Source organism: Oncorhynchus masou, chromosome 22 (assembly GCF_036934945.1).
Source record: "Oncorhynchus masou masou isolate Uvic2021 chromosome 22, UVic_Omas_1.1, whole genome shotgun sequence".
In the NCBI taxonomy this organism is placed as follows: domain Eukaryota; kingdom Metazoa; phylum Chordata; class Actinopteri; order Salmoniformes; family Salmonidae; genus Oncorhynchus; species Oncorhynchus masou.
Genome location: NC_088233.1, coordinates 1,682,158 through 1,746,303, shown reverse-complemented (window position 1 = coordinate 1,746,303; position 64,146 = coordinate 1,682,158). Strand labels below are relative to the sequence as shown.

General features: G+C 44.1%; 1 protein-coding gene and 1 long non-coding RNA gene across 5 annotated transcripts; both read right to left on the bottom strand.

The window, feature by feature from the left end:
- Positions 1-4,829: 4,829 nt before the first annotated feature.
- On the bottom strand, positions 4,830-53,007 carry LOC135509757 (protein phosphatase 1 regulatory subunit 12A-like). The gene is made up of 13 exons (XM_064930659.1): positions 52,565-53,007; positions 30,135-30,265; positions 28,441-28,559; positions 25,836-25,992; positions 22,780-22,924; positions 21,790-21,864; positions 10,608-10,693; positions 7,425-7,633; positions 6,930-7,039; positions 6,441-6,596; positions 5,634-5,716; positions 5,026-5,112; positions 4,830-4,932 (listed from the first exon to the last, which is right to left on the bottom strand). The coding sequence occupies exons 1-13, from the start codon at positions 52,838-52,840 to the stop codon at positions 4,830-4,832; spliced, it is 1,737 nt and encodes a 578-aa protein (XP_064786731.1). The 5' UTR covers positions 52,841-53,007.
- A 2,968-nt stretch (positions 53,008-55,975) lies between these two features.
- On the bottom strand, positions 55,976-58,734 carry LOC135508875 (uncharacterized). 4 transcript variants are annotated; one of them, XR_010450863.1, is made up of 3 exons: positions 58,567-58,734; positions 57,612-58,343; positions 55,976-57,568 (listed from the first exon to the last, which is right to left on the bottom strand). It is a non-coding gene; the product is annotated as an uncharacterized LOC135508875 (long non-coding RNA). The 4 variants fall into 4 exon arrangements; XR_010450862.1 differs by having other exon boundaries at positions 55,976-58,201; positions 58,272-58,343; XR_010450860.1 differs by having other exon boundaries at positions 55,976-58,343.
- Between the last annotated feature and the right edge of the window lie 5,412 nt (positions 58,735-64,146).

Below are 64,146 nucleotides of genomic sequence, written 5' to 3'. Positions count from 1 at the left end.
TGTGTATCCTGGCTATCCTGGCTATGTCCTGGTGTATCCTGGCTATGTCCCTGGCTATGTCCTGGTGTATCCTGGCTATGTCCCTGGTGTGTCCTGCTAATCCTGGTGTATCCTGGCTATGTCCTGGTGTATCCTGGCTATGTCCCTGGTGTATCCTGGCTATGTCCTGGTGTATCCTGGCTATGTCCCTGGTGTATCCTGGCTATGTCCTGGTGTATCCTGGCTATGTCCTGGTGTATCCTGGCTATGTCCTGGTGTATCCTGGCTATGTCCTGGTGTATCCTGGATATGTCCTGGTGTATCCTGGCTATGTCCTGGTGAATCCTGGCTATGTCCTGGTGTATCCTGGCTATGTCCCTGGCTATGTCCTGGCTATGTCCCTGGCTATGTCCTGGTGTATCCTGGCTATGTCCCTGGTGTATCCTGGCTATGTCCCTGGTGTATCCTGGCTATGTCCATGGTGTATCCTGGCTATGTCCCTGGTTTATCCTGGCTATGTCCTGGTGTATCCTGGCTATGTCCCTTGTGTATCCTGGTGTATCCTGCCTATGTCCATGGTGTATCCTGGCTATGTCACTGGTGTATCCTGGCTATGTCCTGGTGTATCCTGGCTATGTCCTGGTGTATCCTGGCTATGTCCTGGTGTATCCTGGCTATGTCCCTGGTGTATCCTGGCTATGTCCCTGGTGTATCCTGGCTATGTCCCTGGTGTATCCTGGCTATGTCCCTGGTGTATCCTGGCTATGTCCCTGGTGTATCCTGGCTATGTCCTGGTGTATCCTGGCTATGTCCTGGTGTATCCTGCCTATGTCCTGGTGTATCCTGGCTATGTCCTGGTGTATCCTGGCTATGTCCTGGTGTATCCTGGCTATGTCCCTGGTGTATCCTGGCTATGTCCCTGGTGTATCCTGGCTATGTCCCTGGCTATGTGGCGTATCCTGGCTATGTCCCTGGTGTATCCTGGCTATGTCCCTGGTGTATCCTGGCTATGTCCCTGGTGTATCCTGACTATGACCCTGGTGTATCCTGGCTATGTCCCTAGTGTATCCTGGCTATGTCCCTGGTGTATCCTGGCTATGTCCCTGGTGTATCCTGGCTATGTCCTGGTGTATCCTGGCTATGTCTTGGTGTATCCTGGCTATGTCCCTGGTGTATCCTGGCTATGTCCCTGGTGTATCCTGGCTATGTCCCTGGTGTATCCTGGCTATGTCCTGGTGTATCCTGGCTATGTCCCTGGTGTATCCTGGCTATGTCCCTGGTGTATCCTGGCTATGTCCCTGGTGTATCCTGGCTATGTCCCTGGTGTATCCTGGCTATGTCCCTGGTGTATCCTGGCTATGTCCTGGTGTATCCTGGCTATGTCCCTGGTGTATCCTGGCTATGTCCCTGGTGTATCCTGGCTATGTCCCTGGTGTATCCTGGTTGTGTATCCTGGCTATGTCCCTGTTGTATCCTGGCTATGTCCCTGGTGTATCCTGGTTATGTCCCTGGTGTATCCTGGTTATGTCCCTGGTGTATCCTGGTTATGTCCCTGGTGTATCCTGGCTATGTCCCTGGTGTATCCTGGCTATGTCCCTGGTGTATCCTGGTTATGTCCCTGGTGTATACTGGTGTATCCTGGCTATGTCATGGTGTATCCTGGTGTATCCTGGCTATGTCTTGGTGTATCCTGGCTATGTCCCTGGTGTATCCTGGCTATGTCCTGGTGTATCCTGGCTATGTCCCTGGTGTATCCTGGCTATGTCCTGGTGTATCCTGGCTATGTCCTGGTGTATCCTGGCTATGTCCCTGGTGTATCCTGGCTATGTCCTGGTGTATCCTGGCTATGTCCCTGGTGTATCCTGGCTATGTCCCTGGTGTATCCTGGCTATGTCCCTGGTGTATCCTGGCTATGTCCTGGTGTATCCTGGCTATGTCCTGGTGTATCCTGGCTATGTCCTGGTGTATCCTGGCTATGTCCTGGTGTATCCTGGCTATGTCCTCCTATGTCCTGGTGTATCCTGGCTATGTCCTGGTGTATCCTGGCTATGTCCTGGTGTATCCTGGTCCTATGTCCCTGGTGTATCCTGGCTATGTCCGGGTGTATCCTGGCTATGTCCTGGTGTATCCTGGCTATGTCCCTGGTGTATCCTGGCTATGTCCCTGGTGTATCCTGGCTATGTCCCTGGTGTATCCTGGCTATGTCCTGGTGTATCCTGGCTATGTCCCTGGTGTATCCTGGCTATGTCCCTGGTGTATCCTGGCTATCCTGTGTCCCTGGTGTATCCTGGCTATGTCCCTGGTGTATCCTGGCTATGTCCCTGGTGTATCCTGGCTATGTCCCTGGTGTATCCTGGCTATGTCCCTGGTGTATCCTGGCTATGTCCCTGGTGTATCCTGGCTATGTCCCTGGTGTATCCTGGATATGTCCCTGGTGTATCCTGGCTATGTCCCTGGTGTATCCTGGCTATGTCCCTGGTGTATCCTGGCTATGTCCCTGGTGTATCCTGGTTATGTCCCTGGTATCCTGTATGTCCCTGGTGTATCCTGGCTATGTCCCTGGTGTATCCTGGCTATGTCCCTGGTGTATCCTGGCTATGTCCCTGGTGTATCCTGGCTATGTCCCTGGTGTATCCTGGTTATGTCCCTGGTGTATCCTATGTCCCTGGTGTATCCTGGCTATGTCCCTGGTGTATCCTCTATGTCCCTGGTGTATCCTGGCTATGTCCTGGTGTATCCTGTATCCTGGTGTATCCTGGCTATGTCCTGGTGTATCCTGGCTATGTCCCTGGTGTATCCTGGCTATGTCCCTGGTGTATCCTGGCTATGTCCCTGGTGTATCCTGGCTATGTCCCTGGTGTATCCTGCTATATGTCCCTATGTCCCTGGTGTATCCTGGTGTCCTGGTGTATCCCTATGTCCTGGTGTATCCTATGTCCCTGGTGTATCCTGGTGTATCCTGGTTTTGTCCTGGTGTATCCTGGCTATGTCCCTGGTGTATCCTGCTATGTCCCTGGTGTATCCTGGCTATGTCCCTGGTGTATCCTGGCTATGTCCCTGGGTCCCTATCCCTATGTCCTGGTGTATCCTGGCTATGTCCTGGTGTATCCTGGCTATGTCCTGGTGTATCCTGGCTATGTCCCTGGTGTATCCTGGCTATGTCCCTGGTGTCCGGGTGTATCCTGCTATGCTGGTGTCCTATGTCCCTGGTGTATCCTGGCTATGTCCCTGGTGTATCCTGGTTGTGTATCCTGGCTATGTCCCTGGTGTATCCTGGCTATGTCCCTGGTGTATCCTGGCTATGTCCCTGGTGTATCCTGGCTATGTCCCTGGTGTATCCTGGTTATGTCCCTGGTGTATCCTGGCCTGGCTATGTCCTGGTGTATCCTGGCTATGTCCCTGGTGTATCCTGGCCTGGCTATGTCCCTGGTGTATCCTGGTATCCTGGCTATGTCCTGGTGTATCCTGGCTATGTCCCTGGTGTATCCTGGCTATGTCCCTGGTGTATCCTGGCTATGTCCCTGGTGTATCCTGGCTATGTCCCTGGTGTATGTCCTGGTGGTATCCTGGCTATGTCCCTGGTGTATCCTGGTGTATCCTGGTTATGTCCTGGTGTATCCTGTCTATGTCCCTGGTGTATCCTGCCTATGTCCCTGGTGTATCCTGGCTATGTCCCTGGTGTATCCTGGCTAAGTCCCTGGTCTATCCTGGTGTATCCTGGCTATGTCTTGGTGTATCCTGGCTATGTCCGGGTGTATCCTGGCTATGTCCCTGGTGTATCCTGGCTATGTCCCTGGTGTATCCTGGCTATGTCCCTGGTGTATCCTGGTGTATCCTGGCTATGTCCCTGGTGTATCCTGGTGTATCCTGGCTATGTCCCTGGTGTATCCTGGCTATGTCCTGGTGTATCCTGGCTATGTCCTGGTGTATCCTGGCTATGTCCCTGGTGTATCCTGGCTATGTCCCTGGTGTATCCTGGCTATGTCCCTGGTGTATCCTGGCTATGTCCCTGGTGTATCCTGGCTATGTCCTGGTGTATATGTCGGGTGTATCCTGGCTATGTCCGGGTGTATCCTGGCTATGTCCCTGGTGTATCCTGGCTATGTCCCTGGTGTATCCTGGCTATGTCCTGGTGTATCCTGGCTATGTCCTGTGGTATCCTGGCTATGTCCTGGTGTATCCTGGCTATGTCCTGGTGTATCCTGGCTATGCTGGTGTATCCTGGCTATGTCCCTGGTGTATCCTGGTTATATCCCTGGTGTATCCTGGTGTATCCTGGCTATGTCCCTGTGGTTTCCTGGTGTATCCTGGCTATGTCCCTGGTGTATCCTGGCTATGTCCTGGTGTATCCTGGCTATGTCCCTGGTGTATCCTGGCTATGTCCCTGGTGTATCCTGGCTATGTCCTGGTGTATCCTGGCTATGTCCCTGGTGTATCCTGGCTATGTCCTGGTGTATCCTGGTGTATCCTGGCTATGTCATGGTGTATCCTGGTGTATCCTGCCTATGTCCCTAGTGTACCCTGGCTATGTCCTGGTGTATCCTGGCTATGTCCCTGGTGTATCCTGGCTATGTCCCTAGTGTATCCTGGCTATGTCCTGGTGTATCCTGGCTATGTCCCTGGTGTATCCTCCTGGCTATGTCCCTGGTGTATCCTGTATTGCTCTAACATGTCTGTTTTCTGCTTTGCCACCTTCCTGTTAGGTTCTGGTTTTCCGTCCTGCAGGAAGTTGGTACAGAGTACCTTGTTCCCTGCCTGGATTTACTATCATCTTAACGCGATGCATGTTCTGGCAGCGAGAGGGCAGAGTCTACAGGCCACGTTCTAACGTACTGCGTGTATTTCAAATCTTATCTAACAAATGTTTTCACCAACCAAGTGAAGTTTCGTGTCTGAACCTGGTTAAAGAAAGGCTGAATGAACATAATATTCAGGAGACATCCAGCGATAATACTGAACACACAAACACCACAGAACGGGAAATTCACACTTCAACCAGAAGCCCCAACAGAAGAAGACGGATGGAGCCAAGGCTGTAGGACATACCTGAGAGGCAAGGAGGGGGTGGAGCTACTGAGATCACATCCTGTGCTATTGAGGCGGCGGGTGTAAGAGGCGCTACGACTCAGCCAGCTGAGAGAGGGGAAGAGAGGAGGAGGGGTGTAAGAGGCGCTACGACTCAGCCAGCTGAGAGAGGAGGAGAGAGGAGGAGGGGTGTATGAGATAGGGATAGAGGGGGGAGAGAGATAAGGAAGGGGGAGAGAGGAGGAGGGGTGTAAGAGGCGCTACGACTCAGCCAGCTGAGAGAGAGGAGGGGTGTATGAGATAGGGATAGAGGGGGGAGAGAGATAAGGAAGGGGGAGAGAGAAATAGCGAGAGAGGGGGAGAGAGAAAGAGGTGGAGAGAGAGAAAGAGGGCGAGAGAGAGAGAGAGATAAGGAGGGGGGAGAGAGAGGGTGGAGAGAGATAGTGAAAGAGAAAGATGGAAAGGGGGAGGGAGAAAGAGGGGGGGGTGATGCAGTGAAGCTCAAAACCTGTTTAGGCTATTCTCACAAACGCTCAGCCACACACACACAGTGAAGCCGATGAGCAGCCTTTCATTTCCATTCCATACTGTGGTACGTGACAGCATCATGTGAGGCAAGCGGAGCCCACCTGCTAGTGCCGTCTGGGTTGCTGTCTGGTATACTGAAGAGACGTCTGGTTGGACTGGGGTTCACTCTGGCAGTCCTGGGTTCCTGGAAGTACAAGGACGTTTCATGATCTATAAATATCTAGCTATGAATAGTTTCAAACATATCACTACTAACTAGATGGTCCAGTCTAAGAGGACAGTAGTGATGTAGTTGGTCCAGTCTAAGAGGACAGTAGTGATGTAGATGGTCCAGTCTAAGAGGACAGTAGTGATGTCGATGGTCCAGTCTAAGAGGACAGTAGTGATGTCGTTGGTCCAGTCTAAGAGGACAGTAGTGATGTAGATGGTCCAGTCTAAGAGGACAGTAGTGATGTAGATGGTCCAGTCTAAGAGGACAGTAGTGATGTAGATGGTCCAGTCTAAGAGGACAGTAGTGATGTAGATGGTCCAGTCTAAGAGGACAGTAGTGATGTAGATGGTCCAGTCTAAGAGGACAGTAGTGATGTAGATGGTCCAGTCTAAGAGGACAGTAGTGATGTAGATGGTCCAGTCTAAGATGTAGTTGTATTTCCTTGATTCCTTGTGTCCTCTGTCCTTGCCTACTTCTCTAAATAGATTGCAGGTTGTTTCGTGAAGGAAATGAGGAGAGGAATCAAGGGAATACAATGAGGAGAGGAATCAAGGGAGTACAACTCAAATTCACCCTGTGATGCTCCGGTACTGTATCTGTAAAGAATCAACAGTGGTCACAAATCATTCTCAGCCTGTGATGCTCTGGTACCGTTTAAAGGTGTTTTTAAACCATCAATGTGGTCTGGTTCCAGTACCTTGGTGTCTGTACTGGTGTCAGAGCTGAGGCGTGGGCTGGAGGCAGAGCGGATCATACCCAGGCCCGACTCAGGTGCCTGTAGATGGTCCAGTCTAAGGTGGTCCTGAGTGGGTCGGTGGTCCACCTGAAGGGACAGGGTGATGTAGCTGCCTGTCTAAGAAGACAGTCCTCCAGGAGATGGGCAGCACCAGGGGCTGTAGTGATGTGCTGTCAGTCTGGGGCAGGGGGCTTCCCTGGTCCTGTCTAAGAAGGACAGAGTGATGTAGATGGTCACAGATCAAATCAAGTAGTGATTAATGGACCAGTCAAAGAGGTAATAAAAGACCATTTACCAAATCACTTTAAATAGTCAATAGCAGAGTGCACAGGTTGTACATCTGAGTTCCTCCCCCAGGCCGTAGCTGACTCCGTCACCAGGGAGATACCAAGTCATAGCTGCCCTACCCAGCATTCTGGCGTTCAAACACCAACAGAAATCGTGACATACCTTTTTAACGGTGTTTCCTGAAGTGCTGGTTGCCATGGAGGTAGCATGGGGGGAGGAGCTGTTGCGTTTGTTGTTCAAGTTGTTGATGATCTCTCGGTTTTTGGCTTTCTCTGCAACAATCACCATCAGCCAGTTAATGACATGATTCTCTACAACAATCACCATCAGCCCGTTAATGACATGATTCTCTACAACAATCACCATCAGCCCGTTAATGACATGATTCTCTACAACAATCACCATCAGCCCGTTAATAGAACAATAGAACAATTGTTCTCTACAATAGAACAACTCCACATGATTCTCTACAATAGAACAAGTCCACGTGATTCTCTACAATAGAACAAGTCCACATTGGGTTTCAGTCTTTAAGGCATCCGTCATGACAGGGTTTAGGTCCATTTCAATTCAGTAAACTCAAATGTTACTTCATGAATGGACTAGACTGAAATGGACTTGACACCAGGGAAACTTCATTTTGTCTCAGTCTGTCACCTGATTCTGCATCGCTCTCAGACTCGTCCTCCTCTTCTTCTGAACTGGAGCTGCTGGAGGCTTGGGCCTGTCCCTGTGTCCCATGCTGAGTCTGTGCCCCTTCCTCATCCTCATCCTCAGCAGGGCTGCTGGTCAGGGCAGGGGGAGGGTGCTTCTCCCTCTCATGGAGGCAGATCTTCTCCCGGCTGCTCATACGAGAGATTGAGGTCCTGCAGGGGAGAGGATGACAGGTAGGCATGGAGGAACCAATCAGTGACGGTGATCACTAAGGGCGAAGACAATCCGTGTGTGTGTGTAAACAAAAACAAACAAAACCAGGATTTTCCTGAAGTGCTGGAAACTGGGGGAGGATCCGTTTGTTGGTTGTTGATGATCTCTCGGTTTTTGGCTTTCTCTGCAACAATCACCATCAGCCAGTTAATGACATGATTCTCTACAACAATCACCATTTAATGACATGATTCTCTACAACAATCACCATCAGGATGTCTGATTCTATTACAACAATCACCAACAGACAGTTGATTCTATTGGTAGAGAGGTGTCAGGTGGTAACAGACAATGTGATTGTTCTTCAATTGAACAACTCCAGATGAGGTGTCAGGTGGGAACAGACACGTGATTCTATTGGTAGAACAAGTCCACAGGTGGGTTTCAGTCTTTAAGGCATCCGACATGACAGTGTGATTTATTGGTCCATTTCAAGGTTCAGGTAAACTCAAATGTGACTTCTGAATGGACTAGACTGAAATGGACTTAACAGACAGTGTGATTCTATTTTGTGTCAGGTCTGTCAACAGACAGTGTGATTCTATTCAGACTCGTCCTCCTCTTCTTCTACTGGAGCTGCTGGAGGCTTGGGCCTGTGTGTCCCATGCTAGAGAGGTGTCTGTAACAGACAGTCCTGATTCTCATTCCTAGAGGGTGTCTGGTGGGCAGGGGAGAGGTGCAGTGTGATTCTATTGGTAGAGAGATCTTCTCAGGTGGGCTCAGACAGTGTGAGAGATTGAGGTCCTGCAGGATTCTATTGGAGAGGATGACAGGTAGGCATGGAGGAACCAATCAGGTGATTCTATTGGTAGACAAGGTGTCAGTGTGGGTAACAAAAACAAACAAAACCAGGATGGGGACTGATTCTGGATTGGTGGGCGAGAGGTGTCAGGTGGGACAGCTGAACTATATGAATACTATTTAATGACCAGGATGTCTGATTCTATTGGTAGAGAGGTGTGATTCTATTGGTAGAGAGGTGTCAGGTGGTAACAGACAGTGTGATTCTATTGGTAGAGAGGTGTCAGGTGGTAACAGACAGTGTGATTCTATTGGTAGAGAGGTGTCAGGTGGGTAACAGACCGTGTGATTCTATTGGTAGAGAGGTGTCAGGTGGGTAACAGACAGTGTGATTCTATTGGTAGAGAGGTGTCAGGTGGTAACAGACAGTGTGATTCTATTGGTAGAGAGGTGTCAGGTGGGTAACAGACAGTGTGATTCTATTGGTAGAGAGGTGTCAGGTGGGTAACAGACAGTGTGATTCTATTGGTAGAGAGGTGTCAGGTGGGTAACAGACAGTGTGATTCTATTGGTAGAGAGGTGTCAGGTGGGTAACAGACAGTGTGATTCTATTGGTAGAGAGGTGTCAGGTGGGTAACAGACAGTCTGATTCTATTGGTAGAGAGGTGTCAGGTGGGTAACAGACAGTGTGATTCTATTGGTAGAGAGGTGTCAGGTGGGTAACAGACAGTGTGATTCTATTGGTAGAGAGGTGTCAGGTGGCAACAGACAGTCTGATTCTATTGGTAGAGAGGTGTCAGGTGGGTAACAGACAGTGTGATTCTATTGGTAGAGAGGTGTCAGGTGGGTAACAGACAGTGTGATTCTATTGGTAGAGAGGTGTCAGGTGGGTAACAGACAGTCTGATTCTATTGGTAGAGAGGTGTCAGGTGGGTAACAGACAGTCTGATTCTATTGGTAGAGAGGTGTCAGGTGGGTAACAGACAGTGTGATTCTATTGGTAGAGAGGTGTCAGGTGGGTAACAGACAGTGTGATTCTATTGGTAGAGAGGTGTCAGGTGGGTAACAGACAGTGTGATTCTATTGGTAGAGAGGTGTCAGGTGGGTAACAGACAGTGTGATTCTATTGGTAGAGAGGTGTCAGGTGGGTAACAGACAGTCTGATTCTATTGGTAGAGAGGTGTCAGGTGGGTAACAGACAGTCTGATTCTATTGGTAGAGAGGTGTCAGGTGGCAACAGACAGTCTGATTCTATTGGTAGAGAGGTGTCAGGTGGGTAACAGACAGTCTGATTCTATTGGTAGAGAGGTGTCAGGTGGGTAACAGACAGTGTGATTCTATTGGTAGAGAGGTGTCAGGTGGGTAACAGACAGTGTGATTCTATTGGTAGAGAGGTGTCAGGTGGGTAACAGACAGTGTGATTCTATTGGTAGAGAGGTGTCAGGTGGGCAACAGACAGTGTGATTCTATTGGTAGAGGTGTCAGGTGGGTAACAGACAGTGTGATTCTATTGGTAGAGAGGTGTCAGGTGGTAACAGACAGTGTGATTCTATTGGTAGAGAGGTGTCAGGTGGGTAACAGACAGTGTGATTCTATTGGTAGAGAGGTGTCAGGTGGGTAACAGACAGTGTGATTCTATTGGTAGAGAGGTGTCAGGTGGTAACAGACAGTGTGATTCTATTGGTAGAGAGGTGTCAGGTGGGTAACAGACAGTGTGATTCTATTGGTAGAGAGGTGTCAGGTGGGTAACAGACAGTCTGATTCTATTGGTAGAGAGGTGTCAGGTGGGTAACAGACAGTGTGATTCTATTGGTAGAGAGGTGTCAGGTGGGTAACAGACAGTGTGATTCTATTGGTAGAGAGGTGTCAGGTGGGCAACAGACAGTGTGATTCTATTGGTAGAGAGGTGTCAGGTGGGTAACAGAGAGTCTGATTCTATTGGTAGAGAGGTGTCAGGTGGGTAACAGACAGTGTGATTCTATTGGTAGAGAGGTGTCAGGTGGGTAACAGACAGTGTGATTCTATTGGTAGAGAGGTGTCAGGTGGGTAACAGACAGTGTCTGACTCTTGGCTCATATCAGTAACACACTAAGCTACGTCTGTGGTTCTGTATCAGTGATTCCTAAGTGGGTAACAGACTGGCACAGACAACAGACATGCTGGGGCACTGACTTGCGTGGTCGAACCGATGCCATATTGATAGGAGGGCTGGTCTCGATGACAGGAGGCTGGGACAGCTTGGCTTTTTCTGTACGCAGCTAGATAGATATACAGGAAGACATATACTGAGTAAATATACAGGAAGACATATACAGAGTAAATATACAGAGTAAATATACAGAGTAAATATACAGAGTAAATATATAGGCAGACATATACAGAGTAAATATACAGAGTAAATATATAGGCGGACATATACAGAGTAAATATACAGAGTAAATATACAGGAAGACATATACAGAGTAAATACACAGGAAGACATATACAGAGTAAATATACAGGAAGACATATACAGAGTAAATACACAGGAAGACATATACAGAGTAAATATACAGGAAGACATATACAGAGTAAATATACAGAGTAAATACACAGGAAGACATATGCAGAGTATATATACAGAGTAAATATACAGGAAGACATATACAGAGTAAATATACAGAGTAAATATACAGGAAGACTTATACAGAGTAAATATACAGAGTAAATATACAGAGTAAATATTAAGAGTAAATATACAGGAAGACATATACAGAGTAAATATACAGGAAGACATATACAGAGTAAATATACAGAGTAAATATACAGGAAGACATATACAGAGTAAATATATAGGAAGACATATACAGAGTAAATATACAGGAAGACATATACAGAGTAAATATACAGGAAGACATATACAGAGTAAATATACAGAGTTAATATACAGGAAGACATATACAGAGTAAATATACAGAGTAAATACACAGGAGGACATATACAGAGTAAATATACAGGAAGACATATACAGAGTATATATACAGAGTAAATATACAGGAAGACATATACAGAGTAAATATACAGGAAGACATATACAGAGTAAATACACAGGAAGACATATACAGAGTAAATATACAGGAAGACATATACAGAGTAAATACACAGGAGGACATATACAGAGTATATATACAGAGTAAATATACAGGAAGACATATACAGAGTATATATACAGAGTTAATATACAGAGTAAATACACAGGAAGACATATACAGAGTAAATATACAGGAAGACATATACAGAGTAAATATACAGAGTAAATACACAGGAGGACATATACAGAGTATATATACAGAGTAAATATACAGGAAGACATATACAGAGTATATATACAGAGTAAATATACAGGAAGACATATACAGAGTAAATATACAGGAAGACATATACAGAGTAAATACACAGGAAGACATATACAGAGTAAATATACAGGAAGACATATACAGAGTAAATATACAGGAAGACATATACAGAGTAAATATACAGGAAGACATATACAGAGTAAATATACAGAGTAAATATACAGAGTAAATATACAGGAAGATATATACAGAGTAAATATACAGAGTAAATATACAGAGTAAATACACAGGAAGACATATACAGAGTAAATATACAGGAAGACATATACAGAGTAAATATACAGAGTAAATACACAGGAGGACATATACAGAGTATATATACAGAGTAAATATACAGGAAGACATATACAGAGTATATATACAGAGTAAATATACAGGAAGACATATACAGAGTAAATATACAGGAAGACATATACAGAGTAAATATACAGGAAGACATATACAGAGTAAATATACAGAGTAAATATACAGGAAGACATATACAGAGTAAATATACAGGAAGACATATACAGAGTAAATATACAGAGTAAATATATAGGAAGACATATACAGAGTAAATATACAGGAAGACATATACAGAGTCAATATTTATTTATTTTCACCTTTATTTAACCAGGTAGGCAAATTGAGAACAAGTTCTCATTTACAATTGCGACCTGGCCAAGATAAAGCAAAGCAGTTCGACACATACAACGACACAGAGTTACACATGGAGTAAAACAAACATACAGTCAATAATACAGTATAAACAAGTATATATACAATGTGAGCAAATGTGGTGAGATAAGGGAGGTAAAGGCAAAAAAAGGCCATGGTGGCAAAGTAAATACAATATAGCAATAGAAATAATGGGGTGCAAATGAACAAAATAAATAAAAATAATACAGTAGGGGGAGAGGTAGTTGTTTGGGCTAATTTATAGATGGGCTTTGTACAGGTGCAGTAATCTGTGAGCTGCTCTGACAGCTGGTGCTTAAAGTTAGTGAGGGAGATAAGTGTTTCCAGTTTCAGAGATTTTTGTAGTTCGTTTCAGTCATTGGCAGCAGAGAACTGGAAGGAGAGGCGGCCAAAGGAAGAATTGGCTTTGGGGTTCACCAGAGATATACCTGCTGGAGCGCGTGCTACAGGTGGGTGCTGGTGACCAGCGAGCTGAGATGGTGACCAGCGAGCTGAGATAAGGGGGGACTTTACCTAGCAGGGTCTTGTAGATGACATGGAGCCAGTGGGTTTGGCGACGAGTATGAAGCGAGGGCCAGCCAATAAGAGTGTACAGGTCGCAGTGGTGGGTAGTATATGGGGCTTTAGTGACAAAACGGATGGCACTGTGATGGACTGCATCCAATTTATTGAGTAGGGTATTGGAGGCAATTTTGCAAATGACAAGTCGAGGATTGGTAGGATGGTCAGTTTTCCAAGGGTATATTTGGCAGCATGAGTGAAAGATGCTTTGTTGCGAAATAGGAAGCCAATTCTAGATTTAACTTTGGATTGGAGATATTTGATGTGAGTCTGGAAGGAGAGTTTACAGTCTAACCAGACACCTAGGTATTTGTCCATATATTCTAAGTCAGAGCCGTCCAGAGTAGTGATGGACAGGCGAGCAGGTGCAGGCAGCGATCGGTTGAAGAGCATGCATTTAGTTTTACTCGTATTTAAGAGCAATTGGAGGCCACGGAAGGAGAGTTGTATGGCATTGAAGCTTGCCTGGAGGTTTGTTAACACAGTGTCCAAAGAAGGGCCAGAAGTATACAGAATGGTGTCGTCTGCGTACAGGTGGATCAGAGAGTCACCAGCAGCAAGAGCGACATCATTGATGTAAACAGAGAAGAGAGTCGGTCCAAGAATTGAACTCTGTGGCACCCCCATAGAGACTGCCAGAGGCCCAGACAACAGACCCTCCGATTTGACACACTGAACTCTATCAGAGAAGTAGTTGGTGAACCAGGCGAGGCAATCATTTGAGAAACCAAGGCTGTCGAGTCTGCCAAAGAGGATGTGGTGATTGACAGGGTTGAAAGTCTTGGCCAGGTCAATGACTACGGCTGCACAGTATTGTTTCTTATCGATGGCGGTTAAGATATCGTTTAGGACCTTGAGCGTGGCTGAGGTGCACCCATGACCAGCTCGGAAACAAGATTGCATAGCGGAGAAGTTATGGTGGGATTCGAAATGGTCGGTAATCTGTTTGTTGACTTGGCTTTCGAAGATCTTAGAAAGGCAGGGTAGGATAGATATAAGTCTGTCGTAGTTTGGGTCAAGAGTGTCCCCCCCTTTGAAGAAGGGGATGACCGCAGCTGCTTTCCAATCTTTGGGAATCTCAGACGACATGAAAGAGAGGTTGAACAGACTAGTAATAGGGGTGGCAATAATTTCGGCAGATAATTTTACAAAGAAAGTGTCCAGATTGTCTAGCCCGGCTGATTTGTAGGGGTCCAGATTTTGCAGCTTTTTCAGAACATCAGCTATCTGGATTTGGGAGAAGGAGAAATGGGGAAGGCTTGGGCGAGTTGCTGTGGGGGGTGCAGTGCTGTTGACCGGGGTAGGGGTAGCCAGGTGGAAAGCATGGCCAGCCGTAGAAAAATGCTTATTGAAATTCTCAATTATAATGTATTTATCGGTAGTGACAGTGTTTCCTATCCTCAGTGCAGTGGGCAGCTGGGAGGAGGTGTTCTTATTCTCCATGGACTTTACAGTGTCCCAGAACTTTTTTGAGTTTGTGTTGCAGGAAGCAAATTACTGCTTGAAAAAGCTAGCCTTGGCTTTTCTAACTGCCTGTGTATATTGGTTTCTAGCTTCCCTGAAAAGTTGCATATCAATGCATAAGTTGCATTCGATGCTCATGCAGAACGCCACAGGATGTTTTTGTGCTGGTCAAGGGCAGTCAGGTCTGGAGAGAACCAAGGGCTACATCTGTTCCTGGTTCTACATTTCTTGAATGGGGCATGCTTACTTAAGATGGTGAGGAAGGCATTTTTTTTAAATAACCAGGCATCCTCTATTGACAGGATGAGATCAATATCCTTCCAGGATACCCCGGCCAGGTCGATTAGAAAGGCCTGCTCGCTGAAGTGTTTCAGGGAGCGTTTGACAGTGATGAGTGGAGGTTGTTTGACCGCTGACCTATTACGGATGCAGGCAAAGAGGCAGTGATCGCTGAGATCTTGGTTGAAGACAGCAGAGGTGTATTTAGAGGGGTCAGGATGATATCTATGAGGGTGCCGTGTTTACAGCTTTGGGGTGGTACCTGGTGGGTTCATTGATGATTTGTGTGAGATTGAGGGCATCGAGCTTAGATTGTAGGATGGCTGGGGTGTTAAGCATGTTCCAGTTTAGGTTCCGGGTTGGAGCGAGCGGTCGCATCTACACTTCGGTCCGCAGGTAGTATAACTTTTCATTACATTTCCATTACATTTCATTATAGTACAACGGTTTGATTTGTCTAATCTTAGCAATTTCTTCTTAGCTAGCTACATAGCCGTCTTTGTATCAAAGATAATTGCGTAATTATCGTATTTCGTCGTCCTAATGTAGTCTACACTGCTATCTGCCCAGCAGCTAGCTACGTCTACCGTCTACTAGCACTGTAGAAACTATTACACTCAACTGAACGACTCGATTAGTGTAGTGTTAGCTAGCTACATAGTTGTCTTTGCTGTCTTCGTATCCAAGATAATTGTGTAGTTTAGAGTGTGTAGACTTAGAGTGATTATCTTAATTTACCGAGGTTAGCTAGCCAGCTATTTGTCGTCCTTAACGTAAGAGATACTGCTAGCTAGCTAGCCAACAGCTAGCCAACGTCTACCGAATTAACTTCAACAATCCGGTCAACATTCCGCTTCGCTCCACAGGTAGTATCACATTTTCATTTCACTTCATTACAGTACAACGGTTTGATTTGCTTGATCGTAGCTAGCTAGCTACATAGCCGTCTTTGTATCTAAGACAATTGTGTAGTCTAGAGCGATTTTCTAGGTTAGCTAGCCAGCTATTGTCGTTCTTTTAACGTAACGTAACGTAATCAACACTGCTAGCTAGCCAGCTAGCCCCCGAATAGCAGCACTGTAGAAACTATTACACTCGACGGAACGACTTGATTAGTGTAGTGTCAACAACACAGCCACTGCCAGCTAGCCTACTCCAGCAGTACTGTATCATTTCAATCATTTTAGTCAATAAGATTCTTGCTACGTAAGCTTAACTTTCTGAACATTCGAGACGTGTAGTCCACTTGTCATTCCAATCTCCTTTGCATTAGCGTAGCCTCTTCTGTAGCCTGTCAACTATGTGTCTATCTATCCCTGTTCTCTCCTCTCTGCACAGACCATACAAACGCTCCACACCGCGTGGCCGCGGCCACCCTAATCTGGTGGTCCCAGCGCGCACGACCCACGTGGAGTTCCAGGTCTCCGGTAGCCTCTGGAACTGCCGATCTGCGGCCAACAAGGCAGAGTTCATCTCAGCCTATGCCTCCCTCCAGTCCCTCGACTTCTTGGCACTGACGGAAACATGGATCACCACAGATAACACTGCTACTCCCACTGCTCTCTCTTCGTCCGCCCACGTGTTCTCGCACACACCGAGAGCTTCTGGTCAGCGGGGTGGTGGCACCGGGATCCTCATCTCTCCCAAGTGGTCATTCTCTCTTTCTCCCCTTACCCATCTGTCTATCGCCTCCTTTGAATTCCATGCTGTCACAGTTACCAGCCCTTTCAAGCTTAACATCCTTATCATTTATCGCCCTCCAGGTTCCCTCGGAGAGTTCATCAATGAGCTTGATGCCTTGATAAGCTCCTTTCCTGAGGACGGCTCACCTCTCACAGTCCTGGGCGACTTTAACCTCCCCACGTCTACCTTTGACTCATTCCTCTCTGCCTCCTTCTTTCCACTCCTCTCCTCTTTTGACCTCACCCTCTCACCTTCCCCCCTACTCACAAGGCAGGCAATACGCTCAACCTCATCTTTACTAGATGCTGTTCTTCCACTAACCTCATTGCAACTCCCCTCCAAGTCTCCGACCACTACCTTGTATCCTTTTCCCTCTCGCTCTCATCCAACACTTCCCACACTGCCCCTACTCGGATGGTATCGCGCCGTCCCAACCTTCGCTCTCTCTCCCCGCTACTCTCTCCTCTTCCATCCTATCATCTCTTCCCTCTGCTCAAACCTTCTCCAACCTATCTCCTGATTCTGCCTCCTCAACCCTCCTCTCTTCCCTTTCTGCATCCTTTGACTCTCTATGTCCCCTATCCTCCAGGCCGGCTCGGTCCTCCCCTCCCGCTCCGTGGCTCGACGACTCATTGCGAGCTCACAGAACAGTGCTCCGGGCAGCCGAGCGGAAATGGAGGAAAACTCGCCTCCCTGCGGACCTGGCATCCTTTCACTCCCTCCTCTCTACATTTTCCTCCTCTGTCTCTGCTGCTAAAGCCACTTTCTACCACTCTAAATTCCAAGCATCTGCCTCTAACCCTAGGAAGCTCTTTGCCACCTTCTCCTCCCTCCTGAATCCTCCTCCCCCTCCCCCCTCCTCCCTCTCTGCAGATGACTTCGTCAACCATTTTGAAAAGAAGGTCGACGACATCCGATCCTCGTTTGCTAAGTCAAACGACACCGCTGGTTCTGCTCACACTGCCCTACCCTGTGCTCTGACCTCTTTCTCCCTCTCTCTCCAGACGAAATCTCGCTTCTTGTGACGGCCGGCCGCCCAACAACCTGCCCGCTTGACCCTATCCCCTCCTCTCTTCTCCAGACCATTTCCGGAGACCTTCTCCCTTACCTCACCTCGCTCATCAACTCATCCCTGACCGCTGGCTACGTCCCTTCCGTCTTCAAGAGAGCGAGAGTTGCACCCCTTCTGAAAAAACCTACACTCGACCCCTCCGATGTCAACAACTACAGACCAGTATCCCTTCTTTCTTTTCTCTCCAAAACTCTTGAACGTGCCGTCCTTGGCCAGCTCTCCCGCTATCTCTCTCAGAATGACCTTCTTGATCCAAATCAGTCAGGTTTCAAGACTAGTCATTCAACTGAGACTGCTCTTCTCTGTATCACGGAGGCGCTCCGCACTGCTAAAGCTAACTCTCTCTCCTCTGCTCTCATCCTTCTAGACCTATCGGCTGCCTTCGATACTGTGAACCATCAGATTCCCCTCTCCACCCTCTCCGAGTTGGGCATCTCCGGCGCGGCCCACGCTTGGATTGCGTCCTACCTGACAGGTCGCTCCTACCAGGTGGCGTGGCGAGAATCTGTCTCCTCGCCACGCGCTCTCACCACTGGTGTCCCCCAGGGCTCTGTTCTAGGCCCTCTCCTATTCTCGCTATACACCAAGTCACTTGGCTCTGTCATAACCTCACATGGTCTCTCCTATCATTGCTATGCAGACGACACACAATTAACCTTCTCCTTTCCCCCTTCTGATGACCAGGTGGCGAATCGCATCTCTGCATGTCTGGCAGACATATCAGTGTGGATGACGGATCACCACCTCAAGCTGAACCTCGGCAAGACGGAGCTGCTCTTCCTCCCGGGGAAGGACTGCCCGTTCCATGATCTCGCCATCACGGTTGACAACTCCATTGTGTCCTCCTCCCAGAGCGCTAAGAACCTTGGCGTGATCCTGGACAACACCCTGTCGTTCTCAACTAACATCATGGCGGTGGCCCGTTCCTGTAGGTTCATGCTCTACAACATCCGCAGAGTACGACCCTGCCTCACACAGGAAGCGGCGCAGGTCCTAATCCAGGCACTTGTCATCTCCCGTCTGGATTACTGCAACTCGCTGTTGGCTGGGCTCCCTGCCTGTGCCATTAAACCCCTACAACTCATCCAGAACGCCGCAGCCCGTCTGGTGTTCAACCTTCCCAAGTTCTCTCACGTCACCCCGCTCCTCCGCTCTCTCCACTGGCTTCCAGTTGAAGCTCGCATCCGCTACAAGACCATGGTGCTTGCCTACGGAGCTGTGAGGGGAACGGCACCGCAGTACCTCCAGGCTCTGATCAGGCCCTACACCCAAACAAGGGCACTGCGTTCATCCACCTCTGGCCTGCTCGCCTCCCTACCACTGAGGAAGTACAGTTCCCGCTCAGCCCAGTCAAAACTGTTCGCTGCTCTGGCCCCCCAATGGTGGAACAAACTCCCTCACGACGCCAGGACAGCGGAGTCAATCACCACCTTCCGGAGACACCTGAAACCCCACCTCTTCAAGGAATACCTAGGATAGGATAAAGTAATCCTTCTCACCCCCCTTAAATGATTTAGATGCAATATTGTAAAGTGGCTGTTCCACTGGATGTCAGAAGGTGAATTCACCAATTTGTAAGTCGCTCTGGATAAGAGCGTCTGCTAAATGACTTAAATGTAAATGTCGCCTAGCAGCACGAGCTCTGAAGATAGGTGGGGGGCAATCAGTTCACATATGGTGTCCAGGGCACAGCTGGGGGCAGAGGGTGGTCCTTAGCAGGCGGCAACGGTGAGAGACTTGTTTTTAGAAAGGTGGATTTTTAAAAGTAGAAGTTCAAATTGTTTGGGTACAGACCTGGATAGTAGGACAGAACTCTGCAGGCTATCTCTGCAGTAGATTGCAACACCGCCCCCTTTGGCCGTTCTATCTTGTCTGAAAATGTTGTAGTCAGGGATGAAAATTTCAGAATTTTTGGCGGTCTTCCTAAGCCAGGATTCAGACACAGCTAGAACATCTGGGTTGGCAGAGTGTGCTAAAGCAGTGAATAAAACAAACTTAGGGAGGAGGCTTCTAATGTTAACATGCATGAAACCAAGGCTATTATGGTTACAGAAGTCGTCAAAAGAGAGCGCCTGGGGAATAGGAGTGGAGCAAGGCACTGCAGGGCCTGGATTCACCTCTACATCACCAGAGGAACAGAGGAGGAGTAGAATAAGGGTGCGGCTAAAAGCAATAAGAATTGGTCGTCTAGAACGTCTGGAACAGAGAGTAAAAGAAGGTTTCTGGGGGCAATAAAATAGCTTCAAGGTATAATGTACAGACAAAGGTATGGTAGGATGTGAATACAGTGGAGGTAAACCTAGGTATTGAGTGATGAAGAGAGAGATATTGTCTCTAGAAACATCATTGAAACCAGGTGATGTCATCGCATGTGTGGGTGGTGGAACTGAAAGGTTGGATAAGGTATAATGAGCAGGATTAGAGGCTCTACAGTGAAATAAGCCAATAAACACTAACCAGAACAGCAATGGACAAGGCATATTGACATTAAGGAGAGGCATGCTTAGTCAAGTGATCATAAGAGTCCAGTGAGTAGTGAGTTTGGTTGGGGTCACGGCGAATCAGACAGCTAGCCGGGCCATTGGTAGCAAGCTAGCATAGGATGGGTCTGTTTTGAGCCACCTCGTGTGTTTCCGTCGGTAGATTAGTGGGGTTCCGTGTAGTAGAGGGGATCAATCCAATTGGCAAAATAGATATAGTTATAGTGACCCAAGAAAAATTGTTCGATAGACTTATTCAGATAGCAGCCGATAAGACCGCTAACGATTAGCAGGCCGCAGATGGGCGTTTAGGTAACGTCGTGACGGAGGAGCCAGCTGGATAACTCCCTCGGGCAGATAACGTCGGTAGTCCAGTTGTGAAGGCCCGGTGGGGCTCCGCGTTTGCAGTAAAAAGGGTCCGGATAGGTGATTGTAGCCCAAGAGTGATTGATGGAACTATTCAGCTGGCTAGCTCCAGAATAATTGATGTTTGCTCTGGGATCGATGCAAGCCAATAGTAACACGGATAGCAGCTAGCTAGCTGCAAGATCCAGGTGTAAATGTGCAGAGCTTGCAGTTGAAATCCGGGGATATGGAGAGATAAATAGGTCCGGTATGTTCTGGTCTGAGTCACGTTATACAAAACTGTCAAAAGATTTTCGAGCTAAAGGATATCTGATGACCACAAACCGTGGTTAGCTGCATACTAACGTTAGCCAGTAAACAGGCTAGCTTCTGGCTAGCTTCTGGTTCGCTTCTATTGTGGATTTTAGATTTGAGGTAAATAATACTTATTTTTTTAATTGGTGAGACGGGTTGCAGGAGAGTGCCTTGAAGTTGAGCTTTTGGAAAAGAAAATATATGCGAAGAAAGGTGTAAATATATATATATACACGGGACACGACAAGACACGACAAGACGAGGACAAAGGATGTCTGACGTCTGCTATGCAATCTTGGGAAGTATATTTACAGAGTAAATATACAGGAAGACATATACAGAGTAAATATACAGGAAGACATATACAGAGTAAATATACAGGAAGACATATACAGAGTAAATATACAGGAAGACATATACAGAGTAAATATACAGGAAGACATATACAGATAAATATACAGAGTTAATATACAGAGTAAATATACAGGAAGACATATACAGAGTAAATATACAGGAAGACATATACAGAGTAAATATACAGGAAGACATATACAGAGTAAATATACAGAGTAAATATACAGGAAGACATATACAGAGTAAATATACAGGAAGACATATACAGAGTAAATATACAGGAAGACATATACAGAGTAAATATACAGGAAGACATATACAGAGTAAATATACAGAGTAAATATACAGGAAGACATATACAGAGTAAATATACAGGAAGACATATACAGAGTAAATATACAGGAAGACATATACAGAGTAAATATACAGAGTAAATATACAGGAAGACAGATACAGAGTAAATATACAGAGTAAATATACAGGAAGACATACAGTACCAGTGAAAGTTTGGACACACCTACTCATTCAAGTGTTTCCCTTTAGTTTGACTATTTTCTAAAGTTGTAGAATAGTGGAGACATCAACACTATGAAATAACACACATGGAATCATGTAGTAAAAAAAAAAGTAGAAAAAAAAGAGTTAAATAAATCAAAAATATATTTTATATTAATAGTAGTGCACTTTATAGGGCATAGGATGCCAATAGGACGACGGCAGAGACTTACAGAATTTTGTTTCTTTGTCAGCTCCTCCAGAGTGTCCACTAGAGTGTCATCTGCTACTTCTAGAGGGGTTTGTCCCTGGAACAAGGACACACATCATTTAGTGCATTGACATTATGAGTGTCCAAAATGGCACCCTATTCCCTGGATAATACACTACTTTAGTATTGCTCTATAAGTAGTGCGCTTATAAAGGGAATTGTGTTCTATAGGGCTCTGGTCTAAAGTAGTGCACTATATAGGGAATAGGGTTCTATAGGGCTCTGGTCTAAAGTAGTGCTAAAGTAGTGCACTATATAGGGAATAGGGTTCTATAGGGCTCTGGTCTAAAGTAGTGCACTATATAGGGAATAGGGTTCTATAGGGCTCTGGTCTAAAGTAGTGCACTATATAGGGAATAGGGTTCTATAGGGCTCTGGTCTAAAGTAGTGCACTATATAGGGAATAGGGTTCTATAGGGCTCTGGTCTAAAGTAGTGCACTATATAGGAAATAGGGTTCTATAGGGCTCTGGTCTAAAGTAGTGCACTATATAGGGAATAGGGTTCTATAGGGCTCTGGTCTAAAGTAGTGCACTATATAGGGAATAGGGTTCCATTTGTGTAACATTACTGTTGAGTCAGCATGTAGTATAGATGTGATTACATTGCACGAGCCGTTACATACTCAGTGTGATTAAGATGCTCTGTGTCTGGGCACATAGGGAGACTAATACAGCCCCAGACTGAAGGTGTCATAATACCCATAAAACCTAGCGGTCAAACAGGGAAAAGCTTCCAATCGTTTTTCCACCATTCATTTTCCTTATAGGGGAAAACCTCTAGGTGTGACTTTTCGATAACCATGTAAATCTCTCTCGGACAAGGTGACTTTTATCAATAAAATGCAGCTGTATTTACTCTCAAATTAGAACATGCTAATTAGCATGCGAGGGGTGGGGGGTGTACTTAATGTTTTGTACATTCAGAGAATGCGTGTATCTTCTCCCACTCACCACGTTGTTGAGAGCAGCCATCTCACACATGTTGTCAGACAGCAGAGAACACACCTCCTGCTGTCCCCAGTGAGCAGCAGCGTGCAGGGCTGTCCAGCCATCCACATCACCACTGTCCAAATCCAGACCACACTGGAGCAGGACCCTGTGGGGGCGGGGGGGTGGGGGGGAGAGAGAGAGAGATGAACAGGTTGAGGGAGAGAGAGAGAGAGAGAGAGAGAGAGAGAGGAGAGAGAGAGAGAAAGAGAGAGAGAGAGAGAGAGAGAAGATAGATGAAGAGAGAGAAGAGAGATGAAGAGAGGTAGAGAAATTTGAAGAGAGAGAGAGAGAGAGGAGGGGGAGAGAGATGAAGAGGGAGAGAGAGAGAGGAGGGGGAGAGAGATGAAGAGGGGGAGAGAGAGGAGGGGGAGAGAGATGAAGAGGGAGAGGGAGAGAGGAGGGGGAGAGAGACAGGAGGGGGAGAGAGATGAAGAGGGAGAGAGAGAGGAGGGGGAGAGAGACAGGAGGGGGAGAGATATGAAGAGGGAGAGAGAGACGAAGAGGAAGGGGAGAAAGAGAAGCAGACAACTAGAAAGAGGAGGAGGTTGAGGTAAGGCAAAATGTGAGGTGGTGGTGAGGATGACTAACAATCAGGGAAACGTTGAGCATTTTTAGCACGTGTAGCATGTTTAGTATGTTTAGTATGTGTAGCATGTTTAGTATGTGTAGCATGTTTAGTATGTTTAGTATGCGTAGCATGTTTAGTATGTGTAGCATGTTTAGTATGTTTAGTATGTGTAGCATGTTTAGTATGTTTAGTATGCGTAGCATGTTTAGTATGCGTAGCATGTTTAGTATGTGTAGCATGTTTAGTATGTGTAGCATGTTTAGTATGTGTAGCATGTTTAGTATGTTTAGTATGCGTAGCATGTTTAGTATGTTTAGTATGCGTAGCATGTTTAGTATGTTTAGTATGCGTAGCATGTTTAGTATGTGTAGCATGTTTAGTATGCGTAGCAAGTTTAGTATGTTTAGTATGTGTAGCATGTTTAGTATGTTTAGTATGTGTAGCATGTTTAGTATGTGTAGCATGTTTAGTATGTTTAGTATGCGTAGCATGTTTAGTATGTGTAGCATGTTTAGTATGCGTAGCATGTTTAGTATGTTTAGTATGCGTAGCATGTTTAGTATGCGTAGCATGTTTAGTATGTTTAGTATGCATAGCAGGTTTCGTATATGTAGTATGTTTAGTATGCGTAGCATGTTTAGCATGTTTAATATGCGTAGCATGTTTAGTATGCGTAGCATGTTTAGTATATGTAGTCTGTTTATAATGTTTAACATGCGGAGCATGTTTAGTACGTTTAGTATGTTTAGTACACCTAGCATGTTTAGAATGCGTAGCATGTTTAGTATGTTTAGTATGCGTAGCATGTTCAGTACGCGTAGCATGTTTAGCATGTTTAGTACGTGTAGCATGTTTAGTACGCATAGCATGTTTAGCATATTTAGTATGCGTAGCATGTCTAGTATGTTTAGTATGCGTAGCATGTTTACTAGGCGTAGCATGTTTAGTATGCGTAGCATGTTTAGTACGTTTAGTATTTTTAGTACACCTAGCATGTTTAGTACGCATAGCATGTTTAGTACATGTAGCATGTTTAGTACGCGTAGTATGTTTAGTATGCGTAGTATGTTTACTAGGCGTAGCATGTTTAGTATGCGTAGCATGTTTAGTATGTTTAGTATGCGTCGCATGTTTAGCATGTTTAGTATGCATAGCATGTTTACTAGGCGTAGCATGTTTAGTACGCGTAGCATGTCTCGTATGCGTAGCATGTTTACTAGGCGTAGCATGTTTAGTATGTGTAGCATGTTTAGTATGTGTAGCCTGTTTAGTAGGTTTAGTACGCTTAGTATGTTTAGTATGCGTAGCATGTTTATTAGGCGTAGCATGTTTAGTATGCGTAGCATGTTTAGTATGCGTAGCATGTTTAGTATGTTTAGTATGCGTAGCATGTTTAGTGTGCGTAGCATGTTTAGTATGTTTAGTATGCGTAGCATGTTTATTAGGCGTAGCATGTTTAGTATGCGTAGCATGTTTAGTATGCGTAGCATGTTTAGTATGTTTAGTATGCGTAGCATGTTTAGTGTGCGTAGCATGTTTAGTATGTGTAGCATGTTTAGTGTGAGTAGCATGTTTAGTATGTTTAGTATGCGTAGCATGCGTAGCCTGTTTAGTATGTGTAGCATGTTTAGTATGCGTAGCATGTTGAGTATGCGTAGCCTGTTTAGTATGCGTTGCATGTTTAGTATGCGTAGCATGTTGAGTATGCGTAGCATGTTTAGTATTCATAGCATGTTTAGCATGTTTACAGTGGGTCGGGTGACTAGTACACGACCCACTGACGGGCACCCGACCCACTGACTAGCACCCGACCCACTGACTAGCACCCGACCCACTGACTAGCACCCGACCCACTGACTAGCACCCGACCCACTGAATAGCACCTGGCCCACTGGCTAGCACCCGACCCACTGACTAGCACCCGACCCACTGACTAGCACCTGGCCCACTGACTAGCACCCGGCCCACTGACTAGCACCTGGCCCACTGACTAGCACCTGACGAGCACCCGACCCACTAGCACCTGACGAGCACCTGACTAGCACCTGACCCACTGACGAACACCTGACGAGCACCCGACCAACTAGCACCTGACGAGCACCTGACTAGCACCTGACCCACTGACTAGCACCTGACCCACTGACTAGCACCTGACCCACTGACGAGCACCTGACCCACTGACGAGCACCTGACCCACTGACGTAGCACCTGACCCACTGACTAGCACCTGACCCACTGACTAGCACCTGACCCACTGACTAGCACCTGACCCACTGACGAGCACCTGACCCACTGACGAGCACCTGACCCACTGACGAGCACCTGACCCACTGACGAGCACCTGACCCACTGACGAGCACCTGACCCACTGACTAGCACCTGACCCACTGACTAGCACCTGACCCACTGACTAGCACCTGACCCACTGACGAGCACCTGACCCACTCACTTCATGACCTCTATGTAGCCCTTGGCAGCGGCCACGTGCAGCGCTGTGGCCTTGGTGTTAGGATGAGGTGTCAGCACGCCACTTCCTGCCAGCACCGCATTGGCATCCGCCAGCATCACCCGCTCCTCTTCCCGCCGTGCCATGTCTACGTCAACCCCTAAGAGAGAGGAAGAGGGACAGAGGGACACATGCAACAGATAGGGACCCAGACTACATAATAATCCCTAGTTACCCTGCTTCTAGTATTATAGAACACCCAGGCTACATAATAATCCCAAATCGACCTGCTTCTAGTATTATAGAACACCCAGACTACACAATAATCCCTAGTTACCCTGCTTCTAGAACACCCAGACTACATAATAATCCCTAGTTACCCTGCTTCTAGTATTATAGAACACCCAGACTACATAATAATCCCTAGTTACCCTGCTTCTAGTATTATAGAACACCCAGACTACATAATAATCCCTAGTTGACCTGCTTCTAGTATTATAGAACACCCAGACTACATAATAATCCCTAGTTGACCTGCTTCTAGTATTATAGAACACCCAGACTACATAATAATCCCTAGTTACCCTGCTTCTAGTATTATAGAACACCCAGACTACATAATAACCCCTAGTTGACCTGCTTCTAGTATTATAGAACACCCAGACTACATAATAATCCCTAGTTACCCTGCTTCTAGTATTATAGAACACCCAGACTACATAATAACCCCTAGTTGACCTGCTTCTAGTATTATAGAACACCCAGACTACATAATAATCCCTAGGTACCCTGCTTCTAGTATTATAGAACACCCAGACTACATAATAACCCCTAGTTGACCTGCTTCTAGTATTATAGAACACCCAGACTACATAATAACCCCTAGTTGACCTGCTTCTAGTATTATAGAACACCCAGACTACATAATAATCCCTAGGTACCCTGCTTCTAGTATTATAGAACACCCAGACTACATAATAACCCCTAGTTGACCTGCTTCTAGTATTATAGAACACCCAGACTACATAATAACCCCTAGTTACCCTGCTTCTAGTATTATAGAACACCCAGACTACATAATAACCCCTAGTTACCCTGCTTCTAGTATTATAGAACACCCAGACTACATAATAATCCCTAGGTACCCTGCTTCTAGTATTATAGAACACCCAGACTACATAATAACCCCTAGTTACCCTGCTTCTAGTATTATAGAACACCCAGACTACATAATAACCCCTAGTTGACCTGCTTCTAGAACACCCAGACTACATAATAACCCCTAGTTACCCTGCTTCTAGTATTATAGAACACCCAGACTACATAATAACCCCTAGTTACCCTGCTTCTAGTATTATAGAACACCCAGACTACATAATAACCCCTAGTTGACCTGCTTCTAGTATTATAGAACACCCAGACTACATAATAACCCCTAGTTACCCTGCTTCTAGTATTATAGAACACCCAGACTACATAATAATCCCTAGTTACCCTGCTTCTAGTATTATAGAACACCCAGACTACATAATAACCCCTAGTTACCCTGCTTCTAGTATTATAGAACACCCGGACTACATAATAACCCCTAGTTGACCTGCTTCTAGAACACCCAGACTACATAATAACCCCTAGTTGACCTGCTTCTAGAACACCCAGACTACATAATAATCCCTAGTTACCCTGCTTCTAGTATTATAGAACACCCAGACTACATAATAATCCCTAGTTACCCTGCTTCTAGTATTATAGAACACCCAGACTACATAATAATCCCTAGTTACCCTGCTTCTAGTATTATAGAACACCCAGACTACATAATAATCCCTAGTTACCCTGCTTCTAGAACACCCAGACTACATAATAATCCCTAGTTACCCTGCTTCTAGTATTATAGAACACCCAGACTACATAATAATCCCTAGTTACCCTGCTTCTAGTATTATAGAACACCCAGACTACATAATAACCCCTAGTTACCCTGCTTCTAGAACACCCAGACTACATAATAATCCCTAGTTACCCTGCTTCTAGAACACCCAGACTACATAATAACCCCTAGTTGACCTGCTTCTAGAACACCCAGACTACATAATAACCCCTAGTTGACCTGCTTCTAGAACACCCAGACTACATAATAACCCCTAGTTGACCTGCTTCTAGAACACCCAGACTACATAATAATCCCTAGTTACCCTGCTTCTAGTATTATAGAACACCCAGACTACATAATAATCCCTAGGTACCCTGCTTCTAGTATTATAGAACACCCAGACTACATAATAATCCCTAGTTACCCTGCTTCTAGTATTATAGAACACCCAGACTACATAATAATCCCTAGTTGACCTGTTTCTAGAACACCCAGACTACATAATAATCCCTAGTTACCCTGCTTCTAGTATTATAGAACACCCAGACTACATAATAATCCCTAGTTGACCTGTTTCTAGAACACCCAGACTACATAATAATCCCTAGTTGACCTGTTTCTAGAACACCCAGACTGCATAATAATCTCTAGTTACCCTGCTTCTAGGTCTCTCCCTATAGCATCGTCAGGGGGGTAATGACTATGTTAATATGAGTCATTGTGTTAACACCCTACCTTGTTTCTTGATCTCCCCCTTCAGCAGTCTCTCCATAGCATCCTCAGTGGCCACATCCAGAGGAAGCTCTCCTTCACTGTTCACCGCCCCCACACGTGCACCGTGCTCTATCAGATACCTGCAACATAGACACACAACATAATGGTTCCTACTACAACATAATGGTTCCTACTCACAACATAATGGTTCCTACTCACAACATAATGGTTCCTACTCACAACATAATGGTTCCTACTCACAACATAATGGTTCCTACTCACAACATAATGGTTCCTACTCACAACATAATGGTTCCTACTCACAACATAATGGTTCCTACTCACAACATAATGGTTCCTACTCACAACATAACACACAACATAATGGTTCCTACACACAACATAATGGTTCCTACACACAACATAATGGTTCCTACACACAACATAATGGTTCCTACACACAACATAATGGTTCCTACACACAACATAATGGTTCCTACACACAACATAATGGTTCCTACACACAACATAATGGTTCCTACACACAACATAATGGTTTCAACATAATGGTTCCTACACACAACATAATGGTTCCTACACACAACATAATGGTTCCTACACACAACATAATGGTTCCTACACACAACATAATGGTTCCTACACACAACATAATGGTTCCTACACACAACATAATGGTTCCTACACACAACATAATGGTTCCTACACACAACATAATGGTTCCTACACACAACATAATGGTTCCTACACACAACATAATGGTTCCTACACACAACATAATGGTTCCTACACACAACATAATGGTTCCTACACACAACATAATGGTTCCTACACACAACATAATGGTTCCTACACACAACATAATGGTTCCTACACACAACATAATGGTTCCTACACACAACATAATGGTTCCTACACACAACATAATGGTTCCTACACACAACATAATGGTTCCTACACACAACATACACACAACATAATGGTTCCTACACACAACATAATGGTTCCTACACACAACATAATGGTTCCTACACACAACATAATGGTTCCTACACACAACATAATGGTTCCTACACACAACATAATGGTTCCTACACACAACATAATGGTTCCTACACACAACATAATGGTTCCTACACAACATAATGGTTCCTACACACAACATAATGGTTCCTACACACAACATAATGGTTCCTACACACAACATAATGGTTCCTACACACAACATAATGGTTCCTACACACAACATAATGGTTCCTACACACAACATAATGGTTCCTACACACAACATAATGGTTCCTACACACAACATAATGGTTCCTACACACAACATAATGGTTCCTACACACAACATAATGGTTCCTACACACAACATAATGGTTCCTACACACAACATAATGGTTTCTACACACAACATAATGGTTCCTACACACACCATAATGGTTCCTACACACAACATAATGGTTCCTACTCACAACATAATGGTTCCTACACACCACATCAATGTATTGCACAGTGCAGTGGTTCTTCATCCTGGTCCCAAGGGGTGCATATTTAACGCTACACACCTGATTCCACTGATTAAAGGTTTGATGATGATTAGTTGAGTCAGGTGTGCAACCCCCTTTGGGGTCCTCGGGACCAGGATGTAGAACCAGTAGTATAGTGGAACGGTGTAATATTAAATAGACACCCACTTGGTGATCTGTATGAACCCACAGGAGGCAGCAGCGTGGAGGGGAGTCCACCCCTCGTTGTCCCCCCGGTTCACATCACTCCCACTCTCCACCAGGAACTGGACCATCTCTGCATTCTCATCTATGCACGCCTGGAGACGACAGGAAACACATTGGAAGGTGAGAGATGAGAGGACAGGAAACACATTGGAAGGTGAGAGATGAGAGGACAGGAAACACATTGGAAGGTGAGAGATGAGAGGACAGGAAACACATTGGAAGGTGAGAGATGAGAGGACAGGAAACACATTGGAAGGTGAGAGATGAGAGGACAGGAAACACATTGGAAGGTGAGAGGACAGGAAACACATTGGAAGGTGAGAGGACAGGAAACACATTGGAAGGTGAGAGATGAGAGGACAGGAAACACATTGGAAGGTGAGATGTAAGTGACCTTGATTATAAATCAAGTTTTAAAAGCATACTGTGAGTTTTGGGTCCTTCATCAGACAATACACGATCAAACGCTAAATCTTTACACATTGATTAAAACATTTTTCCTCGACCTAGAGAGGGGGAACAGAGACATGTTAGAGATGAGATTGTGGTTTCAATGGCTAAATGGATTAGTGCACGGTGCTAGCAACACCGGGTTTTGGGTTTAATTCCCAGATGGGCCATTGAATAAATACAGTCTCTGTCAATGTTGACATTTCTGTCCCATCGCATAAAAGCATCTGCTTAAATAACCATATTTCTTATTCTGGACAACTTTGGACTATGTAAGACTATGTAAGGCAATAAGAGGTGTTTATGTTTAATTTCCAACTCAATTCTGCCCACTTGATTAGTGGCACACTCCTGGATAACTAACCTTGGGCTAGCAGCTAATACAAATCTAGAGACAGTTCTAAAACCTGGAGTGTCTGTCTGTCTCTAAATGGCCCGGAGTGTCTGTCTGTCTCTAAATGGCCCGGAGTGTCTGTCTGTCTCTAAATGGCCCGGAGTGTCTGTCTGTCTCTAAATGGCCCGGAGTGTCTGTCTGTCTCTAAAGGGCATAGAGTGTCTGTCTGTCTCTAAAGGGCCTAGAGTGTCTGTCTGTCTCTAAAGGGCCTAGAGTGTCTGTCTGTCTGTCTCTAAAGGGCCCGGAGTGTCTGTCTGTCTCTAAATGGCCCGGAGTGTCTGTCTGTCTCTAAATGGCCCGGAGTGTCTGTCTGTCTCTAAAGGGCCTAGAGTGTCTGTCTGTCTCTAAAGGGCCTAGAGTGTCTGTCTGTCTCTAAAGGGCCTAGAGTGTCTGTCTGTCTCTAAAGGGCCCGGAGTGTCTGTCTGTCTCTAAAGGGCCTAGAGTGTCTGTCTGTCTCTAAAGGGCCTAGAGTGTCTGTCTGTCTCTAAATGGCCGGAGTGTCTGTCTGTCTCTAAATGGCCCGGAGTGTCTGTCTGTCTCTAAAGGGCCTGGAGTGTCTGTCTGTCTCTAAAGGGCCCGGAGTGTCTGTCTGTCTCTAAAGGGCCTAGAGTGTCTGTCTGTCTCTAAAGGGTCTGCGGTGGGAAGGTAAACAAAATAGCATGGTTAGAAGGTACCAGGTTAGGATTTGATGTTGCAGGGTACTAGGTTAGGATTTGATGTTGCAGGGTACTAGGTTAGGATTTGATTTGGGGTTGCAGGGTATTAGGTTAGGATTTGATTTGGGGTTGCAGGGTACTAGGTTAGGATTTGATTTGATGTTGCAGGGTACTAGGTTAGGATTTGATTTGGGGTTGCAGGGTATTAGGTTAGGATTTGATTTGATGTTGCAGGGTACTAGGTTAGGATTTGATTTGATGTTGCAGGGTACTAGGTTAGGATTTGATTTGATGTTGCAGGGTACTAGGTTAGGATTTGATTTGGGGTTGCAGGGTACTAGGTTAGGATTTGATTTGGGGTTGCAGGGTACTAGGTTAGGATTTGATTTGGGGTTGCAGGGTACTAGGTTAGGATTTGATTTGGGGTTGCAGGGTACTAGGTTAGGATTTGATTTGATGTTGCAGGGTACTAGGTTAGGATTTGATTTGGGGTTGCAGGGTACTAGGTTAGGATTTGATTTGGGGTTGCAGGGTACTAGGTTAGGATTTGATTTGGGGTTGCAGGGTACTAGGTTAGGATTTGATTTGGGGTTGCAGGGTACTAGGTTAGGATTTGATTTGGGGTTGCAGGGTACTAGGTTAGGATTTGATTTGGGGTTGCAGGGTACTAGGTTAGGATTTGATTTGGGGTTGCAGGGTACTAGGTTAGGATTTGATTTGATGTTGCAGGGTACTAGGTTAGGATTTGATTTGATGTTGCAGGGTACTAGGTTAGGATTTGATTTGATGTTGCAGGGTACTAGGTTAGGATTTGATTTGATGTTGCAGGGTACTAGGTTAGGATTTGATTTGGGGTTGCAGGGTACTAGGTTAGGATTTGACTCCAGACCTCACGCTGAACTAATAAACGACTCCAGACCTCAGGCTGAACTAATAAACGACTCCAGACCTCACGCTGAACTAATAAACGACTCCAGACCTCACGCTGAACTAATAAACGACTCCAGACCTCACGCTGAACTAATAAACGACTCCAGACCTCACGCTGAACTAATAAACGACTCCAGACCTCACGCTGAACTAATAAACGACTCCTGACCTCACGCTGAACTAATAAACGACTCCAGACCTCAGGCTGAACTAATAAACGACTCCAGACCTCACGCTGAACTAATAAACGACTCCAGACCTCAGGCTGAACTAATAAACGACTCCAGACCTCACGCTGAACTAATAAACGACTCCAGACCTCACGCTGAACTAATAAACGACTCCAGACCTCAGGCTGAACTAATAAACGACTCCAGACCTCACGCTGAACTAATAAACGACTCCAGACCTCAGGCTGAACTAATAAACGACTCCAGACCTCAGGCTGAACTAATAAACGACTCCAGACCTCAGGCTGAACTAATAAACGACTCCAGACCTCACGCTGAACTAATAAACGACTCCAGACCTCAGGCTGAACTAATAAACGACTCCAGACCTCAGGCTGAACTAATAAACGACTCCAGACCTCAGGCTGAACTAATAAACGACTCCAGACCTCACGCTGAACTAATAAACGACTCCAGACCTCACGCTGAACTAATAAACGACTCCAGACCTCACGCTGAACTAATAAACGACTCCAGACCTCAGGCTGAACTAATAAATGACTCCAGACCTCACGCTGAACTAATAAACGACTCCAGACCTCACGCTGAACTAATAAACGACTCCAGACCTCACGCTGAACTAATAAACGACTCCAGACCTCACGCTGAACTAATAAACGACTCCAGACCTCACGCTGAACTAATAAACGACTCCAGACCTCAGGCTGAACTAATAAACGACTCCAGACCTCAGGCTGAACTAATAAACGACTCCAGACCTCAGGCTGAACTAATAAACGACTCCAGACCTCAGGCTGAACTAATAAACGACTCCAGACCTCACGCTGAACTAATAAACGACTCCAGACCTCACGCTGAACTAATAAACGACTCCAGACCTCACGCTGAACTAATAAACGACTCCAGACCTCACGCTGAACTAATAAACGACTCCAGACCTCACGCTGAACTAATAAACGACTCCAGACCTCAGGGAATAGGGTTCTATAGGACTCTGGTCTAAAGTAGTGCACTATACAGGGAATAGGGGTCTAGGGTTCTATAGGGTCCTGGTCTAATGTAGTGCACTATATAGGGAATAGGGTTCTATAGGGCTCTGGTCTAAAGTAGTGCACTATATAGGGAATAGGGTTATATAGGGTCCTGGTCTAAAGTAGTGCACTATATAGGGAATAGGGTTCTATAGGGCTCTGGTCTAAAGTAGTGCACTATATAGGGAATAGGGTTCTATAGGGCTCTGGTCTAAAGTAGTGCACTATATAGGGAATAGGGTTCTATAGGGCTCTGGTCTAAAGTAGTGCACCATATAGGGAATAGGGTTCTATAGGGTCCTGGTCTAAAGTAGTGTAATATATAGGAAAAAGGGTTCTATAGGGCTCTGGTCTAAAGTAGTGCACTATATAGGGAAAAGGGTTCTATAGGGCCCTGGTCTAAAGTAGTGCAGTATATAGGGAATAGGGGTCTATAGGGCTCTGGTCTAAAGTAGTGCACTATATAGGGAATAGGGTTCTATAAGGCTCTGGACTAAAGTAGTGCACTATATAGGGAATAGGGTTCTATAGGGCACTATATAGGGAACAGGGTTCTATAGGGCTCTGGTCTAAAGTAGTGCACTATATAGGGAATAGGGTTCTATAAGGTTCTGGTCTAAAGTAGTGCACTATATAGGGAATAGGGTTCTATAGGGCCCTGGTCTAAAGTAGTGTACTATATATAGGGAATAGGGTTCTATAGGGCTCTGGTCTAAAGTAGTGCACTATATAGGGAATAGGGTTCTATAGGGCCCTGGACTAAAGTAGTGTACTATATAGGGAATAGTGTTTTATAGGGCTCTGGTCTAAAGTAGTGCACTATATAGGGAATAGGGTTCTATAGGGCTCTGGTCTAAAGTAGTGCACTATATAGGGAATAGGGTTCTATAGGGCCCTGGACTAAAGTAGTGCACTATATAGGGAATAGGGTTCTATAGGGCTCTGGTCTAAAGTAGTACACTATATAGGGAATAGGGTTCTATAGGGCTCTGGTCTAAAGTAGTACACTATATAGGGAATAGGGTTCTATTTGGGACTCAGACTACTCCCCTCCACAGGCCAACTAGCTAACTAACTAACAAGAGGACATTTCTTGTCTCGTTCTCCTTGTTGTGAATGTGGCTGTACATAGAGGACATTTCTCTTTCTCCTTGTTGTGAATGTGGCTGTACATAGAGGACATTTCTCTTTCTCCTTGTTGTGAATGTGGCTGTGCATAGAGGACATTTCTCTTTCTCCTTGTTGTGAATGTGGCTGTACATAGAGGACATTTCTCTTTCTCCTTGTTGTGAATGTGGCTGTGCATAGAGGACATTTCTCTTTCTCCTTGTTGTGAATGTGGCTGTACATAGAGGACATTTTCTTCTTTCTCTTTCTGCTTGTTGTGAATGTGGCTGTACATAGAGGACATTTCTCTTTCTCCTTGTTGTGAATGTGGCTGTGCATAGAGGACATTTCTCTTTCTCCTTGTTGTGAATGTGGCTGTACATAGAGGACATTTCTCTTTCTCCTTGTTGTGAATGTGGCTGTGCATAGAGGACATTTCGCGTCTCTTTCTCCTTGTTGTGAATGTGGCTGTACATAGAGGACATTTCTCTTTCTCCTTGTTGTGAATGTGGCTGTACATAGAGGACATTTCTCTTTCTCCTTGTTGTCAATGTGGCTGTGCATAGAGGACATTTCTCTTTCTCCTTGTTGTGAATGTGGCTGTACATAGAGGACATTTCTCTTTCTCCTTGTTGTGAATGTGGCTGTACATAGAGGACATTTCTCTTTCTCCTTGTTGTGAATGTGGCTGTACATAGAGGACATTTCTCTTTCTCCTTGTTGTGAATGTGGCTGTGCATAGAGGACATTTCTCTTTCTCCTTGTTGTGAATGTGGCTGTACATAGAGGACATTTCTCTTTCTCCTTGTTGTGAATGTGGCTGTGCATAGAGGACATTTCTCTTTCTCCTTGTTGTGAATGTGGCTGTGTATAGAGGACATTTCTCTTTCTCCTTGTTGTGAATGTGGCTGTGTATAGAGGACATTTCGCGTCTCTTTCTCCTTGTTGTGAATGTGGCTGTACATAGAGGACATTTCTCTTTCTCCTTGTTGTGAATGTGGCTGTGTATAGAGGACATTTCTCTTTCTCCTTGTTGTGAATGTGGCTGTGTATAGAGGACATTTCGTCTCTTTCTCTTTCTCCTTGTTGTGAATGTGGCTGTACATAGAGGACATTTCTCTTTCTCCTTGTTGTGAATGTGGCTGTACATAGAGGACATTTCTCTTTCTCCTTGTTGTGAATGTGGCTGTACATAGAGGACATTTCTCTTTCTCCTTGTTGTGAATGTGGCTGTACATAGAGGACATTTCTCTTTCTCCTTGTTGTGAATGTGGCTGTACATAGAGGACATTTCTCTTTCTCCTTGTTGTGAATGTGGCTGTACATAGAGGACATTTCTCTTTCTCCTTGTTGTGAATGTGGCTGTACATAGAGGACATTTCTCTTTCTCCTTGTTGTGAATGTGGCTGTGTATAGAGGACATTTCTCTTTCTCCTTGTTGTGAATGTGGCTGTACATAGAGGACATTTCTCTTTCTCCTTGTTGTGAATGTGGCTGTGCATAGAGGACATTTCTCTTTCTCCTTGTTGTGAATGTGGCTGTACATAGAGGACATTTCTCTTTCTCCTTGTTGTGAATGTGGCTGTACATAGAGGACATTTCTCTTTCTCCTTGTTGTGAATGTGGCTGTACATAGAGGACATTTCTCTTTCTCCTTGTTGTGAATGTGGCTGTGCATAGAGGACATTTCTCTTTCTCCTTGTTGTGAATGTGGCTGTACATAGAGGACATTTCTCTTTCTCCTTGTTGTGAATGTGGCTGTACATAGAGGACATTTCTCTTTCTCCTTGTTGTGAATGTGGCTGTGCATAGAGGACATTTCTCTTTCTCCTTGTTGTGAATGTGGCTGTACATAGAGGACATTTCTCTTTCTCCTTGTTGTGAATGTGGCTGTGTATAGAGGACATTTCTCTTTCTCCTTGTTGTGAATGTGGCTGTACATAGAGGACATTTCTCTTTCTCCTTGTTGTGAATGTGGCTGTGCATAGAGGACATTTCTCTTTCTCCTTGTTGTGAATGTGGCTGTACATAGAGGACATTTCTCTTTCTCCTTGTTGTGAATGTGGCTGTACATAGAGGACATTTCTCTTTCTCCTTGTTGTGAATGTGGCTGTGTATAGAGGACATTTCTCTTTCTCCTTGTTGTGAATGTGGCTGTACATAGAGGACATTTCTCTTTCTCCTTGTTGTGAATGTGGCTGTGTATAGAGGACATTTCTCTTTCTCCTTGTTGTGAATGTGGCTGTACATAGAGGACATTTCTCTTTCTCCTTGTTGTGAATGTGGCTGTACTTTAGAGGACATTTAGAGGACATTTCTTTCTCCTTGTTGTGAATGTGGCTGTACATAGAGGACATTTTCTCTTTCTCCTTGTTGTGAATGTGGCTGTACATAGAGGACATTTCTCTTTCTCCTTGTTGTGAATGTGGCTGTACATAGAGGACATTTCTCTTTCTCCTTGTTGTGAATGTGGCTGTACATAGAGGACATTTCTCTTTCTCCTTGTTGTGAATGTGGCTGTACATAGAGGACATTTCTCTTTCTCCTTGTTGTGAATGTGGCTGTACATAGAGGACATTTCTCTTTCTCCTTGTTGTGAATGTGGCTGTACATAGAGGACATTTCTCTTTCTCCTTGTTGTGAATGTGGCTGTACATAGAGGACATTTCTCTTTCTCCTTGTTGTGAATGTGGCTGTGCATAGAGGACATTTCTCTTTCTCCTTGTTGTGAATGTGGCTGTACATAGAGGACATTTCTCTTTCTCCTTGTTGTGAATGTGGCTGTACATAGAGGACATTTCTCTTTCTCCTTGTTGTGAATGTGGCTGTACATAGAGGACATTTCTCTTTCTCCTTGTTGTGAATGTGGCTGTACATAGAGGACATTTCTCTTTCTCCTTGTTGTGAATGTGGCTGTGCATAGAGGACATTTCTCTTTCTCCTTGTTGTGAATGTGGCTGTACATAGAGGACATTTCTCTTTCTCCTTGTTGTGAATGTGGCTGTACATAGAGGACATTTCTCTTTCTCCTTGTTGTGAATGTGGCTGTGCATAGAGGACATTTCTCTTTCTCCTTGTTGTGAATGTGGCTGTACATAGAGGACATTTCTCTTTCTCCTTGTTGTGAATGTGGCTGTGTATAGAGGACATTTCTCTTTCTCCTTGTTGTGAATGTGGCTGTACATAGAGGACATTTCTCTTTCTCTTGTTGTGAATGTTTAGAGGACTCCTTGTTGTGAATGTGGCTGTACATAGAGGACATTTCTCTTTCTCCTTGTTGTGAATGTGGCTGTACATAGAGGACATTTCTCTTTCTCCTTGTTGTGAATGTGGCTGTACATAGAGGACATTTCTCTTTCTCCTTGTTGTGAATGTGGCTGTACATAGAGGACATTTCTCTTTCTCCTTGTTGTGAATGTGGCTGTGTATAGAGGACATTTCTCTTTCTCCTTGTTGTGAATGTGGCTGTACATAGAGGACATTTCTCTTTCTCCTTGTTGTGAATGTGGCTGTACATAGAGGACATTTCTCTTTCTCCTTGTTGTGAATGTGGCTGTGCATAGTTTTTTACCAGTGGTTCAACGGTTCCTTCACTGGGTCATCAAGTAACTCGGTCGTCGTGGAAATGGAGCAGCAGCAGCAGCTGTTAGAAGGAGAATGTTTTCTTTTTCTTCATCTGAAATTCCCAAAGTCCCCACCATCGGGATTGGAAAGGGAGAAACAGAGGGAGAGAGAGAGAGAGAGAAGAGGGCAGGAAGGGGGAGAGCGAGACAGAGAGAGGGAAGAGGGAAACGAGGGGGCAGAGGAGAGAGAAGACAGAGGCTTTAGCTGGAAAGGGGGTGGAAAGTTTGGAGTGAGGGCCTATATTTAATTATCGTTGCCATGCAACTAGTGAGCAACAAAGGAGAAAAGGATGGATGGCACTGGGTGACAGCAGGACCAGACCGAAGTATAGTCTGCTTCCCAACGGACACCCTGTTCCCTACGTAGACAAAAGGGGGGGGTGGTCATCACAGGCCCATCCTCTCACTGGACTGGGGTCGTCACAGGCCCATCCTCTCACTGGACTGGGGGGCGGGGGGGGGTTCGTCACAGGCCAACCCTCTCACTGGACTGGGGGAGGGGTCGTCACAGGCCCATCCTCTCACTGGACTGGGGGGGTCGTCATAGGCCCATCCTCTCACTGGACTGAGGGGAGGGGGTCGTCACAGGCCAATCCTCTCACTGGACCGGGGGAGGGGAGGGGGGTCGTCACAGGCCAATCCTCTCACTGGACTGGGGGAGGGGGGTCGTCATAGGCCCATCCTCTCACTGGACTGGGGGGGTCGTCATAGGCCCATATTCTCACTGGACTGAGGGGGGGGGGGTCGTCATCGGCCCATATTCTCACTGGACATAGGGGGGGGGGTCGTCATCGGCCCATCTTCTCACTGGACTGAGGGGGGGGGGTCGTCATCGCCCAACACGATCATAAAAAAACATTCCTCCAATATTAAAGTGCATTGGAGATCATTCCACACGTAAGGTGCAAAAAAACAAAAAGCAGATCCACCCAACTCAGTGGAGATGTTAGGGATCTCCAGAGTTCGCCATCTCTCTGGCCCGTACATCTAGAGGTTAACAACGAGGTAAGTTTATGCAAGTTTATGGGCTGTATTGACAAGGAGAGTGCAATGCATTGATCTACGAGACTTTAAGAAGGGCCAGCCCACATTATGATACAGAATGCAGCGATGTGTACTGAACCTATCGACCATAATAAGACGATATCCCCATAGTCACACAGACGATATCCCCATAGTCACACAGGCGATGTGCATGTTGAATTAGTTGTTTTTCAGCTTTTTAATGAAAGACAGAACCTTTTCCTATAGAAGACTATTTTTTTTTAAATAATAATAATTTGTAAACTAACTCATCAACACGCTTTTTGAAAGATAGATTTTCGTCAATCCAGACACCCAGATATTTATAAACAAGGGAACAAATCAATGAGGCACCATCCAAAGTACACAGGAAAATCTATTCCCAACTATTTTGCAATCTATATGCCACAGCTGTCAATGTTTTAGTCCTTAAATGGAACTGTTTTTATTTATCAACATTTTCTTTAATGGTCTTTAATAATGAGCTGACAGAAAAGTTCCTTACTTTTTCCACTTCCATTTTTGCAGAAATGCCGCAATTAGTTGGTTGTAATTTACATATGTTTTAGTTACCTGTATGACATAACTCCACCAGTCGAATTTATAATATAATTCATAAAGATTATACCACAATATTTGTTGTATCATTTGCTCATTTTTTTTTCTAATGGATTAAATTGAATAATAGTATAAAACTAGTTTTTCAACCACTCCACAAATGTCTTGTTAACAAACTATAGTTTTGGCAGGTCAGTTAGGACATCTACTTTGTGCAGGACACAAGTCATTTTTCCAACCATTGTTTACAGACAGATTATTTCACTTATAATTCACTGTATCACAATTCCAGTGGGTCAGAAGTTTACATACACTAAATTGACTGTGCCTTTAAACAGCTTGGAAAATTCCAGAAAATGATGTCATGGCTTTAGAAGCTTCTGATGGGCTAATTTACATAATCTGAGTCAATTGGAGGTGTACCTGTGGATGTATTTCAAGGCCTACCTTTAAACTTCACCATGGGACCACACAGCCGTCATACCGCTCAGGAAGGAGACGCGTTCTGTCTCCTAGAGATGAACGTACTTTGGTGCGAAAAGTGCAAATCAATCACAGAACAACAGCATAGGACCTGGTAAAGATGCTGGAGGAAACAGGTACAAAAGTATCTATATCCACAGTAAAACAAGTCCTATATCAACATAACCTGAAAGGCTGCTCATCAAGGAAGAAGCCACTGCTCCAACACCACCATAAAAAAGCCAGACTACGGTTTGCAACTGCACATGGGGACAAAGATCGTAGTTTTTGGAGAAATGTCCTCTTGTCTGATGAAACAAAAATATAACTGTTTGGCCATAATGACCATCGTTATGTTTGGAGGAAAAAGGGGGAGGCTTGCAAGCTGAAGAAAACCATTCCAACTGTGTAGCACAGGGGTGGCAGCATCATGTTGTGGGGGTGCTTTGCTGCTGGAGGGACTGGTGCACTTCACAAAATAGATGGCATCATGAGGATGGAAAATGATGTGGACATATTGAAGCAACATCAAGACAGTCAGGAAGTTAAAGCTTGGTCGCAAATGGGTCTTCCAAATGGACAATGACCCCAAGCATACTTCCAAAGTTGTGGCAAAATGGCTTACAGACAACAAAGTCAAGGTATTGGAGTGGCCATCACAGCCCGACCTCAATCCAAAAGAAAATTTGTGGGCAGAACTGAAAAAGCGCGTGCGAAAAAGGAGGCCTACAAACCTGACTCAGTTACACCAGCTCTGTCAGGAGGAATGGGCCAAAATTCACCCAACTTATTGTGGAAGGCTACCCAAAACAATTGACTCAAGTTAAACAATTTAAAGGCAATGCTACCAAATACTAATTGAGTGTATGTAAACTTCTGACCCACTGGGAACGTGATGAAAGAAATAAAAGCTTAAACAAAATCACTCTCTCTACTATTATTCTGAGATTCTTAAAATAAAGTGGTGATCCTAACTGACCTAAAACAGGGAATTTTTACTAGGATTAAATGTCAGGAATTGTGAAAAACTGAGTCTAAATGTATTTGGCTAAGGTGTATGTAAACTTCCGACTTCAACTGTATCATCATTTGGTTGAGGTTAGAAAAAGTATCTAGATCCTCTGAGGCTGTGGAGGGAATGTAATTCTAAAAGTATCTAGATCCTCTGAGGCTGTGGAGGGATTCAGATTCTATAAGTATCTAGATCCTCTATGAGGCTGTGGAGGGATTCAGATTCTATAAGTATCTAGATCCTCTATGAGGCTGTGGAGGGATTCTAATTCTAAAAGTATCTAGATCCTCTATGAGGCTGTGGAGGGATTCAGATTCTATAAGTATCTAGATCCTCTATGAGGCTGTGGAGGGATTCTAATTCTAAAAGTATCTAGATCCCCTATGAGGCTGTGGAGGGATTCTAATTCTAAAAGTATCTAGATCCTCTCTATGAGGCTGTGGAGGGATTCTAATTCTAAGTAAGTATGAGGCTGTAGGGATCCTCTATGAGGCTGTGGAGGGATTCTAATTCTAAAAGGATTCTGGAATTCTAATTCTAAAAGTATCTAGATCCTCTATGAGGCTGTGGAGGGATTCTAATTCTAAAAGTATCTAGATATTCTATGAGGCTGTGGAGGGATTCTAATTCTAAAAGTATCTAGATCCTCTATGAGGCTGTGGAGGGATTCTAATTCTATAAGTATCTAGATCCTCTATGAGGCCGTGGAGGGATTCTAATTCTAAAAGTATCTAGATCCTCTATGAGGCTGTGGAGGGATTCTAATTCTAAAAGTATCTAGATCCTCTGAGGCTGTGGAGGGATTCTAATTCTAAAAGTATCTAGATCCTCTATGAGGCTGTGGAGGGATTCTAATTCTAAAAGTATCTAGATCCTCTTTGAGGCTGTGGAGGGAATGTCTAAAAGTATCTAGATCCTCTATGAGGCTGTGGAGGGATTCTAATTCTAAAAGTATCTAGATCCTCTATGAGGCTGTGGAGGGATTCAAATTCTAAAAGTATCTAGATCCTCTATGAGGCTGTATCTAGATCCTCTGAGGCTGTGGAGGGATTCTAATTCTAAAAGTATCTAGATCCTCTATGAGGCTGTGGAGGGATTCTAATTCTAAAAGTATCTAGATCCTCTGAGGCTGTGGAGGGATTCTAATTCTAAAAGTATCTAGATCCTCTATGAGGCTGTGGAGGGATTCTAATTCTAAAAGTATCTAGATCCTCTGAGGCTGTGGAGGGATTCTAATTATGGATTTAAAAGAAAACATGAATCATCAGCATACAATGACACCTTTGTTTCTAAGCCCTGGATTTCTAGGCCCTTGATATTATTGTTGGATATGAATTGAATAGCTAACCTTTCGATGGCCATAGTAAATAGATATGCCGATAATGGACAACCTTGTTTCTCTCCTCTTGATGAAGGTTGTTTCCTCGGGGACATTGATGCAGCTGGCTTCCGGGTTGAGCGAGTGGGTGGTAAGAAACTCGACTTGGGGGTCATGTTTCTGAGGACGCATGACTCGACCTTCGCCTCTCCTGAGCCCGATGGGGAGTTGCAGCGATGAGACAAGATCGTAATCACCAAATTGGGGGGTATTTTTTAAAATTTAAATATCATAAAATAAAATGTATAAAAATAAACATTGTCCCGTGTCTTGAAATTCCGTTACAAAACCTCACATATTATTTTCATGAGTAGGGAGGAAAAAGAAACTCCACAGAAGTAACAAGTATTAATTAGTAAGGTATTAGTAAGGTAGTCAGGTATTAGTAAGGTAGTAAGGTATTAGTAAGGTAGTCAGGTATTAGTACGGTAGTCAGGTAGAAGTAAGGTATTAGTAAGGTATTAGTAAGGTAGTCAGGTAAGGTAGTCAGGTATTAGTAAGGTAGTCAGGTATTAGTAAGGTAGTCAGGTATTAGTAAGGTATTAGTAAGGTATTAGTAAGGTATTAGTAAGGTATTAGTAAGGTAGTCAGGTATTAGTAAGGTAGTCAGGTATTAGTAAGGTAGTCAGGTATTAGTAAGGTAGTCAGGTATTAGTAAGGTAGTAAGGTATTAGTAAGGTAGTAAGGTATTAGTAAGGTAGTCAGGTATTAGTAAGGTATTAGTAAGGTAGTCAGGTATTAGTAAGGTAGTCAGGTATTAGTAAGGTAGTAAGGTAGTAAGGTATTAGTAAGGTAGTAAGGTATTAGTAAGGTAGTCAGGTATTAGTAAGGTAGTAAGGTATTAGTAAGGTAGTAAGGTATTAGTAAGGTATTAGTAAGGTAGTAAGGTATTAGTAAGGTAGTCAGGTATTAGTAAGGTAGTAAGGTATTATTAGTAAGGTATTAGTAAGTAGTAGGTATTAGTAAGGTAGTAAGGTATTAGTAAGGTAGTCAGGTATTAGTAAGGTAGTCAGGTAGTAGTAAGGTAGTAGGTATTAGTAAGGTATTAGTAAGGTAGTAAGGTATTAGTAAGGTAGTAAGGTAAGTAAGGTATTAGTAAGGTATTAGTAAGGTATTAGTAAGGTAGTAAGGTATTAGTAAGGTATTAGTAAGGTATTAGTAAGGTATTAGTAAGGTATTAGTAAGGTATTAGTAAGGTAGTAAGGTAGTCAGGTATTAGTAAGGTAATAATAAGGTAGTCAGGTATTAGTAAGGTAGTAGTAAGGTATTAGTAAGGTAGTAAGGTATTATTAAGGTAGTCAGGTATTAGTAAGGTAGTCAGGTATTAGTAAGGTAGTAAGGTAGTCAGGTATTAGTAAGGTATTAGTAAGGTAGTAAGGTATTAGTAAGGTAGTAAGGTATTAGTAATAGTAGTATTAGTAAGGTATTAGTAAGGTAGTCAGGTATTAGTATAGTAAGGTATTAGTAAGGTATTAGTAAGGTAGTAAGGTATTAGTAAGGTAGTAAGGTATTAGTAAGGTATTAGTAAGGTAGTCAGGTATTAGTAAGGTAGTAAGGTAGTAAGTCAGGTATTAGTAAGGTAGTCAGGTAGTGTAAGGTAAGTAGTAAGGTATTAGTAAGGTAGTAAGGTATTAGTAAGGTAGTAAGGTATTAGTAAGTAAGGTATTAGTAAGGTAGTAAGGTAGGTAGTAGTAAGGTAGTAAGGTATTAGTAAGGTAGTAAGGTATTTAAGGTAAGGTATTAGTAAGGTAGTAAGGTATTAGTAAGGTAGTAGTAGTAAGGTATTAGTAAGGTATTAGTAAGGTAAGGTAGTAAGGTATAGTAGTAAGGTATTAGTAAGTATTAGTAAGTAGTCAGGTATTAGTAAGGTATTAGTTAGTAAGGTAGTAAGGTATTAGTAAGTAGTAAGGTATTAGTAAGGTAGTAGTAAGGTATTAGGTATTAGTAAGGTAGTCAGGTATTAGTAAGGTATTAGTAAGGTAGTAAGGTATTAGTAAGGTAGTAATTAGTAAGGTAAGGTATTAGTAAGGTAGTCAGGTATTAGTAGGTATTAGTAAGGTAGTCAGGTATTAGTAAGGTAAGGTATTAGTAAGTAAGGTATTAGTAAAGTCAGGTATTAGTAAGGGTAAGGTATTAGTAAGGTATTAGTAAGTAGTCAGGTATTAGTAAGGTATTAGTAAGGTAGTAAGGTATTAGTAAGGTAGTAAGGTATTTGTAAGGTAGTAAGGTATTAGTAAGGTAGTCAGGTATTAGTAAGGTAGTCAGGTATTAGTAAGGTAGTAGTAAGGTATTAGTAAGGTAGTAAGGTATTAGTAAGGTAGTAGTAAGGTATTAGTAAGGTAGTAGTAAGGTATTAGTAAGGTAGTAAGGTATTAGTAAGGTAGTAAGGTATTATTAGTAAGGTATTAGTAAGGTATTAGTAAGGTATTAGTAAGGTAGTAAGGTATTAGTAAGGTATTAATAAGGTAGTAAGGTATTAGTAAGGTATTAGTAAGGTATTAGTAAGGTAATAATAAGGTAGTCAGGTATTAGTAAGGTAGTAGTAAGGTATTTAGTATTAGGTAGTAGTAAGGTATTAGTAAGGTAGTAAGGTATTAATAAGGTAGTAAGGTATTAGTAATAGTAAGGTATTAGTAAGGTAGTAAGGTATTAGTAAGGTAGTCAGGTATTAGTAAGGTAGTAGTAAGGTATTAGTAAGGTAGTAAGGTATTAGTAAGGTAGTAGTAAGGTATTAGTAAGGTATTAGTAAGGTATTAGTAAGGTATTAGTAAGGTATTAGTAAGGTAGTAGTAAGGTATTAGTAAGGTAGTAAGGTATTAGTAAGGTAGTAAGGTATTAGTAAGGTAGTAAGGTATTAGTAGGTATTAGTAAGGTAGTAAGGTATTAGTAAGGTAGTCAGGTATTAGTAAGGTAGTAAGGTATAGTAGTATTAGTAAGGTAGTAAGGTATTAAGGTAGTCAGGTAGTAAGGTAAGGTATTAGTAAGGGTAAGTAAGGTATTAGTAAGGTAGTCAGGTAATAAGTAAGGTATTAGTAAGGGTAGTAAGGTATTAGTAAGGTAGTAAGGTATTAGTAAGGTATTAGTAAGGTAGTAAGGTAATTAGTAAGGTAGTAAGGTATTAGTAAGGTAGTCAGGTATTAGTAAGGGTAAGGTAAGGTATTAGTAAGGTAGGTTAGGTATTAGTAAGGTAGTAAGGTATTAGTAAGGTAGTAAGGTATTAGTAAGGTAGTCAGGTATTAGTAAGGTAGTAGTAAGGTAGTAAGGTATTAGTAAGGTAGTAAGGTATTAGTAAGGTATTAGTAAGGTATTAGTAAGGTAGTAAGGTATTAGTAAGGTAGTAAGGTATTAATAAGGTTAAGGTAGTCAGGTATTAGTAAGGTAAGGTATTAGTAAGGTAGTCAGGTATTAGTAAGGTAGTCAGGTATAATAGTAAGGTATTAGTAAGGTAGTCAGGTATTAGTAAGGTATTAGTAAGGTATTAGTAAGGTATTAGTAAGGTAGTAAGGTATTAGTAAGGTAGTAAGGTATTAGTAAGGTATTAGTAAGGTATTAGTAAGATATTAGTAAGTGTTGGTAACAGAAAATTGTTAACGGAATTGGTGAAGCAATAAAAAAAAATCATAGTAGTCACAAACCACAGTTGGGTTCACAAGATTGTACAGAAAAGTAGACTATTGTTCAGTAAAGTACACAGTAGCACACACTAGAGTCGAGTATACTACAACGTGAGGGTAGGGGTAGGGTAGGAAACAACATCTCCACCCCGCTGATCCTCACACTGGGGTCCCACAAGGGTGCGTTCTGAGCCCTCTCCTGTACTCCCTGTTCACCCATGGCTGTGTGGCCACGCACGTCTCCAACTCAATCATCAAGTTTGCGGACGACACAACAGTGGTAGGCTTGATTACCAACAACGAGGAGAAGGCCTACAGGGAGGAGGTGAGGGCCCTCGGAGTGTGGTGTCAGGACAATAACCTCACACTCAACGTCAACAAAACTAAGGAGATGATTGTGGACTTCAGGAAACAGCAGAGGGAACACCCCCCTATCCACATCGATGGAACAGTAGTGGAGAGGGTAGTAAGTTTTAAGTTCCTCGGCATACACATCACAGACAAACTGAATGGGTCCACTCACACAGACAGCATCGTGAAGAAGGCGCAGCAGCGCCTCTTCAACCTCAGGAGGCTGAAGAAATTTGGCTTGTCACCAAAAGCACTCACAAACTTCTACAGATGCACAATCGAGAGCATCCTGGCGGGCTGTATCACCGCCTGGTACGGCAACTGCTCCGCCCACAACCGTAAGGCTCTCCAGAGGGTAGTGAGGTCTGCACAACGCATCACCGGGGGCAAACTACCTGCCCTCCAGGACACCTACACCTCCCTATGTTACAGGAAGGCCATAAAGATCATCAAGGACAACAACCACCCGAGCCACTGCGTGTTCACCCTGCTATCATCCAGAAGGCGAGGTCAGTACAGGTGCATCAAAGCTGGGACCGAGAGACTGAAAAACAGCTTCTATCTCAAGGCCATCAGACTGTTAAAAAGCCACCACTAACATTGAGTGGCTGCTGCCAACACACTGACTCAACTCCAGCCACTTTAATAATGGGAATTGATGGGAATGATGTAAAATATATCACTAGCCACTTTAAACAATGCTACCTTATATAATGTTACTTACCCTACATTATTCATCTCATATGCATACCTATATACTGTACTCTATATCATCTACTGCATCTTTATGTAATACATGTATCACTAGCCACTTTAACTATGCCACTTTGTTTACATACTCATCTCATATGTATATACTGTTCTCGATACCATCTACTGTATCTTGCCTATGCTGCTCTGTACCATCACTCATTCATATATCTTTATGTACATATTCTTTATCCCCTTACACTTGTGTATAAGACAGTAGTTTTGGAATTGTTAGTTAGATTACTTGTTGGTTATTACTGCATTGTCGGAACTAGAAGCACAAGCATTTCGCTACACTCGCATTAACATCTGCTAACCATGTGTATGTGACAAATAAAATTTGATTTGATTGATTTGATTTCTACTGCACTTTGATGTCTTAACTTGTGAAACATAGACATCTATGATTGGTTCAAATTTGGTCTTGCTTGGGGGCAGATCTCATTAAAATAATATCCAGATAGAAGCATGGCCTTGAAAGATGCTGCAGAGGACCAGGATCAAGTAAGTCAGCTCTAGTAGATTGATGTAAAAAAGCAATCAGAGGACCAGGATCAAGTAAGTCAGCTCTAGTAGATTGATGTAAAAAAAACAATCAGAGGACCAGGATCAAGTAAGTCAGCTCTAGTAGATTGATGTAAAAAAAGCAATCAGAGGACCAGGATCAAGTAAGTCAGCTCTAGTAGATTGATGTATAAAAACAATCAGAGGACCAGGATCAAGTAAGTCAGCTCTAGTAGATTGATGTATAAAAAAAACAATCTTGCGCATCACAAGAAGAAAGTTGTTGAAATGAAAAGAAATGATTCACTAGAAGTTGAGGGATCTTCTATCATGTCAACTAGAGACTCGAAGAAAAGGCAGGCAGTCAACTGGCTGACCAGAGTCAATTAAAGCACCTTTAATTTAATTTCAAATAAAACTCCTGCCGAGATAACATGCTGATTAAAAGCGTCACCAGTTTCTTTTTTCTCAGTAATGATGTCAGTCTGACACAACGGACGGAGAGGAATTTCCACAATTCAGTGCATTGACCACATATGCCACTGTACCACAAGTTTTAAAAAATGCTATTAAGAGAAAATATATAAATATTAGATTGAGCTATCTCGGAGTGGCACTGACTAAAATCCAATACAGTCTTTTTTAAATGTTTATTTCACCTTTATTTAACCAGGTAGGCTAGTTGAGAACATCTTTATTTAACCAGGTAGGCTAGTTGAGAACATCTTTATTTAACCAGGTAGGCTAGTTGAGAACACCTTTATTTAATCAGGTAGGCTAGTTGAGAACATCTTTATTTAACCAGGTAGGCTAGTTGAGAACACCTTTATTTAAACAGGTAGGCTAGTTGAGAACATCTTTATTTATCCAGGTGGGCCAGTTGAGAACATATTTATTTAACCAGGCAGGCTAGTTGAGAACATATTTATTTAACCAGGTAGGCTAGTTGAGAACATCTTTATTTAACCAGGTAGGCCAGTTGAGAACACCTTTATTTAACCAGGTAAGCCAGTTGAGAACAACTTTATTTAACCAGGTGGCAAATCGCATCTCTGCATGTCTGGCAGACATATCAGTGTGGATGACGGATCACCACCTCAAGCTGAACCTCGGCAAGACGGAGCTGCTCTTCCTCCCGGGGAAGGACTGCCCGTTCCATGATCTCGCCATCACGGTTGACAACTCCATTGTGTCCTCCTCCCAGAGCGCTAAGAACCTTGGCGTGATCCTGGACAACACCCTGTCGTTCTCAACTAACATCAAGGCGGTGGCCCGTTCCTGTAGGTTTATGCTCTACAACATCCGCAGAGTACGACCCTGCCTCACACAGGAAGCGGCGCAGGTCCTAATCCAGGCACTTGTCATCTCCCGTCTGGATTACTGCAACTCGCTGTTGGCTGGGCTCCCTGTCTGTGCCATTAAACCCTACAACTCATCCAGAACGCCGCAGCCCGTCTGGTGTTCAACCTTCCCAAGTTCTCTCACGTCACCCCGCTCCTCCGCTCTCTCCACTGGCTTCCAGTTGAAGCTCGCATCCGCTACAAGACCATGGTGCTTGCCTACGGAGCTGTGAGGGGAACGGCACCGCAGTACCTCCAGGCTCTGATCAGGCCCTACACCCAAACAAGGGCACTGCGTTCATCCACCTCTGGCCTGCTCGCCTCCCTACCACTGAGGAAGTACAGTTCCCGCTCAGCCCAGTCAAAATTGTTCGCTGCTCTGGCCCCCCAATGGTGGAACAAACTCCCTCACGACGCCAGGACAGCGGAGTCAATCACCACCTTCCGGAGACACCTGAAACCCCACCTCTTCAAGGAATACCTAGGATAGGATAAAGTAATCCTTCTCACCCCCCTTAAATGATTTAGATGCACTATTGTAAAGTGGCTGTTCCACTGATGTCAGAAGGTGAATTCACCAATTTGTAAGTCGCTCTGGATAAGAGCGTCTGCTAAATGACTTAAATGTAAATGTAAACCAGGTAGGCCAGTTGAGAACACCTTTATTTAACCAGGTAGGCTAGTTGAGAACACCTTTATTTAACCAGGTACGCTAGTTGAGAACACCTTTATTTAACCAGGTAAGCCAGTTGAGAACACCTTTATTTAACCAGGTAAGCCAGTTGAGAACACCTTTATTTAACCAGGTAAGCCAGTTGAGATCACCTTTATTTAACCAGGTAGGCTAGTTGAGAACACCTTTATTTAAACAGGTAGGCTAGTTGAGAACACCTTTATTTAATCAGGTACGCTAGTTGAGAACACCTTTATTTAACCAGGTAAGCCAGTTGAGAACACCTTTATTTAACCAGGTAAGCCAGTTGAGAACACCTTTATTTAACCAGGTAAGCCAGTTGAGATCACCTTTATTTAACCAGGTAGGCTAGTTGAGAACACCTTTATTTAACCAGGTAGGCTAGTTGAGAACACCTTTATTTAACCAGGTAGGCTAGTTGAGAACACCTTTATTTAACCAGCTAGTTCTCATTTACAACTGCGACCTGTCCAAGATAGAGCAAAGCAGTGTGACAGAAACAACAACAACAGAGTTACACATGGAATAAACAAGCATACAGTCAATAACACAATAGGAAAAAAATAAAGTCTGTATAAAGTGTGTGCAAATGGCGTGAGGAGGTGAGGCAATAAATAGGCCATAGTAGCTAAGTAATTACAATTTAGCCATTTACACTGGCGAGATAGATATGCAGATGAGGATGTTCAAGTAGAAATACTGGTGTGCAAAAGAGCAGAAAAACAAAAACAAATATGGGATAAGGTAGATAGTTGGTTGGATGGGCTATTTACAGATGGGCTGTGTACAGCTGCAGCAATCGGTTAGCTGCTCTGACAGCTGACGCTTAAAGTTAGTGAGGGAGATAAAAGTCTCAACTTCAGTGATTTTTGCAATGTGTTCCAGTCATTGGCAGCAGAGAACTGGAAGGAAAGGCGTCCAAAGGATGCGTTGGCTTTGGGGATGATCAGTGAGATATACCTGCTGGAGCGCGTGCTACGGGTGGGTGTTGCTATGGTGACCAGTGAGCTGAGATAATGCGGAGCTTTACCTAGCAAAGACTTATAGATGACCTGGAGCCAGTGGGTTTGGTGACGAATATGTAGCGAGGACCAGCCAAAGAGAGCATACAGGTCGCAGTGGTGGGTAGTATATGGGGCTTTGGTGACAAAAAGTATGGCACTGTGATAGCAAACTGGATGTAGTCTGAGTAGAGTGTTGGAGGCTAACTTGTAAATTACATCGCCAAAGTCAAGGATCGGTAGGATAGTCTGTTTTACAAGGGTAAGTTTGGCAGCGTGAGTGAAGGAGGCTTTTGTTGCCTCACATGTGAATCCTTAAAGAGATGGGTGGGGCTAAAGGTTAAAGAGGGTGTGAACGATGCTGAATGGGTGGGGCTAAAGCTTAAAGAGGGTGTGAACGATGCTGAATGGGTGGGGCTAAAGCTTAAAGAGGGTGTGAACAATGCTGAATGGGTGTCAAGAAGAGCTCTCATCATTAGACTGACTGAACAGTCTCTGATGCTACGTGTCAATAATTTCCCCCCTTTCAGGGATATAACTTTACAATTGTATAGCTAATAAGCTATATGTTTATAGGTGGACTGAGGTGAAGGAACCTTCAATGGTGATACTGGCTGGGGATATGTTTTGCTACTCTCCAAATAGCATTTTTGTTGTTGTTGTTGTATAGAAATGCAGTAAATGAACTTCAAAAAAACGATTTCCAAAATAAAAATGGCACAATGACATAATATATGCGCCTACTATTCTGAACTGTTTTGAATAGGAAGCATGCAGAAAATCCTTCATGGCCCTGATTCTATCCCTGCAATGAGGTAAGTGTTCCTACTCGTATCCCTGTTCTGTGGCGTCTTAATATAGCCATGATTGCGTTCCGACCCCAGTGCAGCTCAGTGTAAACAAGCCTAATGGCAGGGTAGGAGTCATCTGACGAGCAGCCGCCTTTTCCAGTCTTGTGTCGAGTTCATCCGAGAGAGAGAGAACACACACTTGGAAGGCAAGTTCCAATGAACCAATCTACTTTAGCGCGCGCACACACACACCGGAATTATCATGACAATGTTCCAACATCACGATAAACAAGTTGTGTAGTTTTATAAACATTCAAACCACTGATCTGAGCATGATTAAACGTTGAGGTAATGTTCCTTGTCGATGTTTAATTTGACCAAAGGGTTACTTTGTTACAGTAGCTATGTGGACATGTTTGTTTGGCGGTAGGATACAACACGGATCGTTACATAGTTTCAACCCGCCATTACCACTAGGTTCCCCAAACACCAGCCTGCAACAATGGAACTACTTTCTAACGAGTTAAATACCTGGTGAAGCGCTGTCAGTCCGTCTATATTGGCGTGGTTGATGTCAGCGCCCTGTCGTAGGAGCGCCGCTACCTCCTCTCTGTCCCCGGCCGAACAGGCTGCCATAAACACGGCTCCCTGAGCGAACCGAACCCGAGCCCGCCGCGTCCCGGTTCCCGTCGACCCGTCCCGCGTCCCCGGGCCCGTCTGATCGGTTTCCGAGCCCAGCCATCGCTGTAACTGATCCTGCCGTCGCTGCTTTGCAGCTTCAGACCGGGAACGGTCCGTGGCCGCCATCTTCTTCGGTCTGTCCCGGGTAGAGTCAGTTGATGTCGCGGGGAGAGCCAAAGTGGAGCAGCAGCAGCTCCTCTCGGAGAGACTACGCCCCCTGGCCGTAGCAACACGACCGTAGGATACCAACCCAACTTCAGAAAGGACTGGACATTCTCCAGAGGTGTATTCATTACGGAAACCGTTTACCGTTTAACAACCAAACGGAAGCTAACAAAGCTAAACGTGTTACTATTGAACATGTTCATTTAGCTCACTCCCGTTTCGTTCAGTTTGCTTCCGTTTAAGAAACGTTTTTGCAATAGAATCTGCGTAATGAATAGACCCCAGGTATGACTACGCGTTGCAGAACTCCCACGCAGGCTTTTACCCCAACATGGATAAGCTGTCCTGTGTGTAATGCAAATATTATAAAGCTTCAACATTAGCCTAGGCAAAACAGAAACAGACTGTAGCCCGCACAGAACATGAACTAGGACGTCAACAGTTGGCCCTTGAGAACCTATAATTGAAAATATTATTTGAGAGGTCATGGAAAGTTAAACTTTTTATATAATTTCCTATGACAAACACATGATTCTCTGCAATATATATATATATATATATATATATATATAAAAATACAAAATCAAAAGTCCAACCTGAATTAACATTTTATTGAAAGTAATTAAAGACAACAAAAAAATCCATAATTAAGTAAACATTTTAAGCGTTTATATTTATTTTAAATCCAGAACCCATAATTTATTCAATTTCATCAACAGTTAAAGGACATACTGTATGCAGTGAACCATCCATATCATTCACTGGCATTTCCATTCAGTATAACCAATGTGTGTAATAAAAAAATGAAAAACAACCTTCATACTAAAGCTAACAACAAAACACATGTCTATTTTCAATATTTCTCCCATGTGTTCATTCATGTAAAGTATGTTGTATTATTATTAACGTGTGACCATGTATTCCTGTTGGATATCATTGTATATTTCAGAGTCATGCTGATTGTTTGTTTGTAAGACAGAATCATGTGTCCGTGGTACATTTTTAAATACTGTAATAGCAAGGTATTGTCAGGTTACTAATAAATATTAGCAAAACAAGTTGACCTATAGAAAGTGGCACAAAGAAACAGTACAATTGGTTCAAAATGAATACTGCATTGGTTGGCACATGCATTGCATAGAGTCCCTTATAGTCATTAGTCATACAGAGAGCCAGGTACTGCATAGAGTCCCTTATAGTCATTAGTCTTACAGAGCTCTAACAGAGAGCCAGGTACGGCATAGAGTCCCTTATAGTCATTAGTCATACAGATCTCTAATAGAGAGTCCCTTAGAGTCATTATTCATACAGAGAGCCAGGTACTGCATACAGTCCCTTATAGTCATTAGTCTTACAGAGCTCTAACAGAGAGCCAGGTATGGCATAGAGTCCCTTACAGTCATTAGTCATACAGATCTCTAATAGAGAGTCCCTTATAGTCATTAGTCATACAGAGAGCCAGGTACTGCATAGAGTCATTAGTCATACAGAGAGCCAGGTACTGCATAGAGTCCCTTAGAGTCATTAGTCATACAGAGAGCCATGTACTGCATAGAGTCCCTTAGAGTCATTAGTCATACAGAGAGCCAGGTACTGCATAGAGTCCCGTATGGTCATTAGTCATACAGAGAGCCAGGTACTGCATAGAGTCCCTTATAGTCATTAGTCATACAGAGAGCCAGGTACTGCATAGAGTCCCTTACAGTCATTAGTCATACAGAGACCCAGGTACTGCATAGAGTCCCTTAGAGTCATTCGTCAGACAGAGAGCCAGGTACTGCATAGTCCCTTATAGTCATTAGTCATACAGAGAGCCAGGTACTGCATAGAGTCCCTTAGAGTCATTCGTCAGACAGAGAGCCAGGTACTGCATAGAGTCATTAGTCAGACAGAGAGCCAGGTACTGCATAGAGTCCCTTAGAGTCATTAGTCAGACAGAGAGCCAGGTACTGCATAGAGTCCCTTAGAGTCATTAGTCATACAGAGAGCCAGGTACTGCATAGAGTCCTTAGTCATCAGAGAGTCATGTACATAGAGACCCAGAGTATTAGTCATAGAGAGCCAGGTACTTAGAGTCATTAGTCAGACAGAGAGCCAGGTACTGCATAGAGTCCCTTAGAGTCATTAGTCATACAGAGAGCCAGGTACTGCATAGAGTCCCTTATAGTCATTAGTCAGACAGAGAGCCAGGTACTGCATAGAGTCCCTTAGAGTCATTAGTCATAACAGAGAGCCAGGTACTGCATAGAGTCCCTTATGGTCATTAGTCATACAGAGAGCCAGGTACTGCATAGAGTCCCTTAGAGTCATTAGTCAGACAGAGAGCCAGGTACTGCATAGAGTCCCTTATAGTCATTAGTCAGACAGAGAGCCAGGTACTGCATAGAGTCCCTTACAGTCATTAGTCATACAGAGAGCCAGGTACTGCATAGAGTCCCTTATGGTCATTAGTCATACAGAGAGCCAGGTACTGCATAGAGTCCCTTATGGTCATTAGTCATACAGAGAGCCAGGTACTGCATAGAGTCCCTTAGAGTCATTAGTCATACAGAGCTCTAACAGAGAGCCAGGTACTGCATAGAGTCCCTTAGAGTCATTAGTCAGACAGAGAGCCAGGTACTGCATAGAGTCATGTGTTCAGCCTGTATGTGTGTGTGTGTGTGTTCAGCCTGTGTGTGTGTGTGTGTTCCTGTGTTCAGCCTGTGTGTGTGTTCCTGTGTTCAGCCTGTGTGTGTGTGTGTGTTCCTGTGTTCAGCCTGTGTGTGTGTGTGTGTTCCTGTGTTCAGCCTGTGTGTATGTGTGTTCCTGTGTTCAGCCTGTGTGTGTGTGTGTTCCTGTGTTCAGCCTGTGTGTGTGTGTGTTCCTGTGTTCAGCCTGTGTGTGTGTGTTCAGCCTGTGTGTGTGTGTTCCTGTGTTGTGTGTGTGTGTTCCTGTGTTCAGTGTGTGTGTGTGTTCCTGTGTTGTGTGTGTGTGTTCCTGTGTGTGTGTGTGTTCCTGTGTTCAGCCTGTGTGTGTGTGTGTGTGTTCAGTGTGTGTGTTCCTGTGTTCAGCCTGTGTGTGTGTGTGAGTGTTCATGGTTGATTGTTTAGGCCTACATAATCAGAAAAGACAACTTTAATAAATGAATCATGAATTATTAGCCTGCTTCAATTAACATTCTTCTGGAAGTGGTATTGACCCATCTGTTTTTCATTATATTATTTATATTCAAGATTTTTTTCAAACATGATATGTTTTACTGTAAATAATGAATAAACAAACAGGAAGATTCTCACTGATGAGCACAACCCTTCTGTATCTGTGGCCCTGTCACACTGTACGATTCTAGCTTAAAATACGGTTTGTTTCTCTTAAATGGTTTAGACGGGAAAGAAGGACGTGCTACCTGTCCCAGACCTGCTGTTTTCAACTCTCTAGAGACAGCATCAGTGGTAGAGATACTCTCAATGATCGGCTATGAAAAGCTGACCTGTTGCACCCTCGACAACTACTGTGATTATTATTATTTGACACTGCTGGTCATCTATGAACATTTGAACATCTTGGCCATGTTCTGTTATAATCTCCACCCGGCACAGCCAGAAGAGGATTGGCCACCACACATAGCCTGGTTCCTCTCTAGGTTTCTTCCTAGGTTTTGGCCTTTCTAGGGAGTTTTTCCTAGCCACAGTGCTTCTACACCTGCATTGCTTGCTGTTTGGGGTTTTAGGCTGGGTTTCTGTACAGCACTTTGAGATATCAGCTGATGTACAAAGGGCTATATAAATAAAATTTGATTTGATTTGAAGAATATATATATATTTTTTTTTTCTAATTTATTTTAATTTAGCAATAGTAGAAACAGTCAGGTTGGTTCCTCAGTTAGATTTAGTAATGTAACGTAGGTTCTGGACTAACTCATTCTCAATTGAAATACTTTTTAAAAAAAAGAAAAAGTTCCGGGGCTATATTAATCTGTGTCTGGGAAACTGGCCATAGAGGTTAATGTAATATAATCACAAAGCATAACTCCTGTTCTAATCTAGAACGTTCAGTTTGTGTCACATCAAAGTAGGGTCATCTTCGTGACTGGCCCATTTATTTTCAGCTCCAAGTAAAGGCAACGGGCTTAAACAGGCGATGTGATCATCATCATGACTCAATAGAAATAAGTAAGAGGGATATCCCTCCTTTGTCATCTTATTGACTTTTATATTTACTAGGCAAGTCAGTTATGAATACATTCCTTTTTACAATGACGGCCTAGGAACAGGGGTAAAACAACAGATTTGTACCTTGTCAGCTCGGGGATTTGATCTTGCAACCTTTCAGTTACAAGTTCAACGCTCTAAACACTAGGCTACCTGCCTCCTCTAACTACTAGGCTGCCTGCCTCCTCTAACCACTAGGCTACCTGCCTCCTCTAACCACTAGGCTACCTGCCTCCTCTAACCACTAGGCTACCAGCCTCCTCTAACCACTAGGCTACCAGCCTCCTCTAACCACTAGGCTACCTGCCTCCTCTAACCACTAGGCTACCTGCCTCCTCTAACCACTAGGCTACCTGCCTCCTCTAACCACTAGGCTACCTGCCTCCTCTAACCACTAGGCTACCTGCCTCCTCTAACCACTAGGCTACCTGCCTCCTCTAACCACTAGGCTACCTGCCTCCTCTAACCACTAGGCTACCTGCTCTAACCACTAGGCTACCTGCCTCTAACCACTAGGCTACCTGCTCTAACCACTAGGCTACCTGCTCTAACCACTAGGCTACCAGCCTCTAACCACTAGGCTACCAGCCTCTAACCACTAGGCTACCTGCCTCTAACCACTAGGCTACCTGTCTCTAACCACTAGGCTACCTGCCTCTAACCACTAGGCTACCTGCCTCTAACCACTAGGCTACCTGCTCTAACCACTAGGCTACCTGCTCTAACCACTAGGCTACCAGTCTCTCTAACCACTAGGCTACCTGCCTCTAACCACTAGGCTACCTGCTCTAACCACTAGGCTACCAGCCTCTAACCACTAGTCTACCAGCCTCTAACCACTAGGCTACCTGACTCTAACCACTAGGCTACCTGCCTCTAACCACTAGGCTACCTGCCTCTAACCACTAGGCTACCTGCCTCTAACCACTAGGCTACCTGCTCTAACCACTAGGCTACCTGCTCTAACCACTAGTCTACCAGCCTCTCTAACCACTAGTCTACCAGCCTCCCTAACCACTAGTCTACCAGCCTCTAACCACTAGGCTACCTGCTCTAACCACTAGGCTACCTGCTCTAACCACTAGGCTACCTGCTCTAACCACTAGGCTACCTGCTCTAACCACTAGGCTACCTGCCTCTAACCACTAGTCTAACAGCCTCCCTAACCACTAGTCTACCAGCCTCTCTAACCACTAGTCTACCAGCCTCTCTAACCACTAGACTACCAGCCTCCCTAACCACTAGTCTACCAGCCTCTCTAACCACTAGGCTACCTGCCACCCTAATAATAATAATAAGTAGGTACATGTCAACCATAGGCTACCTGGTGGAAAATAGATCAGATAACCATCAGGATCAGATGAGATCTAACCATTAGGCTACCTGCCTCTAACCACTGACTACCTCATTTAACCACTAGGCTACCACTTTCCAAACCAGTAAAACCACTAGGCTACCTGCAAATAACCATCAGCTACCTGTATAACCATAGGCTACCTGCCTCTAACCACTAGGCTACCTGCCTCTAACCACTAGGCTACCTGCCTCTCTAACCACTAGGCTACCTGCCTCTCTAACCACTAGGCTACCTGCCTCTCTAACCACTAGGCTACCAGCCTCTCTAACCACTAGTCTACCAGCCTCTAAGCACTAGGCTACCTGCTCTAACCAGAATGCAATTCACTGGGGAACCACAATTAATAGAACCACTAGGCTACCTGCTCTAACCACTAGTGAACATCTTAACCACTAGTAACTTAACCAAGTCTACCAGCCTCTCTAACCACTAGCAACTAACCACTAGGGTTGTTAACCATAGGTTGATAATATAACCACAGGATGCTCTAACCACTAGGCTTGATAACCACTAGTCTACCAGATAATCTAACCACTGGGCTACCTGATACCTAATAATGACTAGGATGGTTGATACTATGACCAGGATGGGGCTAAACCACTAGATACCAGATCCCTAATTGATCTACCACTCTAATGACCAGGATGGGTTGTCTCTAACCATATGACCAGGATAACCACTGATACCTTCTAACCACTAGACTACCAGCCTCCCTAACCACTGATCTACCAGCTCTCTAACCACTAGGATACCTGATATAACATGATACCAGCCTCCCTAACCACTAGTCTTACCAGTCTAACCAAGGCTATGCTTAACCATGAACAACCAGGATGCTCTAACCACTAATAACAGCCCTAATTACCAGAATGTTGAACCACTAGTGACCAGGATGGGTTGATAACTCTGACCACCAGGATCCTAATAATGATAATACATGACCAGGATGGGTTGTCAATAATAAGACAGGATGGGTAGATCAGATCAACAGACCAGGATGGGTTGATTCACTGACCCTCATGGGTTGATACATTTCCAACCAGGATGGGTTGATAACAGCAAATTGATAGATATCTGTATACCAGGATGGGTTGATAATATGACCAGGATGGGTTGATGAATATGACCAGGATGGGTTGAAACTAATGACCAGGATGGGTTGATAATATGACCAGGATGGGTTGATAATATTAGACCAGGATGGGTTGATAAATGACCAGGATGGGTTGATAATATGACCAGGATGGGTTGATAATATGACCAGGATGGGTTGATACTATGACCAGGATGGGTTGATAACTATGACCAGGATGGGTTGATAAGAATATGACCAGGATGGGTTGATAATATGACCAGGATGGGTTGATAATATGACCAGGATGGGTTGATAATATGACCAGGATGGGTTGATAATATGACCAGGATGGGTTGATAATATGACCAGGATGGGTTGATAACATGACCAGGATGGGTTGATAATAGGACCAGGATGGGTTGATAATAGGACCAGGATGGGTTGATAATATGACCAGGATGGGTTGATAATATGACCAGGATGGGTTGATAATATGACCAGGATGGGTTGATAATATGACCAGGATGGGTTGATAATATGACCAGGATGGGTTGATAATATGACCAGGATGGGTTGATAATATGACCAGGATGGGTTGATAATAGGACCAGGATGGGTTGATAATATGGGTTGATAATATGACCAGGATGGGTTGATGATAATATGACCAGGATGGGTTGATAACATGACCAGGATGGGTTGATAATAGGACCAGGATGGGTTGATAATAGGACCAGGATGGGTTGATAATATGACCAGGATGGGTTGATAATAGGACCAGGATGGGTTGATAATATGACCAGGATGGGATGGGTTGATAATAGGACCAGGATGGGTTGATATGACCAGGATGGGTTGATAATATGACCAGGATGGGTTGATAATAGGACCAGGATGGGTTGATAATAGGACCAGGATGGGTTGATAATATGACCAGGATGGGTTGATAATAGGACCAGGATGGGTTGATAATAGGACCAGGATGGGTTGATAATAGGACCAGGATGGGTTGATAATATGACCAGGATGGGTTGATAACATGACCAGGATGGGTTGATAATAGGACCAGGATGGGTTGATAATATGGGTTGATAATATGACCAGGATGGGTTGATGATAATATGACCAGGATGGGTTGATGATAATATGACCAGGATGGGTTGATAACATGACCAGGATGGGTTGATAATAGGACCAGGATGGGTTGATAATAGGACCAGGATGGGTTGTTATTATGACCAGGATTGGGCCTTTAGCTTCTGGACAACGAAAGAAAGTTGATATGAAAACCAATAGAACAGGAGAGAAATGCTGGTTAACGGCATGAGGAAGTCTTTATGTAATAATTGATTCCATGTTGCTACGGATGGATTTTTGACAAGGCTACTTAGACGCAAGGTAAGACACACCTCATTATTTGAAGTAAAGTAAAACGTTCAGGTTTCAAACAATTATACTGTCTCCACGTTACATTATACTGTCTCCACATTACATTATACTGCCTCCACGTTACATTATACTGTCTCCACATTACATTATACTGTCTCCACATTACATTATACTGTCTCCACATTACATTATACTGTCTCCACATTACATGATACTGTCTCCACATTACATTATACTGTCTCCACATTACATTATACTGTCTCCACGTTACATTATACTGTCTCCACATTACATTATACTGTCTCCACATTACATTATACTGTCTCCACATTACATTATACTGTCTCCACATTACATTATACTGTCTCCACATTACATTATACTGTCTCCACATTACATTATACTGTCTCCACATTACATTATACTGTCTCCACATTACATTATACTGTCTCCACATTACATTATACTGTCTCCACATTACATTATACTGTCTCCACATTACATTATACTGCCTCCAGCTGGTAGGCAGACTATAGCCTATGACTATAGCCTATGCATCTGAATGGCGAATGGGAGGCGCTTTATGAGTTGAGATTGAGAAATAAAAATAACTCCTTTTTAATCGTAGTCACCAAAGTTTTTAACAAGCGGTTGCATTTAGAATTGTTATTTGTTGTGCAATGACTGGGCTGACCAATGACTGGGCTGACCAATGACTGGGTTGACCAATGACTGGGTTGACCAATGACTGGGTTGACCAATGACTGGGATGACCAATGACTCGGCTGACCAATGACTGGGTTGACCAATGACTGGGATGACCAATGACTCGGCTGACCAATGACTGGGTTGACCAATGACTGGGCTGACCAATGACTGGGATGACCAATGACTGGGATGACCAATGACTGGGCTGACCAATGACTGGGCTGACCAATGACTGGGCTGACCAATTACTGGGCTGACCAATGACTGGCCTGACCAATGACTGGGCTGACCAATGACTGGGATGACCAATGACTGGGATGACCAAACTGACTGACCAATGACTGGGCCAATGACTGGGCTGACCAATGACTCGGCTGACCAATGACTGGGTTGACCAATGACTGGGATGACCAATGACTCGGCTGACCAATGACTGGGTTGACCAATGACTGGGTTGACCAATGACTGGGCTGACCAATGACTGGGCTGACCAATGACTGGGCTGACCAATGACTGGCCTGACCAATGACTGGGTTGACCAATGACTGGGCTGACCAATGACTGGGCTGACCAATGACTGGGTTGACCAATGACTGGGATGACCAATGACTGGGCTGACCAATGACTGGGCTGACCAATGACTGGGTTGACCAATGACTGGGCTGACCAATGACTGGGCTTCCAACAGCAGGCTTCACTACAGTAGCCTAAAGGAGCTACTCTGTTGCTGTCTGACAGGTAGTATTCATCTCCTCTAACTAGTCTCTCTATGCTGTGCGTATGTGACAAATAAAATGCATGATTACTAATGGAAATACACACGTGGCAATTTTAATTCCACAAAATTATTCAAATGAACCTGTAGACCGATAAGCATGACCCGGGTGAAATGCATTTTGGTCGGGCTAACCGGTTAGACGGTTCATCGGTAACATCCCTCGTTCTTGAACATGTTTGGCATCAACAGTAAAGACTTTTTACTGTTTATTATCTTAATGACTTTAATATATTTTGTAATGTTTTGTAAAAGTCACATTGACACGATGCAGATCAGCGGTTCCTTGTAGGTTCCTGGGTATCCTCGGCATCCCAATGGGCAGGTGAGTGAATAAAATGTTAGCGAACAAGGCACTGTGTCATCGATGATGAGACAACACACGTTGGTGTACTGTCCCTTTAATTTGAAGGCGTCTACCTGGCTGTTATACCTGTTCTACCTGTCTACCTGGCTTGTTATTAGAATCTTTCTGTAATACTAAATGGTCACCCCCCCCCCCCCCCAGGGGGCCCTCAGTGTCTCCTGAATGGCACACATTATATTACTATAGTGAGGCTGGGAGAGCCGCAGTAGAGTTGTGGTTTTCACTGAGCCTCCTCATCATTAGCCCCATCCCCTCTACCTCCTCTGGGTTTATGATGGGGGATGTAATAGACAAGGCTGGTCCTGGTCCTCCTTCCCCAGCTCTGGTGGACCCTCCTGGGACAGGGCTCCCTCCGGTGGGACCCCCGGTGTAGAAGGAACCCTGGAGGTCCAGGTTAACACAGAAGAAGCCCGGCAGCAGCTGCCTCTGGTACTGGTCCAAACGACTGATAACATCCAGGATAGAGGAGCTGCCTCCACTCACCCATCTTGGGAGCAGGCTGGCAGGGATGAGCTGGGCAGGCAGGGACTGGCAGTGACGCAGCTCCAACTGGTAGGAAAACCTAGAGAGAGAGAGACTCAATACATTATGAGGGCATAGGGGCTTAAAGTGAGAGTGTTGAAAAGTGTCTGTAGGAAAACCTAGAGAGAGACTCAATACATTATGAGTGTGAGTGTGGAAAAGTGTCTGTAGGAAAACCTAAAGGGATACGAGGGACATAACATTTACGATACCAAATTTCAATTTACAAAAACAAAAAAAAGACCGCGTTTTTGTCTTTTGAGCTTCTAGTCATGAAATCTATGCAGCCTACTCAATCCCCTTTTATAGCTACTGTTTACAGGCCTCCTGGGCCATATACAGCGTTCCTCATTGAGTTCCCTGAATTCCTATCGGACCTTGTAGTCAAAGCAGATAATATTCTAATCTTTGGTGACTTTAATATTCACATGGAAAAGTCCACAGACCCACTCCAAAAGGCTTTCGGAGCCATCATCCACTCAGTGGGTTTTGTCCAACATGTCTCTGGACCTACTCACTGTCACAGTCATACTCTGGACCGAGTTTTGTCCCATGGAATAAATGTTGGGGATCTTAATGTTTTTTCTCATAATCCTGGACTATCGGACCACCATTTTATTACATGTGCAATCGCAACAAATAATCTGCTCAGACCCCAACCAAGGATCATCAAAAGCTGTGCTATAAATTCTCAGACAACCCAAAGATTCCTTGATGCCCTTCCAGACTCCCTCCACCTACCGAAGGACATCAGATGACAAAAATCAGTTAACCAGCTAACTGAGGAACTTCATGTAACCATAGCAATACTCAAGATATAGTCGCACCCCTAAAAACATTTGTCATAAGAAACTAGCTCCCTGGTATACAGAAAATACCCGAGC

Excerpts from the sequence above, each read along its gene's own strand:
- LOC135509757 (XM_064930659.1), bottom strand. The coding sequence starts at position 52,840 with ATGGCGGCCACGGACCGTTCCCGGTCTGAAGCTGCAAAGCAGCGACGG. Across the intron at positions 7,634-10,607 it reads GCATCGGTTCGACCACGCAA|GACCTCAATCTCTCGTATGA; the intron begins GTCAGTGCCCCA and ends TCTCCCCTGCAG. Across the intron at positions 6,597-6,929 it reads CAGGAAACACCGTTAAAAAG|ACAGGCAGCTACATCACCCT; the intron begins GTATGTCACGAT and ends CTGTCTTCTTAG.